Source organism: Nicotiana tabacum, chromosome 8 (assembly GCF_000715075.1).
Source record: "Nicotiana tabacum cultivar K326 chromosome 8, ASM71507v2, whole genome shotgun sequence".
NCBI lineage: Eukaryota > Viridiplantae > Streptophyta > Magnoliopsida > Solanales > Solanaceae > Nicotiana > Nicotiana tabacum.
The window spans coordinates 55364270-55436358 of NC_134087.1; the positions used below are offsets into that span (position 1 = coordinate 55364270).

Here is a 72089-nt window from a genome sequence, read left to right on the forward strand (position 1 = left end):
CTAGGCATGTCGCCGGGTGAGGTTGTTGATTTCGGTATTAATTTAAGCCAGGCACTGGATCGTCTGGCTCTGATAGGAGTTGTAATAGTGGAAGTCGAGCGGGATGAGTAATTGGGTGTTGCTCGGTGAATAACGTACCGGTTATGTTCTATCAGGTTTGTGTGGTATGTGTTATTTGTTTCACCATGGGTGTAATGATTTGCTTTGGCTCCAAACATCAATTGAGCATGGTTGTCGATTTCAAGCATAGTGACTTGAGGTGTTTTCTGTGGAGTAGTATTTGGATAGGAACGCGCGTTGCAGCAAAGCTGTGTGGAAACATGACATTGCGGGTCAAATTTGTGTGTCCTATTTCTATGATGTGAGACAGGGTCTCAACCTTGTGTTGTGGCAGTATTGGTGAGTTTGAGGTACAACTCTCTCAGTTGAGTCATTTTCATGAATTGAGTATGTTCGGACCGTTTCTTATTGGTGCATGTATTATGCAAGTTGTGGTTTAGGCATGTATTGATGTGTCATGTCACCAGAGTAGTGTGTTTGGTCAGAAGAGATCATTGAAATCATTAATGAATGCGAACGGATTCGATTTCAGTATGTGTGATGGGTAAATATTAAGGTTCGGTTCAAATTTGCTATGGTAATTACCATGAGAGAAATGACTTCATGAATGGTTGACATAGGAAATGGTTATGATTTATTACGTGCTTCCTTTATCATTGGCAGTATATGAAAGTGTTGGAATGAGGCTTTAGTTGTTAAGAGGTTTTCTATCGATATTCGATTATTATGTGCAACTACTGTGAATAGAAATTATCGTTTCGAGTGTTTGAGTTATGTGGTATATCAGATAATTGTACCTGATGTTGTAGGTATGGGTTATTACAGCTAGTTCGGGCTTATTATGAGTATGAATATGAAGTTCTAATCTTGTGTATGATTTCGGAAGGTGCAGTGTGGTTCTATGGTTTATGGACTAGATGGATTGTGAAATTTCCGCTATGTTGTGTTATCGGACCTATGCGAGATAGGGTAGTGTGGGATCACCCACGGGTATATTCTTGGTAAGGTCGTTCAGCTATTGGTGGGCTTCTAGGACAACTCTGGGTACGCTCGAGGACGAGCGTTTGTTTAAGTTGGGGAGGATGTGACGACCCGACCCTTCGTCATTTCCTATTTCTTTATGATTCATTATTAGTGTTGGGTGTGAACGAGTTGAATTGGATTGGTTTTAGTAGGAAATGAGACACTCAGTCTCTTTAAGGAAGGTTTATTTTAGAAAAGTCAACCGGACATTTACTTATGTGTTAGAGGGCTCGGATTTGAATCCTGATGATTCGGTTATCTTCGAGGGATGATTTGTGACTTAGGAGTGTGATCGGAAGTAATTTTGGAGGTCCGGTGTAGAATTAGGCTTGAATTGGCGAAGTTAGTATATTGGCGAATTACGGTTGATAGGTGAGATTTTGATCCGAGAGTCGGAATGGAATTCCGAGAGTTGTTTTAGCTTCGTTAGATGATTTGGGATATGTGTACAAAATTTTAGGTCATTCGGACGTGGTTTGGTCGGGTTTTTGATCGAAAGTGTATTTCGGAATTTTTTAGAAAATTAGGCTTGAATTCGATGAGTTTTGGATAATTTGATATTGTTTGAGGTGTTTTGATGATTGGAAGAGGTTTGAATAATGTTATGAATTATGTTGGCATGTTTGGTCGGGGTCCCATGAGGCTCGAATAAGTTTTGGAAGAGTTTTTGGAAGATTTTTGCCGTTTGAGCATAAGCATGTAATGATCCAAAGGTCCATTTTTAGTTCTAGAGATCGAAATTTTATTTCGAGATTTTCAAAATTTAAATAATGAATTATAGGAGTGATCTGGAAAGTTTGGTCTAATTTCATCAAGTCGCGATTGGGTTTTTGACACGAAACATGAGTTAATTGTTTAACGAGCAAAATGGATATCGCACTGAGCAAACGAGCTCTGAATTGAGTTTTGATTGAAGGACTATGTTCGTATCATTATTTGTGACTCATAGGAACAAGAATCATCGAATTCTGAGTTCGTATAATAGAGTTAGAGCCATTTTTAGCGAAAAGCAAAGTGCTGCAATTTTTTTGGCTGCTGTAATTTTTTTAGCAGCGTGAACAGTAACGGTGCGGGTGAACGGTGACCGTGCGGGTGAACGGTGACCGCGCTGGTGAACAGTACTTCCGAAACAAAATCTGGGCAGTGAATTTATAAGACATTTCATCCGCGAGCTAAATCATTTCTTTCACCATTTTTGGGCATTTTGAGAGCTACTTGGGAGCAATTGAAGAGGGATTCGAAGAGGATTGATTGGATGTAAGTTTCATGAGTTAAAAACATGATTATATTGTGAAATCATCCTTGAAATTCATGAAAATATAGCCAAATTGTAAGAAATTAGTGCTTGAAATTGAAATTCTAAATTTGGGATTTGAGGGGCCATTTGTGGTCCGATTTGAGAGATTTTTTTGTGTATAGACTCGTGGCGAGATAAGGAACCCGATGACGTAAAAATTTCTGAGTTTCGAGACGTGGGCCCGGGGCTCGGGTTTTGTCAAATTTGTGAATTTTGATATTCTTCGATTGCTTTCGATTGGGTATTGTCTCTTTAGCATAATGCGACATATTCGTTGTGATTTTGGGCAGATTCGTCGCACGAGGAGGGTAATTTGAGAGGCAAGGGCATAGCGAGCTAGACTTTGACCATCTTGAGGTGAGTAATTGTTGTAAATGATGTCCTGAGGGTTTGAAACCCCGGAATTTCACATCGTAACGCTATATTGAGGTGACTTGCACGCCGGATAACGGGCGTGGGGTAGAGCACCATTGGGGATTGTGACTTGGTCCGTTCCGAGAGATGTTTTTACCGTGTTTTCTACTTGAACTAAATTGAGAATCATCCTTACTTGGATTTAATTGTTACATTTGGGTTTCTTGCCAATTATTTGAATCCTTCAGGGATTTACATCACTGTTTTCGCATACATGCATATCATTTGATCTCAGTCCAAGGTTTTAAATACTGTTTTGCAAACTCACCCATCTTTCCAAGATTTAAAAACTTAAATGATATTTCTAAATGATATTTCGGGCTGAGAACTACTGTTTTACAAATGCACAATGAGCTTATGATGATTTCTGGACTGAGCATGGATCGGGTTGCGCGCCGCAGCAGTGTTATATTGATATTGAGGCCGAGAGCGTGGTTGATTACATTGATATTGAGGCCGAGGGCCTGGTTGATTACATTGATATTGAGGCTGAGAGCCTGGGTGATTATACTGATATTGATATGAGGCCGAGGGTCTAGATTTGATGCCATGAGATGACTTGATATTGTGTTTGGGTTGTAGGGGCCCCTCCGAAGTCTGTACACACCCCTAGTGAGCGCCGTCGACGATAAATAAAATGGATAGCTCGGGCTGCACGCAGCAGTGGGTACTAGAGAGTACCATCATATGCATTGCATTGCACTCATGCATAGAGTGTACCATCATATGCATTGCATTGCACTCATGCATTTATTTTTATCTGTTATACCTGTCTCAGCAATTGGTACTCTGATTTAATTGACTTGCTGTTTCACTAATTGTTGTTCTAAACTGCCAGTCATAGTTTACTTTGTATTTTTCCACGATTTCTTATTCTCAGCCTTTATTTATGTTTATTACTCTCTGGGTCGGAGTACTCACATTACTCCATGCACCTTGCGTGCAGATCCAGGTACACCACAGGCTGAGTGAGGATTTGTTTAGCTGAGCAGCAGTGTCCGGGAGTATTGAGGTAGCTGCATGGCGTTCGCAGCCTTGATCTCTCCCCTCTATCTCTATCTTTTATTCCACATTTTTCCTAGACAGACTTGTAATAGGTGGATATTCTGTATTAGAGGCTCATATTCGTGACACCAGAATCTATTGGGCTATGGTGTGATATTTTAATTGAACTTCCGCAGATTTTATTATTAATTATACACTTGAATGTAATGACTTAGTAAATTCTTTGTGATATTTATCTATAATCTGAATAAGAAATTTGGGATAATGTTGTTGAATGGTCGGGCTTGCGTAGCAGTGTGTTGAGCGTCATCATGACTAGGGTTGGGGTGGTGACAAATTTGTTCTCAGCTTGCCTTCCCTGGGTCTTTGCTCGCTTGGGTTTTAACTTTCAACACCTAGTCCCCGATTTTGAGCGGCTTGATCTTTGCTTTCTTATTATAATAGCGTTTTTCTTGCTATTTTTGGGCGATTATACTTATATAGTCCATATCTCTTCGTTGTCGAGTTCCTGCCTTCTGCCCTCGTCGCTCGTTGTTGCTTGTGCCGCTCTCGTAGGAGTACCTTAGACTGGGCTCTCCGACCTCGACTGATATTACCGCCTCGGTAATATACTAGAGTTTCAACAAAGTATATTGGAACTCCAATATATTGTGCTAGAGTATTTTTTGGATTTTGAACAATGTTTTTATTCAAATTTATCTTTACATGAAAAATGGCTAAATTTCGATTACTTTTGAAACTGTGGCTATTTTGAATAACCACATATAAATCTGGTTATTTTTTAATTTCTCCCTAATTATTTATGTCTAAGATAAAAGTCATGAGTCCAATTGATCCATAGATGAAATGTTGGATCAACCCCTAATTATATGATACTACCATTAGTTTAGGCACAACAAATTTTAGTATAGTACAAGCAGAATAAGAAGAAGAAAAAGAAAGAATAAAAGAATTATGGAGATAGAACGCGATTACACTGTTAAATTTTCCGAAAGAATTCACTTTTTCTTTCTCTCTCTCTCATTTTTTTTTTTTTTTTAAAATCTCATCTCAAAATCTCGATCCATTCACATTCTTCCGTTAGAATATATTGGTGCTTTGGGGTGGACAGGAGGATGGATTTAAATTTGTAAATATGGATCGAAGAAGACAAACATTTACACGCAACACTAATTTTAAATATTCTGAATAATTCAAATCTTTTTTTTTTCTTTTCAATCGAATAATTTGAATCTTAAACAAACGTAAATTAGTTATTTCCTCTTACAACTCGTAAAGCACAATAAACGTATTATGTAAACCTACAACAAAGGAATCTTCAACAAACTAAAATTAAAAATATTTATATTCCAAGTTAAACCATTTTAATCCAAAGTACTATCTCAAACTCATCAAATTTATTGACACAAACACAATAACGCACCAAAACCCAAGATGAAAACAAAGATAAACATGGCATTTAAACTAAATATCAAGTACCGAAATCAAATAAAAGTGGAGTAATATTTTACAAAAGAGAGCTGGTATTCGGCCAAACTCAGCGTGGCCCAACAATGATCATACTGATGAAATACCAGTAAAACCCTTCATTTCTCATTTGGCTTAATGACCATTTTTCCCTCCAAAATATTTCCCTTCAAAATTAGTTAATAAATATTGATTATTCCACAACATTGATCCCATAGATCATTATTCTCTCGTGGGAAGATCAACCAACTTCATGTGTATATCTATACTATTATGTATTTATTTTATTTTTTAAATAAAATTCATACAGATGGGAAGATCAAAAGCCTTCGTATACGTATACCTACACTATTACATTTTAAAAAAAATACAAATTATACGATGGGATGATCAAAAGTGTATTGTCTATACACAATATTATTTTTTATACGGTATAAAACTTATAATAGTCCGTTGATGAGGTGATTGTCAAATAGCCCATTGATGAGGTAGATGTAAAATAGCCGTTTATATAATAGCCGTTGATATAATTTAATTCATTATGGTCATACGTTTCGGCCGATAGCAACCATATAAGTCCATTGACTAATATAGTTAGCGTTGTGATCCTTAGTAATATGAACCGTTTATATAATAGCCGTTTATATTAATTTCATACATATCGGCTTATAGTAACCATATAAGTCCATTCACTAATATGGTTGTAGTCATATAACCTATGCTAATTATATCGTTGTGATTCTTAGTAATATCGACCGTTTATATTAATTTCATACATGTCAGCCTATAGCAACCATATAAGTCCATTCACTAATATGGTTGTAGTTATATAACCAATGCTAATTATATCGTTGTGATTCTTAGTAATATCGACCGTTTATATAATAGCCATTTATATTAATTTCATATATATCAGCCTATAACAACTATATAAGTTCATTGACTAATATGGTTGAAGTCATATAACCTATGGTAATTATATCGTTGTGATTCTTAGTAGTATCGGCCGTTTATATTAATTTCATACATATCGACCTATAACAACCATATAAGTCCATTAACTAATATGGTTGTAGTCATATAACATATGCTAATTATATCGTTGTGATTCTTAGTAATATCTATCGTTATATAATAGCCGTTTATATTAATTTCATACATATCGGCCTATAGCAACTATATAAGCCCATTCACTAATATTGTTGTAGTCATATAACCTATGCTAATTATATCGTTGTGATTCTTAGTAATGTCGACCATTTATATAATAGCCGTTTATATTAATTTCATATATATCGGCCTATAGCCATATAAGTCTATTGACTAATATGGTTGAAGTCATATAACCTATGGTAATTATATCGTTGTGATTCTTAGTAATATCGACTGTTTATATTAATTTCATACATATCGGCATATAGCAACCATATAAGTCCATTCACTAATATGGTTGTAGTCATATAACCTATGCTAATTATATCGTTGTGATTCTTAGTAATATCGACCTTTTATATTAATTTCATGCATAACGGCCCATAGCAACCATATAAGTCCATTCACTAGTATGACCTTATTTATATAATAGTAAATATATAATTCGACATATTTTTATTGGTTAATCTATATTATAATAATCTTCACAAAAAATCTTAATTATAATAAAAGGAAAATCATGATTAAATTTTAGAACTAAAATGTATTCTAACTTCTTTATTATGAGGGAAAACAAGATGATATTTTTGGACTAAAATGTCAAATACAATTTTCGGAGGGAAGCAAAGGGAAAAGTAAAAATATGATTGGAGGGAAATAGAAAGTTTTGAATCTTTATATATATCTCTTAAACACAAGAACAACATTTCCAACTCTTTAAACAAAATAGATGCTCTAAATATGAATACTAGCGGATGGATTGAAGATGAATTCTATCCATAGTTTCGGATGAACATGCCCAGATCGTACATCAAGCGTGATTATCTGGTAATTTTTTTAAATATTTTCATGATTTGATAACTGTTGATTATCCCAACTAGCAATGTACCCTGAACCCTATCTTTACATTATGTTCTTGCAGTTTCTTCTAAAGAGTATCTGTGGCTATCTTTCTCCTATTTCGATTAATCGATATAATGGGAAGGAGTGGGTTATGACTCTCACAAGTGGTGTTCATAGAAGATTCGTTAATGGGTGAAAACAATTTGTTGTCGACAATAATATGAAGAAAGGGAGTGTTCTTCTCTTTGAACTAGTTCGGGCTACATCAGGGGCTGTGATCTTCTCTGTTGAAGTGATAGGATAAACTAATGCTTAGCTTGATAATTTCTTCTCTTTAGTTATATGTACTGACTTCAAATGGATCAAAGTAATGGATTAATATGATTGTTCCTTATAATATTGTTTGTGTTTTTCCCATTTATTTTTGTTATATTTATTTATTTTAAGAGACTATTGGTTTAAAAATAGCCAATTAAAATTGAGAAATCATTTAACAATATATTTAGTGCAGAAGTCCCCATATTATTTTTTTATCATTTTACAACCAAGAACAAGACTAGGAAGATCATTTTAAAAAAATAAAAATAAAAATCGACATTAATTTGCTCATAGAGAAGTGAAAAAATCAACACGGAAAATCAAAAATTGTATTTACTAATACAAAATTTTGGAGACTGATCCGTTATTAATTAGAATTCAACCACCAAGTTGAAGGTTAAGACTATGAGATAAAACTTATGAAGTTCACTGCCACTATATGGCAAAAGTTTAAAAAAAATAAAAATAAAAATAAAAAATCCAAAATATGTAAAGTGCACTGCCACTATATGGCAGAAGTTAAAAAAAAAATCCAAAATCTGTATAGACGGATGGATAAAGACAAGCTTCTATAATTAATTATAATCATGAAGGAGAGTAATGGTTGCATTGAGGAGTGTAATGGTACATAAAGAAGTGAAATTGACTACTGGGAAGTGTAATGGTTGCATGAAGGAGTGGAAGGGGCTACTGGAAAGTGTAATAGATGCATGGAGGAGTGGAAGGAGCTGCTAGGATGTGTAATGTCCGCATGGAGGAGCGGATATGACTACTAGGAAGTGTAATAGTTGCATAGGCTCTCTACAAAGAGAATTTAAGTCCTATTGGGAAGTGGACTAGCTTGTAAGCTTAGCTAAACACCCTCTTAGTCACCAAGCTTTTTCACCGCTAAAGCCTAAAATATAACTAATTTTAGACAAGTAATATTTTTCACTAGTTGCCTACAATATTAGAGATGAAACTAGTTTGCCATATTGTGACCAATGTTACTAAATAACTAGCGACAATCCATTTTTTTTTGGTGGAAAACCTGAGTAGATAAAACTATCGCTACGAATTTTTTGTTCCTTCACTAAATATATGTGCGTGTGCATTTAAGTACGACTCTAATTTTTATTCCAAAAAGACAATAATTAGTGATGGACTTTTTATGGTACCTACTAATTTCATAGGTAAAATATAGATGATACACCGATCGTCACTAATTTGTTTATGTTATTAGTGACAAAAACTAAGGTTGCAAAAAATATAAAACTTTTAATGACGAGACTATTTCGTAGCGAAAATATAACTAATTTTAAGACGAACAATTATTTGTCACCAATTGTCTACAACATTAGTGACGAAACTAATTTGTCACCAATAATACTAATTTTGTGGATAATATTAATCAATATTTGGCGCCAATTTTTTTTTTTTTTTTTGTGAAAAACTTTAGTAGACAAAAATTTTGCTACGAAATTTATATTTTGTCACTAAAAGTATGTGCCTAATGTATTTAAGTACGAAATATAATTTTTATCACAGAAAATGGATAATTAGTGACAAATTTTCTATTGTAGCTAATATTTTCGTGGTTAAAAATCACATTTGTTGTAGTGACTTCTTAGTTGAAGCATTATATATTTAAGTGTTAGGGTTAGAAAGTAATACGATATTATTTTAGTGATACAGTAATATAGAAACTATAATACAGTAGTTTAATCGTATTTTTTTAGTATACTATGCATATATTTTAGTTTATTTCGTTTAATTGGTATAGTATATGTATATGAGTATAAATTGCTTTATGAAAAATAGTGTAGCATGCATGTGTAAATGTGAAAGAAGCATGGGGAATGTAAAACAATTAAACTAATGAGAAAGAACTGGAGGGAAAAAATTAAATTAAAAATAAAAATTTGCTAAAGGGTATACCTGGAAAACGATAATACTTAAATATCTATTATGTCCTAAAAAAAACCGTGTGAAATTACCATAATACCCCCATTCTGAATATTTGGGCCATTCTTAGTTTGTCCAAATATATTTTCCGTTTACAAAATGGTGATAGGAATGAACATGGCATTTTACCTAAATTTGAGGCCAAGAAATCAAAAAGTAAAAAAATTCCGATAGTACAAGTTACAAGAAGTCAAAAAGTATTGTTTCTATTGGGGGTGTTCCCAATTCTCCACGTTATTTCGTATGTGCGTGCAATTTGGTGTGTGCCTATGTGTGGTGGGGCACTGCCGATAAAGAGGTCTGATAGCGTGAAGGTAGTTACACTGCTACATTACGTTTAGGACTTCGACTTTATTTTTTTCCCCTTCGAAACGTTTAGACTTCGATTAGAACAGAAATTTTGGGCCTCAAAATTTAATGGATATTTCAACATGGGAAGAGAGAGACAGAAAATTAACACGAAAGGAATTAAAATTCTCATACGGGTAGAAATCCTTGAGACTTATTGAAGGGCTCCAAGAAAGCTCGAAGTTTGCAATTTTTTTATTCAAAGATTATGGAATTAAATTTTGTGTTTGTTAGAGGCCCAAGAAGTCATATCACCCCAGAGGCGTACCCAGAATTTGAGCATGACATGACATTATTACCCTATCCATACCAATTACTAGTGATAAAGTTCGCGTGTAACTCTATTAAAAAAATGAGTATAATAATGTATTAGCAAATACGAACTTTAAGTTTACTTTTTGGCTCTAAAACTCTTTGCAGAAAGCAAAAGTTCGATACCAAATTATTTTGCTTTGTTAATATTTTCAAACGAAAAAATTAGGGATCTTTACCCAAAATAGTCGGTCATATTCATTATTTACTTTTTCTAATTATATATATAGATTATACATTAGTTACACACAATTATACATCATATAATACATAAATTATAATTTATTTATTATATGTTCACCGACTATTTCTAGTTTAAATAGGTAGGTTTCAAAAAACTACTCAAATAAAATTAAAATTTTCTCAAATAAATTTATTGTTTCAGCTGACTGAGTTTGAGACTCTTCTTCAGCCGAAACAAACTCAGACTCAGTACTGAGTTTGAGACTCTTCTTTATGTCGCCGATTTGGGCTGTCAAAGTCGAGCTAAAGCAGACACAAATTAAGATTAAAACAATCGTTTGAAAAAGTATTTTTATTTTTTAGCAGAAGGGGTGATTGGAGGGGTTTTACTTTTGTTTGAAAAAGAGAGGTGAGAGGCAGAAGGGTTACTTTTGTTTTGAGTTTGAAAAAGGTTAAAACTTTAGGTTGACTGTTGTATACAAGTATTAAGAATTCAAACTAAATAAAATAAAAACAGTAGACATCTAAGGCCAAAGGAAACAATTGTTGATTTAAAAAAAACCTAAAATAAAATAGGAGTGTAAGAGAATGCATTTCGAACTTGGGTCCGCCAAGAACTGAAGCACTCAACTAGGCTGCAAAAACCACCTTTTCTATCTTGCTTTTGTTGTTGAGGGTGCCATAAAAATTACTTAAGGGGTCCCCAGTATATATACAAACATATATAAAATATATTTACATTATTTTTTTCGAGGTTAACGGGTTTCGATGACCCCTAGCTCCAAGGTAGGTCCGCCTCTGTTAATCACCCTTCCTCGAAGGTAGATATTGATCTACATGCTCTTTAGATATATTATTTTATTTTATTTTATAGTAATAATTCACATTTATTATTAAAAAAAATATAATTAAAAGTTGTGGTTGGATAGATAATATTTCTTCACCCTTAATCATATGTATCCGGTTAGAGCTTTAGCAACGTAAAAAATCCTGGTTGAAAGCGCTTTCCCTTTTAATAAAACCTTACGCGACATAAATTCAGTTCAGTTGAGATCCCAATGAGTGTATGAATTACCATATTAAAAATAAAATTAGAAGTTGGTGTTGTTTATAATTTGTTTTTTGCTTAGTTTCTAAAATATATTATTTTTAAAATATTTCAGAAAGTATTCCGAGTTTTTCTTATCTCAAAATCTGAATTTATGTTGATTTTTAGACTCAAAGACTGAAAATAATAATATTTAATTTTCAAAACCAACTAGTCTAAACTATATTTTACCTGAGGCGGATCTAAAATTTTACTAAATAAGTATATATAATAAAAATCCAACAGGAGAAACAAAGAGTAATATAATAAACGTGACAACACATCAGAACAATATGTGTGTAGCACAGTTGGGCAGGTGCTTCAATATCTTGTTAGATGTCACTAGTTCGAATCTCGTCAGCTTCGTTACTTTTGTTTAAAATTCTTTGAGCCTCATTTTTGTTTTAGATTCTTTGTGCCTCATGTAGAAATTAAAAAAAAAAGTTGAGGATTGAACCATTGAGTTCTTAACTCTTAAGCATTAAAATTAAGCTAAACCAATAGACCACGAGTAACATTTGCTAGCTTTATGCAGCAATAAATTATTTGACTTGTATTATAAGTTTTTAGATTATTTTTTCCCGTTCTTCTTTATCATCATTAAAATTGATTAAGAATAATTTGCATAATCGAATTGAATGAATGCTAGAGTTTTTGTGTGATTATTTGTTGTTCTGTATATATATTACACTAGTATTAGGGTACGCACTTTGCGCGTGTACCCTATATTAATGAATATATAATTTTTTTAAATACGAAAAATATTAAATAATGTGAGTTATTGAATAAAATAAAATAAAAAGTATAAGTTCTTAAATATGATGAACATTGATCATTTTTAGCCCGTTAGCTCGATAAATAAATAATAATATAAAATCTTTAAAAAATACTATAATATTAGAGTTAATACTTTATAAAAAATAACGTAAATATAGGAAGCTGTCATTTATTAGAATTGTTATAAAAAGAAAAACAAAAAAAAGACTTCGTATGTAGGTTATCATACAAAAATTTTAATCGAATGGTCTGTAGACAATAAATTGCGTCGAGAAAATAAAATCAAGACCGAAAAAATATCGCAACAATCGTAGTATTTAATTTCGAATATTTGGGTGTACAATCTCTATGAATCCTTTGATTCTTCTTTTCAATGGTAAATAAATTCAAGGGCATTTGAACTTGATATTGAATCTATGTTTGTTGCCACGAACGATGATCTTGTTCTTGAGCTTGAGCTTGATTGCTTGGACTTGAACTTGATTTGTTCTTCGTTCTTGAGCTTGAACTTGATTTGTTCTTCGTTCTTGAGCTTGAACTTGATTTGTTCTTCGTTCTTGAGCTTGAACTTGATTTGTTCTTCGTTCTTGAACTTGATTTCTTGAAATTGAACTTGAAGCTTGAAACTTGTGGAGGAATTTGCAGCGTTTGATCCACGAGCTCTTTCTTGCTTCTTGTTATAACTTCTGGTCTCTTTTCTGAGTTATGAAGAGCCCTATTTATAGTTGTGGAAGGAAGGAGTCATGAAAAGAACAAACTCTTTCCGACCAATCAAATTGAAGTGTGACATGACCACATTTGATTGGCCAGAACATGTCACTTGCACACGTGGCGCGATTTCATTGGCCTTTTAGTGTGACTTGGCATGCCTTGTCATTTTGACACGTGGCATGATCCTATTGGCTCTTTTGTTTGACTTGGCGTGCCACATCATTTCACGCGTGACACCAAACTGGGCCTCTAGGAAGATGATATCTTGGGCTTAATGAAGTGGGTTCATCACTTTAGCCCAATTAAATGGGCTAGCCCAATGGATTAAGACTCATTTATTTAATCCATATATATTGGACCTATATAATTAATTCATTTATATATTAGCCCATAATATTTATTTGGACCAATGTATCTTGAATTTAAAATATAGTCCAAATTATTTTATGAATTTAATTTAAGTAAAATTTATATGCCTACAAATGCCCCCTACTTCAAGACTTGATGGGGTATTGAACCTTTGATGACTAGGCTTGAAGTATTAACTTGATGCTTTTTGAGATTACCAGTAATCTATGCAATGTGTTCCACGAAAATAGAGAACTATCAACAACTTAATGCAACATCAGTTTCAAGTGTAAGGCATGAAATAACTCCATATTTATTAAAATACTTGGTACTACGTCACTGTTAAACTTTGGTACTTGGAATTGTATTTTCTTTAACTAGAACATGTTGTCTCCACCTATAATAATTAAACAGAAGCTTAGATATTGCATCTTACTTTATCCACGTGATCCCCTTGTATACACTTTATTTCAATTGAAATTTCCACTGTACTTTATCTCCAATTATAATTGGATTACACAACAATAATATCGGCTTTGGACATAGAGAAACATGTTTCACCACCACTGGCTAACTTAATTCAATTAGGAGACAAATTATAGTGATCATCCTACATCGGAAATTTGTCCTCGACAACTGCCTTTGGAGATCTATATAAGCCTATATACTCTCATTCCATAAGCACCAATTTCAGTATTAATTTCAGCATTTGCTAATTATTTTGAGTCTACTTTTGACGACTTGGAAGCATTGACGCGAAGGTAATTTCTTCTTCTTTTCTTGTGCTTTTCTTGTTTTGTTGTCCTTTTTTTCCTTTTTTTTTGTAGGTCAAACGAGAAGGATTTGTTCTTGTCGTTTTGTTCTTGTTCAACAAGATGATCCACACATAAAGAAGACAATCTTGGGGTGTGAGGGGATGGGTACTCATCCCTGCCCAAATATCAGAGGGATTACTTTCATGGCCCGACTACCGGAGAAATTACTCTCAAAATGGCCCGATTCTTGGAGAGATTACTCTCAATGTGACCCAATTATTGGAGAGATTACTCTCAAAATGGCCTGATTCTTGGAGAGATTACTCTCAAAATGGCCCGATTCTTGGAGAGATTACTCTCAATGTGGCCCAATTCTTGGAGAGATTACTCTCAAAGTGGCCCGACTACCAGAGAGATTACTCTCAAAATGGCCGAATTCTTGGAGAGATTACTCTCAAAATGGCCCGATTCTTGGAGAGATTACTCTCAATGTGGCCCAATTCTTGGACATATTACTCTCAAAGTGGCCCAACTACGGCGAGGCCAACTTAACGCGCAAAGGGACTTATATGTCCACCTTAAGATTGGAAAGTTATAAAGCTTCAACTCGAAGACGAAATCTACTTGAACACTTGGAAAACTTTGAAGATTTGGCGTACTTTACAGACTTCAACTCGAAGATTCGGAGGGCTTGAACAATTTAACTTTAAGACCGACGAATTTGAAGACTAAAACTTGAAGACCGACGAACTTGAAGACTTCAACTTTGAGACTTGGAAGGCCTAAATATTTCAACTTGAAAATCAACAAATTTGAAGACTTCAACTTGAAGACCGACGGACTTGAAGACTTCAACTTTGAGACTTGGAGGGCCTATATATTTCAACTTGAAGATCAATGGATTTGAAGACTTCAACTTTGTTGATTTCAAGAAAACTAGACTTAAGTCTCACTGAATTTGAAACGTTGTGCCAAGCAATCCTTTACTTAGACTTGTGTTTCCTTTTGCTGTCTCTCTTCTCTTCCCTTTTTTTTAAGGTAGAGGGCGGACTTGGAGACCAACAAACTTGAAGGTTTGGCGAACTTGAAGACATAGAGAATCCCTGGACTTTAATGCAAATACTTGACATCCTCCTAAAATCGGCCCATCGAAGATATCAATTTGCCATGGAGGGGCGCCCCCTTTAAATCAAATGAGGTCAAAGTTCAGTAGGAGGATGACATTTCAGCTTGATCTTACATTCCTTCATACTTCATTCGAACAACAATTGGGGCAATATGTATCTTTTGAACTTATGCTACTGAACTTAGAATGAAATTCTAAGTTGCCTACGTACCTCGGTGAAGAGGATCAAGTTATATCGTAGTTCAGACGGAGTAGTTTTTTTTACGTCCTAACTTTTGCCTAGGCCGCCTCTTTCGAGATTTTCAACCTAGCGGACTTTTTTTTGGGGTCGTACACAGTTTATACTCTTGCGGGCCAGGAGTGTGGCAACATGCAGTTTAGGTTCGTGCATCAAGGAGCGTCATGACTTGCAGTTTAGGCTCGTACGTCGAGGAGCATTATGACTTGCAACTTTATGGATAATACTTCTTCAAAAACTTGTCGTTGATAGGGCTGATTCTCATACCATCTGCATCAACCAGCTTGTAAGCCCCACTTGAATAATCTTCTTGTCGACATATGGCCCATCCTATTTTAAAGTGAACTTCCCTACATGTTTATGGGAAGTAATTATGGGTTTTTGTACTGCAAGGACTTGATCTCCTACTTGAAAGGATCTCAGACGAACTCTTTTATTGAAGGCGTGAGACAATCGAGCTTGATAACATTCAAGACTATGTTGAGCTTCCAATCTCTTTTCATCAAGAGGTTCCAACTCTGCTAATCGAAGCGGAGCATTTTCTTCATCAGTGATCCCTTCTTGAATAGCCACTCGTAACAAAGGTATTTGACGCTCAAGTGGCAAGACGACTTCGACTCCATAAATGAGTGAATAAGGAGTCGCCTGTGTTGGCGTGCGATAAGTCGTTCTATACGCCCATAGAGCTTCTTCCATACGGTCATTCCAATCTCGTTTGGATTTGGAGACAACTTTCTTTAACAAGTTGCATAGAGTCTTGTTGAATGCCTCAGCTAGACCATTGGCGGCAATATTGTACATCGAAGAGTTACGTTGCTTGAAGCCAAAGAGATCACAAATCCTGTTCATCAACTTATTATCGAATGGCTTTCCATTATCCGTTATTATGTAACGAGGAATGCCAAAACGATAAATAATGTTTACTCGGATGAAACTTGCAACATTTTCCTTTTTTACTTCCTTATGAGCAACACCTTCAGCCCATTTTGAGAAGTAGTTAATTGCAGCCAAGATGCATAGGTGCCCACCAGAGGACTTTGGCAGTGGTCCAACAACATCCAATCCCCAGGCGTCAAATGGCCAAGATGCAACAGTCGGGTGCAATATTTTAGGAGGTTGATGAATAAAATTCGCATGGAATTGACAAGCCTTGCATCTTCGAGCGTAGTCCAAGCAATCTTTTACCATCGTTGGCCAATAATATCCCATCCTTTTTATATGGAAGTGGAGCTTTGGTCTGGACTGGTGTGACCCACATACCCCAGAATGTACCTCTTGCAAAGCTTGGAGAGCTTCTTCTTCTCCTAGGCATCGCAATAGTACTCTCTCGAACGACCTTCTGTATAGAGTATCCTTATAGTAAAGGAAGCGAGGTACACGACGACGGATTTCAGTCCTTCTCCTCATATTTTCTGGAAGTATCCCATAACATAAGTAGTCGATAATGGGTTGTCGCCATTCTTCTTTCTCAACTTCAGAAACAACAACAAGATGCTTGAGTTCGTTTTTTTCACCTTCGACCTCATTTGGCGGCGATACTACCCATTTTTGGCAGACGATAACTTACGCTTGGTCAGGCAGGGCTAATGATGAAGCTAGAGCAGCTAAAACATCAGCCTTCTTATTTTCTTTCCTTGGTATATACTGAATAGTCACATCACTGAGCCACCCCATCAACTTTTTTGCGTAATCATGATATGGGCGTAGTTCAGGCTTCTTGACCTCGTAACTACCCAAAAGCTAATTAACCACTAACTGGGAGTCACCAAAGACTTGCAATTGCAATTGCTTCATATCAACGACCATTTCAAGCCCAAGTATTAATGCTTGATATTCAGCAACATTGTTGGAACAGAGTTGTGTCAAGGTGAAGGAGTAGGGCAAGACTTCACCTTGAGGAGTGACAAATACTACGCCAGCCCCGGCTCCCCCACGATGCGTAGCACCATCAAAGTACATCTTCCATGGAGGTTGAACTTCAACGACCATTGCGTCCTCATCAAGTAGTTCATCAGTTAGCTCCCAGTTATCGGGTATCGGATGATCTGCCAAGAAGTCTGCCAATGCTTGTCCCTTTACAACCTTTTGAGGGATGTACAGAATCTCGAATTGTTGAAATTGGAGGTACCATCTCTCTAGTAGATCACTAAGAACAGGTTTTGACATCACGAACTTGATGGGATTTACTTTAGAAACAAGACGGACAACATGAGCTTGAAAGTAGTGCTTTGAATTGAGAAGACTAGCGCCAAACACAACTTTTCAATTGGCGAATAGTTCAACTCGTTAGGTGTCATCATCCTGCTCAAGTAGTAAAGAGAGTTTTCTTTCCCCTCACTATTTTCTTGGGCCAACAGTGCTCCAACAAACCTTTCCTGTGCCGCAATGTATAATATCAATGGCTTTCCTGGTATAGGAGCTGTTAAAACTAGAGGCTTCATCAAGTAAGTTTTGATACTTTCGAAGACATTGCTACAAGTTTGATCCCACTTGAAAGGAACAACTTTCTTCATGAGGTGACTAAATGATTGGCACCTCCCAGCCAGGTTTGATATGAATCTTCTAAGGTATGCTAGCTTTCCTTGCAGACTTTTCAATTCATGGATATCTCGAGGCTCAGGCATTTTCAAAATGGCATCCACTTTGGCTTGATCAATTTCGATCCCTCGATGGCGGACAATAAAACCAAGGAACTTTCCAGAAGTAACTCCAAAGGCACATTTCAACGGATTCATCCTAAGTTGGTAACTCCGGAGCAATTCAAATACCATTTTCAAGTCTTTCATGTGGTCGCCCTTCTCGCTTGATTTCACCACCAAGTCATCAACATAGCATTCAACATTCTTATGGAGAAGATCGTCGAAAATATTCTGCATAGCCCTTTAGTAAGTAGCACCAGCATTCTTCAAGCCAAAAGGCATTACCTTGTAGCAATAAATACCCTTGGGGGTGCTAAACGCAGTAAGCTCTTCATCTTTTAGTGCCATGCGAATTTGGTTATAGCCCTACAAACCGTCCATGAAAGACATTGCCTCGTAACCAGTAGTAGCATCGATCATCAGCTCTGGAATAGGAAGCGGGAATTCATCTTTGGGACATGCATTATTGAGGTCCCTGAAGTCAACGTATACCCGAATCTGGCCATTCTTTTTCCTTACAGGGACAATAAATGAAACCCATGTTGGGTATTTAACTTCCCGAATAAATCCATCTTCAATGAGTTTGTTAACTTCAGTTTCAATCAGGGGAACCAAGTCCGACCTAAAATGCCTTTGAGCTTGTTTAACAGGGCGAGCACCATTTCTGACTGCAAGGTGATGGACTGCTACTTTCGGGTCCAAGCCAGGCATCTCTTTGTAACTCCAAGCAAAGACATCCCTGAATTCTTTGAGTAACTCAATATAAGTGCTCTCTTCATCAGCTTCTAGTAAAACACTTAGGTAGGTGGGTCTTGGTTCCTCATCCGGTGCCAAGGTTAACTTCTTTTAAGGCATCAACTGTCGTCTTCACTCCTTCTTCAAGTTCAGGTGGAGCATCTTTCGCATCTTCATCTTCTTGAGGGTCCCCATCATTGAAGGATATGTGATAACATGGCGAAACATCCTCCAATTCCGCATTATCTTCCATCGAAGACGAAACACCATTCTCGCTTTGTACAGTGACATGATACGAAGAACCTACACTTTCTTCATCTTCGTCACGTTCCTTAGTGTAGACCACATTATATGGCTTTACCTTCAGTACTTCTTTAAATGAAACCATCGGTTTTGTTTGTTGCCTCATTTTGGAAGGAACCAAACTTTGGAAATCCTTAGAGATCTCCTGAATGTTGGGTGAAGCGGGTGTTCTTGTATTTCGATGATTTCTATGGAACTTATTCCCCTTATTTAATGGACCTAATCTCTCAAATACAGAAGTTCTCACAGTTGATTTTTCATGCTGATCAAAGACAGAAGGCCTGTTATAAGCGACAAATTCGTTTTCTATACTAATATAATTGCTACTCGCCCTTCTTATTGAGATGCGCACTGGTGACGGTTGCTTGTATCCTAAACCTTCACGTGGTTGCCTCATTGCAGCTTCTGATGGGAGCTTCCCTAACTTTGACGGCTCATTGGGATTGTATCCAGCTTTTGCAAATAGTTTGTAAGCATTAGGATCAAACCTTCATCTGTTCGCTTTGTAGGGAGTGCCACATTCTGCAAACGATTTTGGGCTACAAACCCTGCAAGCGGCTTTAAGGACAACTTTACTGCCTCAATTCGTTTTACCGGAAGAGTTAACTCCCTTAGCGTCTTGGTTTGGATATTATGTGATCCGCTCTCGTCTTTCTTCCTTTTAGGGACATATTGGAGCGCGAGACTTACTTTCTTTCCATAAGACGCAATACCCTCTTTATGAGATTTATTCACGTTGGCGGGTACTTCCTCAGTAACAGTTTTGGCTTTACCAATAGTCACATCAGCTCTTTTAGTTATGGGTTCGTCATTCTTGCTTTTCGTACCATCATCAACTTTCAGCTCCTTCACAATGCGGTTCTTCAAGTAGAACTTTGCATCAACAAAGTGTGACTCAGCCTCGGTGAATGGGTCATCATCAGCAACTACCGTCTTCTCGACTTTACCCTCGTAGTATTTTAAACATTGATGGTAGGTAGATGGAACTACTTTATTCTCATGTATCCAAGGCCTCCCAGGCAAAATATTGTATGAAATCTTCGCGTCGATCATATGTAGCCATGCACTTGATTGCATATCTTCAATAGTGATTCCTAGCCTGATCGCGCCTATGGCTCTTTGCCCCCCTTGGTTGAATCCTTGGATCATCACACGACTTTCTGAGAGTTCGTTCATGGGAATACCAAGTTCCTTCACAGTGTGGATTGGCAAAATGTTCACTGAGGATCCTCCATCAACCAAAATCCGATTTACCCTTTCATCGCGCATATTGCCAACCGTGTACAATGGGCAGTTATGAGGAGTGTCACCTAGCAAAAGATCGTCATTTGTGAACGTGACCTTTTCCTCACAAGCATTAACTTCTTGAGGAGTGGACTCGATGGGATTTTCTGAAGATGGTGACAACGGTAGATCATCACTCTTTTCTTCCCCTTTGCCAGCATGGCAACAAGAGGCATCAATGCCCCCGTGGGAAAATCTTCATGCGGAACCAACTAGAGACTTGGTTTGTGCTTTCTTTCTCATCTTCAAGCACGGTCTTCTTTTCGCGAGCCAAATCCATGACTTTATCCTTGAAAACAAAGCACTTCTCCAGAGGGTGGCTTACAAGTCGGTGATATTTGTAGTAGTTCAGGTTATTTGTTTTCCTAGCTTCATTTGTTCGCTTCATCTCCGGAAGCTCAATGAGATTTAACTCGAGGAGTTCTTCAAAAATGGTTGGCACATCAGAATCCAGGAATGGGTACTCTTTTTCCTGCATTTCTTTTAGAGTCAACTTTCCACTTGGCTTGTCTTGAAAAAAAGTGGATTTTACACTCTGCTTCTTGCTCACCTTCATCGTGAACTTCATAGGTGACGTATTGACATTCATAGCTTCTTTGCTTTCAGACTTGGGTATGAACTTGCCCCGCTTCCTGACTTCTTGCTTGTCATTCACTTTGCGAGGTTCATAGATGGGTAGCCTTTCATTTCCAGCGGAGGCCATGCTCAATTCCATGTCATGGGCACGAGTTGCAAGTTCTTCAAATGTGCTAGGCTTGATACCTTGCAAGATGTAGCGCAATCCCCAATGCATGCCTTGGATGCACATCTCTATGCCTGAAGCTTCACTAAGCCTGTCTTTGCAGTTGAGGCTTGCATTCCTCCATTGATAAAGTCGATAATTGGTTCCCCATTTCGTTGACGAGTATTTGTAAGCTCTATCATACTCACAGTGCGTCTTGTGTTATAAAAGCGATTGAGGAACTCTTGCTCTAGTTGATCCCAACTGTCGATAGATCTAGCCTCGAGGTTCGTGTACCAGTCAAAAGCATTTCCTTTTAGCGAGAGGACAAACTGCTTGATGAGGTAATCTCCATAAGTCCCAACATTGTTCCACGTCTCCACGAAGTGCGCAATATGTTGCTTTGGGTTACCTTTACCATCAAATTGTTGAAACTTTGGAGGTTGATAGCCAGCATGCATCTTCAACATATCGACCCTTGCAGTGTACAGCTTTGCATATGTAAGGGAGGATTTGACAGCAGCTTCATATTTGTTCTTAATGGTTCCTTCGATGAACTCCTTTAGTTGATCAATTGGAATCATCCCTTCAGATGAGACAGGGATAGCCTTAGTGGATGTTGATTGTCTTGGGGAAGAGTCACTCTCTTGAACTTCTGGGAGCTTGCCGTGTGCATGGGTAGATTCTTCTTCCATCAAGATTCCCACCCTTTCTGTTAGCTTGTTAATTCTAGCCTCTTGATTTTGCATGCATTTGGTCAAGCCAGCGATTTCTTCCATCAAGTTTGCCAACTGCTCCTCCATAGATGAAGTGTTTGTCACCATAGCTTGCATGATTGTCGTGGATGACGGAGAGTAGCATGGATTTTCACACAGATTAATCCTTGACTGGCTCACGCTATGTGGTGTAAGTGGGGAGGATCCATCGCTTGAAGCATCATCATATTCCTTTACAGCAGAGTGCTTGGAGCCGAAGAGGTCAAGTAGAGCAAGAGTTTTTTTGATCTTTTCAGCAACATCGCTTCCTCCTTCAGATGCATTTGTGGAAGATCTTGCTCCTTTTGAGGATGAAGATCCGAAAACAGGGGTTGATGCGGACGATACTTGGGGTGCTTGTTGTCCTAAAGAGCTTGCTTTGCTCCTCGTAACTGGTCCGAAGCTCCCAAAGGTAACATCGAGGATGCTTTCCACATCAGCATAGAACCTGGAGTTAGCAACCTTGGTGAATCCTGATCTGGAGTTGATTTTCGTCGAAGCCATTTAAATGTTCTTGAACTTTGGTGATTGAAAAGTTGAGATGAGAGTAGAGATTGACCCACTGGGCGTGCCAGAATTTTTAGACAATAAATTGCGTCGAGAAAATAAAATCAAGACCGAAAAATATCGCAACAATCGTAGTATTTAATTTCGAATATTTAAGTGTACAATCTCTATGAATCCTCTGATTCTTCTTTTCAATGGTAAATAAATTCAAGGGCATTTGAACTTGATCTTGAATCTATGTTTGTTGCCACGAACGATGATCTTGTTCTTGAGCTTGAGCTTGATTGCTTGCACTTGAACTTGATTTGGTCTTCGTTCTTGAGCTTGAACTTGATTTGATCTTCGTTCTTGAGCTTGAACTTGATTTGTTCTTCGTTCTTGAGCTTGAACTTGATTTGTTCTTCGTTCTTGAGCTTGAACTTGATTTGTTTTTCGTTCTTGAACTTGAACTTGAAGCTTAAAACTTGTGGAGGAATTTGCAGCGTTTGATCCACGAGCTCTTTCTTGTTTCTTGTTATAACTTCTAGCCTCTTTTCTGAGTTATGAAAAGCCCTATTTATAGTTGTGGAAGAAAGGAGTCATGATAAGAACAAACTCTTTCCGACCAATCAAATTGAAGTGTGACATGACCGCATTTGATTGGCCAGAACATGTCACTTGCACACGTGGCGCGATTTCATTTGTCTTTTAGTGTGACTTGGCATGCCTTGTCATTTTGACACGTGGCATGATCCTATTGGCTCTTTTGTTTGACTTAGCGTGCCACATCATTTCACGCGTGACACCAAACTGGGCCTCTAGGAAGATGATATCTTGGGCTTAATGAAGTGGGTTCATCACTTTAGCCCAATTAAATGGGCTAGCCCAATGGATTAAGACTCATTTATTTAATCCATATATATTGGACCTATATAATTAATTCATTTATATATTAGCCCATAATATTTATTTGGACCAATGTATCTTGAATTTAAAATATAGTCCAAATTATTTTATGGATTTAATTTAAGTAAAATTTATATGCCTACATGGTCATATAAAATAAAGGTCACAAAAATAAGGTAGAAAACCAATATTTATTGTTATTTTATTATAATCATTCAAATTTTAATTGATAAAGTTATTTTTGAGACCCTTGAATTATAGTAAAAGAGAAACGATAGCCGAAACAATGGTAATATCACAATGGAAGTTTAGCTTTGCTTTGAATGGCAAATACTCACGTTAGTTTTGATTTAATAAATATATTACACGTCATATAATTCAATATATTAAGATTTTTACATAGTTCAAATAAAAAAAATATAATAAGTAAAATTTCAGCTAATTTTAACGTCTTAAAAGTTAGAAAAATAATTAAATGATTCTTTTGAGTGTAAAATTAATTTTCTTGATTTCTTTTTATATTTCTTATATTTGTCGAAGGATATCTAACAATGGAAATGTAGCTTTTCTTTGGATGGAAAATCACTCACGTTAGGTTTGATAATTAATGTGTTACACATATTGCCAAATATTATGACTTTTTACATATATACTTCAAAAAAGAATTAAGGAAAGATATAATAAGAAAAATCTTAGGTGATTTTAAAGTCCTAAAAAAATTAGGAGAAATAATAAAATGATTAATTTGTCTAGTATGAAATCAAGTTTTAGAGGGTAAAAAAGGTGAACGACATTTCGCTAAAGGCCTTCGTGCTTTTAATATAGTATATATATATATATATATATATATATATATATATATATATATATATATATATATATATAAAGTATTTCATATTATTTCTGATGAGGTTATATTGAATATATTTTTAAAAATGAAAATTCATATTTAGTAAGATACTTGAGTTGTGCTCTATAAATAATTTGAATAAATATGCTATTATTGTTATTTATTATTTGTTTACTATTTAAAATCGTGACACCGCTTATTAAAAATTCTGCGTACGCCATTGTGTTTTACGAAATATTTTTTTGAATAAACATTTTGAAGTAGTATAAAGTAGGAATATTCATCGGCAAGAAAAACTTTTAAAACCAAGAAAAATGAACTGAAGTTTATATATTTGAAAGAGGGATTTATTTGGAGAGGCAAAATCTTTTAAATATAAAAGAAACATAAATTTTGGTAGGAAAGAATAGGAGTGTAGAAGCTCATGAATTCTCAATGAGTAAACAAATATATCCATTTAGAACCTTTAAGATCAGAGACATGTTATATCGAGTAAAAATAAAAATATATGTGAGCATATAATTATTTGCCTCTATAACAATGCGCTATTTCCCACCATTGTAATATTTTAATATATCATTTCTTATACTTTAGGATTTCATATCATCTAACAATTTGTCTTAATATTTAGTGACCTTAATAGTGCTCCAAGCTAAAGTAGAATATAGGACATTTTAAAACACATAATCAAACTTAGAAATTAGAATAGTCAAGAATAAATAGGATAAATTAAGATATTGCATATAAGAGTGGAAACTTGACAATTTCCAAACAAAAATAGAAAAAGAAAAAAAAATACTAGTGCCCTTATTTGCAAAATGCGACACATTTCATTTACTAATATTTCTTGAGATCTGAGTCCCCATTCAGTAATTATTCTTATTCCAATAGAGAATTGTCCTTTTTGAGCGAGGGCGAGGGGACCGGGTAACGAAGGCGAGGGGGTGCGTGTGAAGTACTATTACTATTACTACCTCTCCTGTCCGAGTTCTCTAAATCTTTTTTTTTTTTTTTTTAAGCGAATTATGCTTTCAGCTTAGCTTGCTTTGCAATTTCCTTCTTCCCTCTTTTTAAATTATAGTACAAGATTTGGATTTAGGTTTGTTTTTCTAGATCTTCGTTGCTAATTATATAGGGAGAACGAGTTAGTGAAAGAGCGTAAGTGAGAAAATGGAGGAAAGTAGGTTGTGTCAGTGGAGTGTGATTCGATCCGTATTAGCCATTCTTCAATGGTGGGGTTTTAATGTCACTGTTATTATCATGAATAAATGGATCTTTCAGGTGAGTGATTTTTCCCTCTTCACATCTCGAATTTTCAATTCCTTATTTCTGTCATGTGTGGATTTCTTCTCAATTTTCCTGGTTTTCACTGTTCTCTATCTACTGATCCTGTTTTTATTTCTGTATTTAAATCACATTTCATTATGGTAGCAGTGGTTTTCAAATTACAATTCGGTTAGTACCTCATCGGGGTATTGATATCAGTAAATGCAATAACCATGTGCGCGAAACTTGGACTCAACAGGTGGTTTTTAGTCTTGGTGTTCAAACCAAGCAAAGTTGTAGCACGATCTTTGCTGGCAATTTGTCTATGTCTGTAGAGATTGAACTGGAGCTAGCTTATGTTTTGTCAGTATCTCCTTTGTTAAACAAAATTCAGGATAAGATTCGAAGTTTATCTCTTCTTATTTATAGCTACAAAGTTATTCTTCCTTTGTCGTTTGTATTGCTGAATGATCTCCTTTCCTCATTTCAAGTGGTGCCAATTTTCGGTTTATGAGCATTCCTTAGTGGAATTTGGGTTCTTGTTTTTGTATGTTGGACTATCTGAAATTTATTTATTCATGAATTTGCTTAATTGTTATACTGTGATGGGTGGTAGCCAGAAATGAAAGTACTCCTACTGTTCACCTTATCTGCAAATTTCTATTCGTTGTTTGCTAAAGTAAGTATCCTTCTTTCTGGAGTAATATTAGTGGTGGTGGGATAAATTAAAAGAAGTATGAATGGAAGACCAGATTTCAAATAGTGGTGTTTAACTGGTAGGTATTCGTGCTTGAATGCGTTTTACAATTTTACGATGACTAGGGTTGAAACAGTAAAAGAAGGAACTACGCATAAACAATCCCAGAATGACTGATAGGATTGACTGTCCTTAAGGGTTGTCATTTGTTATGCGGTCCTCATTCTTCCGGTGATTCAGAGTATTGTTTTAACCTTATATTAGCTACACACTTTCGAGCTTAGCACCAAAAGAGGCACATAGAAATGCATCAATTATATCGCCTCAAGCAAGGAGCACGACAGAGTCGTGGATTGAATTTCCTGACATCATAACCATGAACATCGTCTCCTCAAATTGAAGAACACTTTCTTCTATAACATGGTACCAGGCTAGCTTGCACGCACCTCAACTAATTTCACTGGGTACCTGCTACCTCCCACTAGTATAGTTACTGGGTAACTCTCTACCAAGGTTTAGAAATATGTGAAGAAATAACCTAGTGTTTTGTCTCCACTATGAATTAGAACTTGAGACCTCATGATTCTCTACCCACTTCATTGACCACTAGGCTACACCAAATAAGAACACATAAAGCAAGACAAAATGGAAGTCACTTTCTTGTCTAAAGATATTGTTTGCCTTTTTGCTTTATCTTTAAAAAACTTTATGTGCTTTGCTTCGTCTATGGCTGGTCAACACTAGCTACTGGAAATTATCAAATTTGTGGGAATGAATGTTGGCCTGCTAAGTTCCAGTATGTCCACAAGATGCTGTCGCGGAAATATTGATGTCAAGATGGATGTCCGATCATAAAAGATTAGACAAGATAAAAGGTGATCACATTCGGCAGAAGGTGCAAATAACACTCGTTGAGTATAAATGAGAGATGGTTGTTTAGATAGTTTGATCTTATCTAGCGTACATATCGAGATGTACCAGTTCGTAAATGTGAAATCATGATGGCTGAATATCTTAAAAGGTGGACGAAGTAGACCAAAAATCACCGTGAAGGAAGTTGTATCAAAGTATTTACTATCACTTTGAATCCATGGAGATTTTAGGGAAAATTAGGGGGAAAGGGGTTGCTCGGTGCACGAAGCATCCCGCATTCACGCCGGTTCATGGGAAGGGCCGCACATCAAAGGGTTTGGTCTTATGTAGGCAGCCTATAACGACGAAAAAAAGAAATCTATATAGGCGATATTAACTAGTTGAATTTAAAGCTTAGTCTTGTTGGCATGCGTATATTAGTGCAATATTTGCTAGGAGAATTAATCTGGTTGGGACATTTGTAGAAAGTATAAAACATAGAGTACTTCTAGGGTTAGAGAACTTAAATTATAATATATTTGAATGGGATGAGTCTAAATGGAGTGAAATGGATAGTGGCCACCCCCGTCAGCTTGGTATTGAGGCTTTAGTTGAGGTTGTTGTTGTATCGGTATTTCCAGAATGTACTTTGCTGTAATTATGATACTCCTGGAGCCAGTTTCATGGCAGGGTATTGGAGATTCGGTGTCAAATTTCTCAGAGGTGAATTTACATCTGATTATGTTTTAGGCTGTGATTATCTTGTGGTCCTGATCAACTGTGAAGGCTTCCACTGTGTACTAATTTGACTGCAGTAATTTGTTTTTTGGCTGTGGTCTATTCCCTTCTTTTAAAAGTGTTGCTTGTCGTGAAGCAATCCTAATTGGTTACTGAGGACTTGAAAAGAAGCATATCACTTTTAGAGAGGTATAGCCTGCATGAACATTTCCTACTTGCCAAAGCAGTTTCAATTCTAAGCTCCAGACTTTTTGTAGCCATTGAGCACTCTTGCCCATAGACTCTGCGCAAACATACAGTTTACAAACATGTGGTCTCTGGATTCATCCTGGGCTTGACATAGGACACAAGTTGGATTAACAGGTAGTCCCCATTTTATCAACCTGTTAGTTGTCAATAATTTACCTTGCAAATGTAGCCACATGGTAAACTTGGCCTTGGTCGAGCATCATTTTTGAACACCAAGCACTTCCATGGACTCGTGGACAGTCAGGTAATAGTTTCAGGTAAATGTTCCCGATCATACTATGCTTCTGTGAAGGAGAACATTGAACTTGTTCAAGCGTACTTCTAGCTCCTATAATCTGTCTAACCATCCATGATGCTTGTTGTGGCATAGTGATCTCATTCAAATATTTTCATCTCAAGTTAGTTGGAGATGATGCATGTTCTAGATGTTCAATAACTTGTACTTAATTTATCTTGTGTTGTTGGAGATATTGTTATCTCTTTATAACTTCTATTGTCAAGTGTATGAGGTATGGTCTGAAAGAACTAATAATATGTTGATCTTTTGTCCTTCGCAGAAAATGGATTTTAAGTTTCCCTTGACAGTATCTTGCATACACTTTATTTGCTCAGCCATTGGTGCATACCTGGTGATTAAAGTGCTAAAGCTTAAACCTCTTATTGTGGTTGACCCTGAGGATCGCTGGAGAAGGATTTTCCCCATGTCATTCGTGTTTTGTATCAACATAGTGCTGGGCAATGTCAGCCTGCGCTACATCCCTGTTTCATTTATGCAAACGATAAAGTCATTCACCCCTGCAACTACAGGTGATTTTTGGGTAGAGCATTTATTATTTTTTAATAAATAATTTATGAGACAAGCTTGTTGTGAAAAATGTAATAGCACACAACAAAGCAATTTAGCAATTCTTCATAACCTTTGCTTCACCCGTGTGCTTATATGTTTCGGGATATGGATTAGTAAATCTTTTAAGTCCATAAGTCATATTACAAACTTTTACATCTCATTGTGCTGATTTTTCCATTTCTTTCCCCTCTAACAATGGAGGACAACTGACTGCTATGTCTTTGGAACAGTTATTTTACAATGGCTAGTTTGGAGCAAGCACTTTGACATGCGGATTTGGGCTTCTTTGATACCTATTGTTGGAGGAATTCTCCTCACCTCCATCACAGAGCTAAGTTTTAACATGTTTGGATTTTGTGCTGCCTTATTTGGTTGTTTGGCTACTTCCACAAAGACTATTCTTGCAGAGTCTCTACTGCATGGTTACAAATTTGACAGGTAATGACCCCTCTCTCTCTCTCTCTCTCTCTCTCTCTCTCTCTCTCTCTCTCATATACTTACTTTTCCACCCTTTGTTAGGAAGGTTCTGAGACCGGTTTTAATTTCTTTTTCCATGGGAGAAACCGCAGTCTAGGTGGGGTATAGGTCATAGTTCCTCTGCAGGTTTCATCACCTTGTTGATGCTTTACCTTGGCATATCATCACAAAATAGTGAACAAGCTAAAAAGGAGGAGATGACTATCTTAATCCCTCCTATCTGGATTCCAACCAAAGATATAGGTCCTATGATGACTTTAGGCCTTAATTTAGAATGAAATTGAACTCGAGATAAAAATTTGCAACTCATGATCAGAAAAATTACTTTTGTTTTTTACAAGGAAAAGGAATATCACATACGTAAAAAGAAATAACTAAGGAACTCAACCTCTTTATTTTTCTTTTTTCGGAAATTCACTCAGTTTTGCTAATCCTTGTCTATTACTAGCCTTTTAGAGGATAATATAAGTACTAATGAAAAGAATGTTTAAGATTATAATATAAAACTGTGAGGGAAAGACAGGGAGTCTGCAGTTATTCTTAAATTATATGTGTTTCATTTATCTCTAGAATTATCAGCAGGTTCATTATAATTCAGCAGACTAATTGGAGCCAAATTTGTGTTATCCATTTCTATTCTGTAGTTTATTTTCAAAACTCACATTGTATTTCAACTCAGAATATAGGCTTATGGCTTCTAAAACCTAAATCCTTGTTTACACAAAATCTTACAAGAAAATATAACAAGGCATTATCAGAATTGGAACTTGCAATGACATGTTAACCGTTTGTTCACCAGTTTGGGTCATTTCATTTTCGTATGCTTTCTTTTGTCATAAAAGGGCTGCAATCCTCTTGAGTACAACTTCATAATCAAAATTTGTATTTACCTATCAACAGAAAAAAGAAAAAGAACAGAGTTGGCTCCCCAGATTAAGTTGTACATGTGTTCATAATCAACAAAATTTTCTTAAGATTTTGAACGCTGCTCTTAATTTTGGCATCATCATTTTTGCACGTAATGTTCATTTACTTTTTTATTTTGTAGCATAAACACGGTATATTATATGGCTCCTTTTGCCACAATGATCTTGGCAGTACCAGCTTTACTACTGGAAGGCCCTGGAGTAGTGGCATGGTTGCAGACGGGTCCCCCACTTCTTTCATCCTTCTGCATTATTTTTGGTTCTGGTCTGTTGGCTTTTTGCCTCAATTTCTCTATCTTCTATGTCATTCACTCAACCACAGCAGTCACCTTTAATGTCGCTGGAAACCTTAAGGTACAAGCTATGCTCTTATTTTGTTTATTAATGCTTTTGGTTTGTTTCTTGTAAGAAAGTTTTTCATATATACATTTTCAGAGTCATGCATAGCCAGAGCTAACAATTTTATTGCCCGTGCATTTGCACTTCTAATAATTCTTTATTATCTGTTAGCTCATTTGATTTGGCATGTTCAATTGCATTTTGGTGGTTTGGTGCATTAACATTGCTAAACAACATGAATTTATAGATCTTATCATGACACATATGCATGTATACATGTGCCAAAATTATCTTAGGGACCAATACGAGCATATCTTGTAGGACGTTGCTTTTACCTGATCTCATCAACACTTAATAAGATGCTGACAAAGTAGAAATTTGATTCATTACTTAAACCTATGAAAGTGAAAATATGGATTGAACTTTTCAAATCAAGCTAATCTTGAGCTAGCCTTGATTGCATGTTAAATAAGACAATACAAACAAATATCTCATGAGTTGACCATTTCAAACACTGTCCACCTAATGTGTCTGCTTATGTTTTTGATGTCACTACGTTCCTTACCGAAGTAATGGCATCTAGATCTGTTATTGTCTTATATATAATGGTCTCCAGTTGATTAGAAAACTAAATGTACTGTTGTATTTATCAACGTTATTGTCTTTCAGTGAAAAATTCTTGTGAATATCTTTGCAGGTTGCAGTTGCTGTAACTTGTTCATGGCTTATCTTCCGAAACCCAATCTCAATGATGAATGCGGTTGGATGTGCTATAACGCTTATCGGGTGTACATTCTATGGGTACGTGAGGCACATGCTCTCACAACAAACTCCAGGCACTCCTCGGACACCTCGGACCCCAAGAAAAAGTATGGAGTTTGTCCCTCTAGTAAACGAGAAGTTGGAGGATAAAGTTTAGTGTCAGGTGTGCTTGAAACAGGAACTAGGTAAAACTTTGATATAGAAGAGAAGTATAAAGAAGAAACAAATCGTTCATTGTTGTCTAATTTACCGTTTAGGTATATCGAATTCTGGAACTCTTATTTAACTTATTTATTTACCTTCATACCCTGCTCCCAATTGGCTAGATTTGGTTTTTGTTTTTGCGTATAGAAGAGAAGCACAGAGAAATGGTTCTTTCACTTTTGTCTAATGTACCAATTAGGTAATTCCGGTACGAGTGATTTTATTTTGTGCCTCACACAACTTACACTACTTGTGTGGGGCTTTTTTTTATCTCACATATTTGTGTAATTTTTCCTCCAACAAACATTGGGACCCAACTTTTATGAGAAGGATTGTTGTATTTCGAGGCATAGTGTCTGGTTACTCAAAAAAATTCGACGTTAGATATTCTTTTCCCTTCAGCCTAAAAGATCAATTTAACCATCTCTGTATTTTGTGTCAAGTAATTCTATAACTAGACAAATATTCAGCACGGAGAGAAGGGAAAACTAGCTGATACAAGAAGTGTATTTCGCACAAATAACAAGTTTTCAGTTAGCATTTAGATATATAATATAAAATTACAGACCAGAAGAGAATTTTTTAGGGAATGCTACATTGGAAATACTACTGAAAGGTTTCTACACAAATTATTATCCATATTGTAGGTGAGTGATATTAATTACTAAACTAAAGCTGAATTAAGACTAGGCCAAGAGCCAGAAATTCTTCTGCCATCTAGTGCTGATAAGATATCCTCCCATGCCGTTGCTTTGCTTCCTTACTCCAATTGTCAAGCAATCCAATGTGTTGATGCATTGTTCCACAAATTCATCTTCACTGCTTGGCCCACACAGACTGTAGTAGTAGTAGAGTTGCAAAATTAAAGGAAAAATCATCATGTAAAAAATGAAGAGTTCGAAAATTAGTATTTTTCTGATTGTTATTTTGCTTAAAAATGTGAAAAGGAGAATATATATTCAGTACCAAGTAAGTAGAGAAGAGGGCTTTTTCTGACCCAAGACTAACACAGAGACCTCCAGCTTCTTCACTTGGCTCATTACAGTTGCCATCTTTGGTCCTTGTATTACTAGTGCTTCCACTTCAACCTTTTTATAAATAAAAAAAAAATGAAAATAGGTCATAATACTAACAAAAGAATTATGTCAAGCTTGTTTAGTAAATAGGAAAAAAAGAAAAAGAAGGCATAATAGGAGGGAAATGCAAAAGCCAGTGGAAGAAATTATTAGTAATGTGTTGTTTGTTTGGTTGAGAGAAAGAAACAAAGGATCTTAAAACCTTCTGAAAAGGAAAAGAAGAAACTGTCACTAGTAATGATTTCCCTCCTTTATTATTGTGTGCATTTGAAAGGAAAAGTAAGGACAGAAAAAATGCATTGAGCAGTGAGCACAAGAGAGAGAGAGAAAGAGGGGAAAATAGATAAAGAAATCTTCCCTCCTTACTTCAGCAGCCACCGGAAAAGGGAAAGGAAAATAAAGAAAAGATGGTAAATTTATCTATCAAAGACCAAAACCCCTCCCCACCAAACAGACAAAGTAAAAATAAAGAAGAAAAAAGCCTTCATCTTTTCATAGAACTAAAGATAATACTGCCTCCCCCCAAAATATATGAATTCAAAGGACCTTATTACTACCAATCTTTGGTTTCGCCTGATATCAAGGGACATTGTAATTTAAAACTTACCCATAAAAACACCGACAATACGTTAATCTTTTGCAGAACATTAGCACCTGAACACTGTTTGACAAACAAAACAGAACATGCAGAGGAACAAAATACAATTTGTGCACATTAATATTAGCTAATCTTTTACTACTCCTATTATTCACTAATTAAAACAGTTTAGACCTATTTACCAAACAAAATATTGGTATTCAACAACACAAACAACAAATCCAATGTAATAGGTCCGGAGAGGATAATGTGTACACAGCCTTCCACAGTAGACGGTCGGCTCAAAGCAAGCAAAATATAGGTATTTAACAAGAGCCAAGAAAAGGGACTTACTTCAGGTTTGCAAGCCTTACAAAGGGATCCAAGAGAGCTAGCAAGATGAGCGGCAGATGAAGATGAATCAGCTGAAGAAGAGCCCTTATTACTATTAGAAGAATGTGGAACAATATGAAGCAGAGTTAGAATATCTCCTTTATTAGTAACATGTGTAAGTGCCCACATCATAGCATGTTTACTATGTGAACTCTGATCCACAACTACCATTACTCTTTTCCTCATTACCAAACCCCCACCATTATTTTGATACCCATTTCCTCCTCCTCCACACATATTGTTCAGCTCCTCCATTTGTTTCCAGTTATAACTCTGAAATCCTCCACCATTTCCAGTCCCGCCACCCCATCTTCTTGATGTTGATTTCCAGCCTTCTTTCCCACTTAGTTGCCTCAGAAATGAACTTGAACTCATTGTCATTTTCTTCCACTTTTGCTGTTTCAAGGTTCATGTATTTTTCATTCAACACAAGAAAGTTGAGAGGGGTTTATGGAAAGAGGTCTATTTGGTGAAGCAAAGCTATGGTTTTTAATGTTTATTTATTATTGGCTAGTTTTGGGGGGGGGAGAGGGGGTCACTCACGGGTATTACTCAGTGGCTAGTTATGGCAGTACACTACTCTGTGTGGGTGGGTGGGGGGAGAAATATTAAAGAAAAGGATTTAATATGCTGACAGTTTTGATGATGAAATGGTGGATTCTTTTTTCGTACCCTTTTTTTGCTTTTATAGCCTGACCCCGAATCTTTTGTACAATTTCCTTGAGCCAGATTTAGTACTCGTACACTCCATTCATTTTATGCAGTAGTACTATATTACATTTGATTAGACTAGAGTTTAAGGAGAAAAAAACGTTTTACACTTGAATAAAATTTATTCTTAGAACTTCTGATTTTAAATATATTAGTATAATATTTTTATACTCCTATAAAAATATCATTAAGATAAAATAAAAAATTAAAAGTTAACGATTTTTTTAATATAGAAAGCAGTAAGTAAGAAAAAAGATTAAATCATTGTCATGTAAAATGGAGTAGAGGAAGTAATATATATGTAAATAATTTGCCTGAAATAAGAAAATAGAATAAATTATTAATTTAAAAAAAAAACAATTAAGGCATGATTTTAAGAGAAAAATTAGAAATTTTGAGCTAGTGGTAGAAGTCAGATCTATAATTTAAAGGGATTATGATCCGATCTGATATTAGCATAGGATTATCACCTTCGTGGAGATTGTTAAAACAACAACAACAATTCAGTAAAATCTCACTAGTGGGGTCTGGGGAGGGTCGTGTGTACACAGATCTTATCCCTACCCCTAAGGGGCAGAGATGCTATTTCCGAAAGGCCCTCGGCTCAAGAGAACGAAAAGACAAAAGTAAACAATATTAGTATCCACAGAAATCATAAGAAAATAGGAACAACATGAAATCCAAAAGAAAGATGCAAAGCAAAACCGATAGTTAGTAAATAGGTTCTGCACTAAAAATAGTAGTAAGACACAACATTGCCATTAGTTATCTCAGGCAAAAACCTTATCAGACTGTTCTCAAAAGGTATTAGTAATGCAAGACTCAACTACCTCCTAACCTATAACCTTAATACTCGACTTCCACAACTTCTTATCAAGTGTCATGTCCTCGGAAATCTGAAGCCTCGCCATATCATGCCTGATCATCTCTCCCCAATACTTCTTAGGCCTCCCTCTACCTCTTCTCGTGCCCTCCACAACTAGCCGCTCACACCTCCTTACTGGAACATATGGTCTTCTCCTCTGAACATGCCCGAACCATCTGAGCCTCGCTTCCCGCATCTTGTCATCATTGGGAGCCACGTGCACCTTCTCCCGAATATCATCATTCCTAATCTTATCCATCCTAGTGTGACCGCACATCCACCTCAACACCCTCATTTCTGCTAATTTCATCTTCTGGACATGTGAGTTCTTAACAGGCCAATACTCAGCCTCATACATCATGGCCGGTCTAAACATCGCTTTATAGAACTTACCTTTGAGTATCGGTGGCACTCTCTTGTCACACATGACTCCAGATGCTAACCTCCACTTCATCCATCCTACCCCAATACGATGTGTGACACCGACCCAAGGTACTTGAAGCTGCCTCTACTTGGGATGACCTGTGATTGAAGCCTAACATCCACTCCCACTTCCCCCAGGTCAGCGCTGAACTTACACTCTAGGTATTCCGTCTTCATCCTGCTCAACTTGAAACCCTTAGACTCAAGAGTCTGTCCCTAAACCTCCAGCCTCTCGTTAAGACCGAGTCGCGTCTCATCAATCAGAACTATGTCATCGGCAAATAGCAGGCACCATGGCACCTCCCCTTGAATATGGTGCGTTAACGTGTCCATCACCAAGGCGAATAAGAACGGACAGAGTGCAGAACCTTGGTGTAACCCTATTACAACCAAAAAATGGTCAGAGTCGCCTCATACTGTCCTAACCCGAGTCTTAGCCCCATCGTACATGTCCTTAATCGCCATAATGTACGGGATCAACACACCTTTTGCCTCCAAGCATCTCTAGAGAATTTCTCTAGGAACCTTGTCATACACTTTCTCTAGGTCAATAAACACCATGTGCAGATCCTTCTTCCTCTCTCTGTACAGTTCCACCAATCTCCGAACAAGGTGTATAGCTTCTGTAGTAGAACGACCCGGCATGAATCCGAACTGATTGTCGGATATAGGCACTGTCATCCTCATCCTCGCTTCAACCATCCTCTCCCACACTTTTATGATATGACTCAGTAATTTGATACCCCTATAATTATTACAACTCTGGATATCACCTTTGTTTTTATACAATGGAACTACCGTACTCCACCTCCACTCCACTCCTTCGTGGAGATTGTTAATGAACCAGTCTAATATTATTTAAAGTTTGTTAAAGAATTAATACTAGGTATTATTATTTGCAACTAGGTACTGAAAATAATATATAAATTATATACTATAGAATAAAATTATGCATTACTAATGTAATTTAATCACATATACCATGTTATTTACATTATCTTCAATTTACCAACTCACGTTTACTATACAATTGTATGTGTAAGTGAATATTTTTCACTGGATCGTTTCTTCTCATTTCCCTCTGGCCTCCCTATCCAAACAAATTACTAAAAGATACAAAAACTTAAAATCAATTAAAATAAATTCTCATCCCTCTGTCACATAAATTAAATCAAATACGAAATCATAATCCTTTGTTATCAGATCCTTTCCTTTTCCAAATATGAATCAAAATTCAGTGTCTTTAATTCATTTTTATGTACGTCCAATCTTAAAAATTAAGAATTAATGACACATTTTACTTCTTCAAAATGCAATCTTCCTCTTCAAAAGTTATCGCAAAAGATAAAAAGAAACAAAAGGAAAAACATACGACTTTTTACGCTTATATACGAATTGATTTTTTTTTTCCTTCTTGAATTATTAGGGGCAATGATAGCTCGCGGTACAAAGCTATTTACATTTTGCAATTGTAAAAGTATATAGTCAAATTTATGTTTGTTTGTATAACATACAAAAAGATGTATGTATAAAAAATATAATTTTTTCGATATTATTTTAAGAGCGTCTATATAATCTCATTATTCCAACTTCTTTTTTTCCTTTTCACTTTTGTTTTCATGACCCTTCATAGGCTCTTAGTCAAGGACCTTGAGATCACGAGGAAAAGGAGAAAGAGGGCAGGATCAAGTGGGGAGCCTTGACAAAAGCTAAAGCGCAGGAGTTGGGGGTCAAGCTGGTGACTATGGGAGCTTGGAGGAGCAGTGGGGATGCAAGCGCTATGTGGACCATGACTGAGTAGTGCATTAGGGAAGCTGCGACTGAGGTATTAGGAGTCTCAACGGGTTACTCTGGTGGTTACAAGGGAGACTGGTGGTGGAATGGAGAGGTGCAAGAAAAAGTGAAAACCAAGAAAGAGTGTATCTGAAGCTAGCGCAAAGTGTAGGCAAGGAGGAGAAGAGGCGGATAGGGAGCATTATAAGTAAGCTAAGAAAGAGGCAAAGTTAGCAGTTACGACGGCCAAGACTGCAGCTTTTAGTCGTTTGTATGAGGAACTCAAGGGTCGAGGTAGAAATAAGAGGTTGTTCAGGTTATCCAAGGCGCGAGAAAGGAAGGCGCGTGACTTGGACCAAGTGAAGTGCGTCAAGGATGAAGAAGGTAGAGTTCTGGTAGATAAGGAGCTTATCCGTCAGAGATGGCAGACCTACTTCCATAGTCTCTTGAACAAGGATGAGGACAAGAGCATTGTTCTGGGTGATTTGGAACTCTCCAGGAGTTGTTGTGACTTTGGGTATTGTAGGTGAATTAGAGTTGATGAAGTTGAGGGGGCTGTGCGTAAGATGAGCAGGGGCAAAAAGATTGGCTCGGATAAAATTTCGATGGAGTTTTGGAAGAGTGCAGGCAATGCAGGCTTGGAGTGGCTCACTAGATTATTTAATGTCATTTTTCGAACGAAGAAGATGCCCGAAGAGTGAAGGTGGAGCACAATGGTTTTTGTAGACAAGAACAAGGGTGATATCCAAAATTGCAATAACTATCAGAGTTTCAAGCTACTTGGTCATACTATGAAGGTCTAGGAGAGTGGTAGAGCTAAGGGTAAGGAATAATGTGTCTATTTTCGAGAACTAGTTTGGGTTTATGTCTGAGTGTTCGACTACATAAGTCATCCACCTTGTTAGAAGATTGATGGAGCAGTATAGGGAGAGAAAGAATGACTTGTATATGGTGTTCATCGACCTAGAAAAGACGTACAATAAAGTTCTGAGAGAGGTTTCGTGGAGACGTTTGGAGGCTAAAGGTGTATCTGTTGCCTATGTTAGTTTGATTAGGGACATGTATGATGGAGTAAAAACCCGAGTGAGGACGATGGGTGGGGACTCGGACCATTTTTCGGTTATGATGGGGTTGCATCAGGGGTCGGCACTCAGCCCTTTTTTGTTTGCTCTGGTGATGGATGTACTGACGTGCCATATCCAAGGGGAGGTGCCGTGGTGCATGCTATTTGCACATGATATTGTTTTGATTGATGAGACGAGAGACAATATGAACGCACAATTAGAGGTATGGGGGAAGACCCTGGAATCTAAAGGTTTCAAGTTGAGCAGGACCAAGACAAAATACTTTGAGTGTAAGTTCAATGATGAGGTTGGACTCACAGGTAATCCCAAGAGAGGGAGTTTTAAGTACCTTGGTGTATCATTCAGGGGGATGGGAAGATTGATGAAGATGTACACATCGTATTGGGGCGGGATGGATGAAATGGGGACTCACTTCCGATGTTTTATGTGACAAGAAGGTGCCACCAAAACTTAAGGGTAAGTTCTATAGAGTGATGGTCAAACCAACGATGTTGATTAGGGCTGAGTGTTGGCCAGTCAAGATCGCTTATGTCTATAAGATGAAGGTAGCAGAGATGAAAATGTTGAGATGGATGTGCAGACACATCAGGTTAGATAGGATCAGAAATGAGGTTATTCGCGACAAGGTGGGGGTGGCCCCTATTGAGGACGAGATGCGTGAAGTGCAGCTTAGGTGGTTTGGTCGTGTGAGGAGGAGAAGTACAGATGTCCCGATGATGAGTTGTGAGAGGTTGACATTTGAGGGCCTACATAGAGGTAGAGGTAGGCCAAAGAAAAGGTGATGAGAGATGATTATGCAAGACATGACGCAACTTCAGCTGACTAAGGATGTGACCCTTGATAGGAAAGTATATAGGTCGAGGATCAGGGTAGTAGAGTAGGTAGTATAGAGTATTCATAACAGTAGTATTGCCACGTAGTCTCGCTTTCTGTGGGCAGTAGGTTTTTATGACTAACCGTTATTTTCTTTCATTGTTGATTACCTTACTATCTTGTTGTTTTTATTATGCTTTTATATGGCTTTTTGGTACTGTCCCTTTTTGTCTATATTTTTTTATATTAAGGTGGTGCTTATGCTTTCTTGAGCCGAGGGTCTATTAGAAACAGTCTCTCTATTCTTACAAGGTAGGGATAAGGTCTGCATATATATTATCATCCCAAACCTTACGGCGTGGGATAATATTGGGTATGTTTTTTTTTTTTTGTTCATGATTGATCTTGACTATATTCTGATTTCTGATCAGCCTTATGAAGAAGATCTTTGTCCATGTTCTCAATTCTGAGCAATAGAATTGTCGTTTGCAGCCTTTGCCCTGTTGACTGTTGTCATTACCACATTTTCTTGCATAAATGTTAAAGCAAATAATAATAAGTACTTTACTTTTCAGCAAGTCTCAAGACGTAATGATTTCAACAAGAGGAAAATCATACTGAAAGTTGCTACTGCAGTTTATATATTAAAGTACCTTCTATTTTAACTTCATATAAAATGTGTCAAATTTGATTATCGGTAAAGGAATTTAATTAATGCTAATTGCATTTTATTAATACCTCTACTACACCTCATTTTATGCATTGATCAACCCCTAAGGCAAGATTATCATTCTTAAGAACATGTTGTCAAATAATATGCGTAATTCCTGTTCCGCTGCTTCGTTTATGTCTTTGCCTAGGTAATTGTCATTGTTAACATTCGTATTATCTTATTTTGATTACTCCACATTCAGTTTTTCGAGAGCAGCCATGCATGAGAAATCTTCTTGTTCGTATGTTTTAACGATTATTTTGTATAATATGTTCAAACTTGTGTAATTATAAAAAGAAAAATGGAACTTATAAAAGTAGTGTTCCACTATGGATCATTTGCCTTGCATTTTCATAATTACAAATCAGACATGAGAAAGAAGAATGGGAAAATGAATACTCTGAAATGTGAAAGTGAAGGGACCACACCCACAAAAGACAAGAAACTGCTTAGCTTTGCCATTTCTTATTAATGCTATCGGTGACCAGTTGTGCATGGTAATAATACTCAATTTTACACAAATCATATTAATTTAGTTATAAATATATACTCCCTACGGTGCAAATAAGTGACCAATTTACTTTTGACAGTCCATTAAGAAAATACTAAATTTTATACAAAAATATCTAGTATGGTTAAATTACCCTTAATTAAATATTTAATGTGAGGAGTAAGAAAATTGTTTAGGAATATTTACATAAGAGTAATTTTGTAAAAACAAATTGAATTCTTTCTTGATTATATAAATGGACACTTATTTGAACCAAAATAAAAAAGTAAATTGATCACTTTATTATGGACCAGAGGGAGTATTAATTAACTATTCCCTTTGGTTCACATGAAGTGACCTTTTGGCCTTTTTATTTTCGTCCAAAATAAGTGTCATTTATATAATCAAGAAGGAATTAATTTTATTTTTCTAAAATTTGACCTTATTTGCATATCTCAATGTGTCAAGGTAACAATTAATTAAGTAATTTAGTGAATACATCCTTTTTTTCTCTAGGGGTTCGTATTTTCTTAAGGGTATGCCAAAAAGTAAAAAATTACTTATTATGGACCGGAAGGAGTACGGTTTAGTGCTATGAATATACTCCCTCCGTCTACTTTTAATAGTCTACTATAGACTTTGCACATCTTTTAAAAAATAATAAATAAAGTATATAATTTATCATGATACTTATATTAATTGATACATATTTTTAATGAATTTTAAAAAAATAATTTAAAATAAATAATTAATACTATAGAAAAAAATTTATCTTCTCTTGATATACTAAAAATAATAATTAAAAGTTAAAATCTATTTTTAGAACGTGAACACGTAAAGTGAACGGAGCTATATAACTGGTGACGTGTATGCATTTGTTGACGTAAACACTAAATACGATGAGTTTTATCTTTTGTGCATCCAGTTGAAATATATTTTCATCCATTTGTACCTTCCACTTGCAATAATAGTCGAGGTAATCAAAGTTCTACAAATTATTCAATGAATAATTGATGGGGCAAGAATTTATCGCACTTTATCGCAAATTTAGTCAAAAGTATTTTTCTGTTTAAAAATTAAGGTGTTTGACCAATCTTTTATAAGAAATTTTACTTATTTATTTTTGAATAGAAGAATAAGTAGTTTTTGAGAAGCAGAAAAAAAATAATTTCTCTCTAAAAAATTTTGTTTGAAAAATATTTTTGAGAAAAATAAATTTAAAATTTTTTTAAAATTTTTGACCAAACACTAATTACTGCTTAAAAATATTTTTTAAATTTATTAATTAAATACAAAGTATTTCTTACTAAAAGTACTTTCGAGAAAAATACTTTTCAACGTAACCAATTTTAGAAGGTTAGACCAAACAAACTATACACGTGTTTCAAATATCACTACCTAATCAATTTTAACCTTTTAAATAATCCTACATCTAATTCTAATTTCTCCAAGAATGTATCATTTCCTTCAATTACCATCAATTTAGGTTGCCAGAGGCAATAAAGATGTACATTGATAATATTACATTCCATAAAATCTTTTCTTGATGAAATTCTAATACTACTAACATATGTTTAAAATGGAAATAAAAATAAATAAAGAAAATATAAATTAGAAAAACAAAGAAAATCATCTAACAGAATACTTGACAAAGGGTAATTCTATAAATTTGCCAAGCAACAAGTTGCAGGCTCTGATGTGTCATTGATGATTGTTTTAACCTGTTCATTCATTGAGTCAGACATTTGAGTGAGGAAGCTGGCATGGCAGCCTTTACAATCATACAAAATAATTAGTAAATAAATAACGAAAGTGAATGAGTAACTTAATAAAGGAATTTAAAAATAAATTAATAGGAATTTTTACTTTTATCAGTAGTAAATGCAACTAATTAAGCAAATCTATTCCTATATTATAGGTGGGCCCTCATAAGTTGAACTAAAATAAATCAACTGAAAATTAATTTAAGAGCCTCTCATATTAGCACTAAATGCAACTAATTACTGTAGGTAATAAATTTTTTTTTCCTCGAAAATTGGGATTTGGTTGGAGGTAAGCGGTCAGTAAAATAAGGAGCAGTTTCCAAATAATTGCTCCCGCTGAAATCGCTGGGCTCTACTCTTTTTGGTTGTTTCTGTTACTACTACTATTACGCATTGGAAAAATTACCATTTTTGTCCTTTTTCTCTAATTTTTATCTGTCTTGTTCCAATCCAACCAGGAAAACAAACGTTCCAATCCAATTACCTTTTAATTTTCCTTCAGATAATTTATTTTGACTAACATGAGAATTCCGAATATAAATATTAATAAGAACAAAATAATACCCTATCATAAAAGTTAAAATATTCAAATGTCAACTTATTTTTTAATAGTACTTCTAGAAATATAATTTGGACCCTAAATTTATATAAGAAATAAATCCTTTTGACAAATTAAAAAAAGGAAGGGGTTAAAATTACAAGAGTCAATGATTTATTAGTTCGTTTGGATTTGAACATTGATTTATAAATCGGAACAAGACTAGCGTATAGATAATTGATTTATAATTTGATATAAATCTTACTATCAAATTATGATCGGGGATGCTACATTTCATTCAACAAAAATGTCAATGTTTATTTAAATTGATAAAATAAGTCAAATCAAATATTGAATGAACACAATGGGATCATTAAATTTATTTGAGTAAAGCATGGCAATGATTTTTTTATTTTTTATTTTAATAAAAGACTTGCTCCTAAATTTAATTTATTTTTATGATTCAAATTTGAAACATGACTAGTGTATCCGTGAGAGACTGTGAAGGAGTTTGACAGCTGGACAAGTTAGTGGAGGCAGTAAGCCAGCTGTCACCAGTTAGTTAGAGTAGTTAAAATAATTAGCACTAGTTAATTGGGGATTCAGTTAGTGGGGTGATTGTGTATATATATGTGATGTATATCAGACTTTTCATATGCTTTTCAATATACTAGAAAGTTCTTCACTCATTATTCTCTCTGATATTCATCCTCTATTTTGTAGCTCGATTCACTCATTTGAGCCTTCATTAATGGAGGATGAGCTGTGACTGAGATCAACTCAACTCACATGGTATCAGAGCAATCGATACTGATTGTTTCTTAGCTGAACAATTCTGTGTTTATATGGTACAGATTCTCGCTCAAAGTCCAGTAATGGTAGAGGAGAAAATTAATCACACTCCTCCTTTGTTTCTGCATCCTTCTGATACACCAAGCTCAGTTTTGATTCCAATTCAACTCACCGGGTCTGAAAACTATGGATTATGGCGTAGGACGATGCGAATTGCTCTTCAAGCTAAGAGAAAGCTAGGGTTTGTAACTGGTACATGTAAGAAGGAGACCTTTAAGAAGGAATTACATAAGGAATGGGAGACATGCAATGCGATTGTGCTCTCATGGATCAAGAACACTGTATCAACAAACCTAGTTAGTTGCATCAGATGTGCACCTAGTTTGGGAAGACTTGAAGGGGGGATTTGATAAGGTCAATCGAGTTCAAAATTTTCAATCGTACAGAGAAATTGCAACAATTTCGCAAGGAACTGACTCTGTTGACTCCTATTTCACGAGACTGAAGGAAATGTGGTCGGAGTATGATGCTTTAGTCCCACGCCAGGTTGTGAATGTGCTAAATCAAAGGACTACATTGAACACCTTTATCGTCAAAGGCTGCTTTAGTTTCTCAGTGGTCTGAATGAGACCTATGAACAAACTGCAAATTTTGATGAAAACTTTTGAACCAACCTTGAACCAAGCTTATGCATTGATAATTGAGGATGGAAGCCAAAGATCAAATCCATATCCAGCCTTAGGAGTTAGAAGAGATCCTATTGCTATGCAGGCTGTACGAGGACAAGGCTACAAAGGAAAAAAGCCATTCATGAAATGTGACTACTGTAAGATGACTGGTCATTTGAAAGAAAATTGCTACAAGTTGATAGGGTATCCTGCATATTTCAATGCTAAGAGAAAAGTTGTGGCCAATTATGCAACTGGTAATGCTGAGCATGAGGAACAAGCACACATAGCTGGAGGAAAAACATACAATGATGGTCCTGTAGGAGGGCACTTCTTTAATGAGAATCAATATAAACAAATTCTGGATGTGCTGAATAAAGATACCACAATTCCACAAGTCAACATGGCAGGTATTGCTACTGCACTAATGACTGATAATCCTAGTAAAGAATGGATAGTTGATTTTGGTGCGACTCATCACATAGCTGCTTCCCTAGATATACTACATTCTAAGACTAAGTTGAAAATTGATAGGGATCAAGTTCATTTACCTACTGGTAAGAAGACAAATATATCTCATATTGGTAGCGCGATATTTCTTAAGGACATGGAGATTAAGAATGTGCTATATATTCCTGACTTCAAATTTAATTTGTTGTCTGTGTCAAAACTAATAAAGGAACTCAGTTGCTCTGTTCACCTTTATCCTGACTTCTGTGTGTTGTAGGACCTTTGGAGTGGCAGGGTGAGGGGGATTGGTAAGGAAAGGGGAGGCCTGTATGTGGTGAAGGATGAGCACATTGCTAGAAGTTTGAGGCAAGCATCGGTTGCAGCAGTCTAGAAACCAGAAGTAGATGGCATTCTTTGGCATAAAAGATTAGGTCACACCTCTGTTAGTACAATGAAAAACATAGATTCCTTACATCTTAAAGATCTTGATAAAAATAAAGACTGTTCTGTATGTCCATTAGCTAAGCAGAGCAGACTAGTTTTTCCTAGAAGTGTTACAAGAAGTAGTAATCCTTTACAGCTTTTACACATGGATGTTTGGGGACCATACAAGTTTCCCACACATGATATAAAATATTACTTTCTAATAGTTGTAGATGATTGTTCGAGGTATATTTGGGTACATTTACTGCAGTTGAAAAGTTATGTAATTGTTGTGTTGTAAAAGTTTCTCTCTATGCTAAGAACACAATTTGGTGTAGCTATTAAGATAGTTAGAACTTATAATGGAGGAGAGTTCTTTAGCAAACAGTGCATTGATTTGATTGAACATTATGGCATCATACATCAAAGTAGCTGTGCATACACTCCCCAACAAAATGGGGTAATTGAGAGAAAACATAGACATATATTAGATACAGCAAGGGCCCTAAAATTCTAGGCAAATATACCAACTAAATACTGGGGAGAATGTATTATTACTGTTGTTTACATCATAAATAGGTTGCATTCTATCATTTTGCAAGGCAAATCACCATATGAACTTCTACATCATGAGAAGCCTTCTCTTGAGCATTTAAGAGTTTGTGGATGCTTATGCTATGCCACAACTATGTTACATGACAACAAGTTCTCAGTAAGAGCCAAACCTATTGTGCACTTGGGCTATTCAGATACACAAAAGGGCTACAAGCTCTTGGACCTTGCAACTAATCATTTTTTTGTATGCAGGGATGTTGTTTTCAAAGAGCATCTGTTCCCATTTGCTAAGTCTTCCTCATTGCATCCTGTTAATATTTTTGCTAGGAGGAGTGTATCATTTGAGCATGAACCATTACAGGGACATGCTGCAGATCATACATTTGAACCATTGCATACACCAGCTGCAGATCATGCATCTAAAAGTGAAGTTGATACAACTATTGTAATCCATGAAGCTCATGAAAATGATGAGGTTGATGCAGTCTATGAAGAGGGAAACATTGCTGATGTTGTAGTATCTGAAGAGGGCAACATTGATGATGTTGTAGTATCTGAAAAAGCATCTGAACCTCAACAAGCTACACATGATGAGCATGCAGAAAATGATGTACCTGAATGTGTTTCCTTAGGAATCAGAACCAAGAAGATCTGGCAGAAGTACCAAAGAACCCATATGATTACAAGATTATGTTACCAAAAAAAAGGCACATAATGTGGCATTATATCCTATTTCAAACTATCAATGTTATGATCAGCTTTCACATGCATGCAAAAGCTTTGTAGCAAAGGTTTCAGAACTCACAGAACCATAGAACTTTATAGAAGCATCAAGAGACAAGAGATGGATTGAGGCAATGAAGCAAGAAATCAAGGCATTGGAAGACAACAGAACATGGAAGATGGTAGACTTGCCCTAGGGAAAGAACACAATTAGATCAAAATGGGTGTATAGAATAAAGTATAAAGTTAATAAAGATGTTGAAATATTCAAGGCCATGCTAGTAGCAAAAGGATTCAGCCAAAAATAGAGGCTAGACTACCATGAGACCTTCTCACCAGTTGCCAAAATGGTAACTGTAAGGTTAGTTATTGCAGTAGCAACATCAAAAGGATGGAATATGTATCAAATGGATGTGTATAATGCATTTTTGCAGGGAGATTTATATGAAGAAGTATATATGGGGATGCCTCAAGGTTTTAGAAGACAGGGGGAGACCAAAGTATGTAAGCTAGTGAAGTCATTATATGGTCTAAAGCAAGCTTCAAGAAAATGGAACATCAAACCAACAGAGGCACTCCTTGAGGTAGGATATAAACAAAGTCTATATGATTATTCACTGTTTACCAAGAAGAAAGGAGCAAATTTTGTGGCTGTTCTTGGGTATGTGGATGATTTGCTCATCACAGGAAACAATGAACAGTTCATCCAAGAAACTAAAGATGTTCTAAATCACAAGTTCAAAGTGAAAGATTTGGGGGAACTAAAATATTTCTTGGGAGTTGAAGTCATGAGATCCAACAAAGGGATCTTGTTAAACCAAAGGAAGTATGCCTTGCAACTGATTTCTGATATGGGATTAGGAGCTACTAAACCTGCGTCCACTCCAATAGATATGAATCACAAAATTCACTTCAGCAAAGTTTGATGCACATGTTGGGGTATCTGGAGATGAGCTGATGAAGGATGCTACAAGCTATCAGAGGTTAATTGGAAGATTAATATATCTGACAATCACAAGGCCAAATATAATATTTGATGTCCAAACACTTAGTCAATTTATGCAGTCACCTAAGCAGTCTCACTGGGAAGCAACATTAAGAGTTGTGAAATATATCAAATTAAATCCAGGAATGAGCATTCTACTAAGCAGCAAAAGTGGAAACAGTCTGACTTGCTTCTGTGATGCAGACTGGGCTACATGTCCTAATACCAGAAGGTTAGTAACTTGTTTTTTTGTGAAGTATGGGGATTCATTGGTGTCATGGAAATCTAAGAAGCAACAGACAGTGTCTAGAAGCTTAGTAGAGGCAGAATACAGAAGCCTTGCAACAACTACTGCAGAGATAGTATGGCTACTTGGGTTGTTTACAGAGCTTGGCATTTCAGTTGAACAACTTGTGAATGTGTTTTGTGATAGCAAAGCAGCTCTACAGATTGCATCCAATCCTAAATTTCACGAAAGGCTAAGCATATAGAGATTGATTGTCACTTTGTGAGAGACAAGATCAAAGATGGCAAGATTAAGACACATCATATAGGGACAAATGAGCAACCGACGAACCTATTGACCAAAGGACTTGGGAGAATACAACATGAATATTTGTTGAGCAAGCTTGGAGTGCTTAACATTCTACACCTTCCAGCTTGAGGGGGAGTGTGAGAGACCGTGAAGGAGAGTGACAACTGGACAAGTTAGTGGGGACAGAAGCCAGCTGTCACCAGTTAGTTAGAGTAGTTAAAATAATTAGCATTAGTTAATTGGAGATTAAGTTAGTGGGGTGATTGTGTATATATATGTGATGTATATCAGACTTTGCATATGCTTTTCAATATACTAGAAAGTTTTTCACTCATTGTTCTCTCTGATATTCATCCTCTCTTTTGTAGCTCGATTCACTCATTTGAGTCTCCATTAATGGAGGATGAGCTGTGATTGAGATCAACTCAACTCACAGTGTTATCATCCGAATTCATAAGTTCGTGATATGCATTCAGTATATTCATTTCTACCAAGCGAACTATCTAACAGAATTGAAGGTAGTCTGATTGTTAGATTGAATGAAAATTTATGTAACAGTAGGGGCTTTATTAAGTAAAAATAGCATGGGCTAACCAGTTTTCAGACTGGTCATTCAAAAATAGTCAGCGTTCGCAAAGTCATTGAAAAACAACCACTATTTTGCTGCAACGCTGAAAGTTCCAGCATAATATAGTGGAGATCGGTGCACCTGTGTATGAACTTCCAGCATATTATGCGGGAACTCCAACACACGGAATGTTCCAGCATAATATACTCGAGATTGGAACACTTGTGTTTGAACTTCCAACATATTATGTCAGACCGGTATATGGTACTGGAACTCCAGTATATTATGTTGGAAGTCCAGTATATTATACTGAAGTTCCAGTATAGTTATGCTGGAACTCCAGTATATTATGCTGGAGTATTTTCCGAACTTTGAATAATATTTTCGTTCAAATTTATCTTTACATGAAAAATGACTAAATTTTGATTTCTTTTGAAACTATGGCTATTTTTGAATGACCACTCGTAAATCTGACTATTTTTGAGTTTCTCCCTTTATTGATTAAGAAGAGATTGTATGAGTAGTATAAGTGGAGCTCTCAAACATATAAATAGACATTAGTGTTGCTGGTTGGGCGATAAAGCCTTAGTAAGCTCGTGTTGGTAGGATGAATGCAGATAAAACTACAATTTATAAATAAAAAAAACTAAATTCATTGTAGTAAACAACATATGGGGCTCAGCTCTATTCCCTAACTCAACTCTTTGGTTCGGTACATTATTTATAGTATTTAAAAAATATTTGTGAATAAGTAGTTAGTCCACTGAACCAATAAATAATTAATCACATATCTAACTGTCAGAAGTCAGTAACGTATCTAGAAATTTAGTTAATAACTTTCTTTTTCAATGAAGGGGTGCATAAATTTTTTTAAATCAAACTACACTAAATCATAAAAATACTATTAATAGTAATAGAACAACAATTTATAAATCAAAACTAACAACAACAAAAAATATACTAACAAAAGTTAGGATATATAGAACCAAATGAAAGAGAGAGCCGAACATGTTTGTAATCAGTAGAGATATTTTTGTTAAAGAAATTTCGGCAGAGCTTGACTTTTAAGTTATAAGATTTGTTTAATAAGCATCCTTAGTTAAAGGCAACTTTCAAGATTTGTTGTTGGTTTTACCACAAATTTAAGTTTTAATAGTCAAATAGACATGTTAACACAAGGATTCAAATCCCACTTAATTCTACCTCACGTTTAACATCCTTGGCCACTAGACAATCTTTTTAATTGTGTCAAGGATATTCAAAATATACTATATATTTGTTTAACTAGAAAATAGAAATTTAGGTCAAAGCTTAATTTTAGAAGAATTCGGGTTACTGATAATCAAATAAAGAAAAAGAAGAATTAAATTGAGAAGTAGCTGAGTAAGCAAAATAAAGCAAAATAAATCAGTATATTCCAATAATAATCCGTGTCCCCAATACAAATGTTATTTCTCTCCTTTTATAGCTATTTCTAAGCTACGTTTTTTTCCTCTCATAATAGAGCCATTATGAGCAAATAATGGCATTAATGTAACGTTATAATTGGTAATCGTAACTGTTTCGTGAAGATTCTATAATGTTTCCCATCATTGATGCTCATTAATTACAGATAATACGTATATGTACGTTTTGCTAACTAGGTTCATTCCTCCGATGTCTCTTCAAATTATCAAGAGATCCAAGTAACCGTTCGTTTTTGTTTTCTTGAACCTTTGCCCGTACCTATTAAGGCTCACAACTCTTTGAATACTCTTTGCTAGTTGTCACGCTTTTATTGATCCACGTGTCTTGACATGCCATCACATAATTAATTTCAAATGTTAACTCGATTTTTCCCAATACAGATAGTCCCCGCACTTGCCATTTATTTAGCAATTGAATATTTGGGAAGTGGATCTCATTAAAGCGGGAATCTTTCATCTTTCCCGCCATTCCACATATCATTATACCTTCTCCAGAACTGACGCTTCGCATGTCACTTCCATTTAATGCATGTGACATGTGGCGGCTTTTGATTGGTTCTGCAACCCTTCAACGTCTTTTAAGGCTTTTTTTACGGCTGCATCAATCATGAAGTGACAGTTTTCATTATGACATTCCCATCATTACCTTTTTTTTGTACGGTTGCTTCTGAGTATAAATATATCCTTTGTCTCTTCTTTCATAGAAAAGTTTTCCATCTTTGACTATTCAATCTTCTTTTCCTCTTCATATAGTTATGTCTTCTTCAAACCCTGATCCTCAAAAAGTTCTTATCGTAGATGAACTTCCCCTTGCTCCTACCAGGAGCAGGGGTTAGGCCACGTAGTTTAGGGTCAGTTTCCATTCGAGGTTCTTCTTCTTCTTCTCTACCTAGTTCCACTCCTCCTTCATCTTCTAGAACTAGGGCTTCTTTTCCACATAGGTCTTCTGCCAGAAGTAGGGATTTCAGTGAACCAGTCTGTGAACCTACAGTAGACGAAATTATCCCTTCTGAACTTTCTTTTTATACTGATAGAGAATCAATTAGAAACCAAGTTTCTTCTATGTCCTCTCATGATCGTGCCAATGTTTACCCTTCATAGATTACTGAAGGTTTGATCTCTGTTGTCCGTAGAGATTGTCATTGGAGGTTTGATTTCCCAATTTTGATCCTTAATGCAAATCAAAGGATCACTTCCTTCAAGACTGGCTTTTCTTTTGTGTATTCGTACCCCTTCACATTGGACTTTAGACCCCTATTGATCTAGTTATTATTGAATTTTGTCGCTTTTTTAATGTGTGTTTAGGACAAATTGGCCATATTGTATTGAGGGCTGTTGCATATTTAAGATACTTGGCTAATTTGGCTCAATTGCCTTTCACCTTTTTTCATCTAATCCACCTCTACTCCCCTAAGTTGTTCCGTCATGGGATCTTTACTTTAGTGGCGAGGAGTAAGAGGGTTTTATTCAGCCCTGAGGACAATACAGATCATGGCTGGTATGCCCGATTTGTTGCTGCTTCTATGGTAGGGTTAGTGGGTGAAGAAAATATGTCATTCCCTGAAAAATGAAATTTTGCACGTAAGTTTTCTTTACAACTTTCTCTCTTCTCTTTTTTTTTTTTAAAAAAAGGGTTTGTACTTCCCGTGACTGTTTTGCTTTTCTCCTTTAAGAAACCATGGGAATTGTTGAAGAGATTCCCAATTTCTGTGATTGGGTAGAGAAATTGTTGACCATTGCTCCGATGGAAGTTAGATCTTGGAAGTACCTCTCAAATAGGTTTGGTTGGACGGTTAAAACTCATGGTAAGAATTTTATTCTTCTCCTTATATTTTTGTTCATTCTTTCATTAGAATGTATTTGACCCTTCTTTTTATCAGGGTTTCCTATTCATGGTGTAAGCGCTGAGTCTATCGCAGCTTCTAGACTTTCTTTGGCAAGAGCTCAGGAGATAATCTTGAGTTCTTCATCGAAAAGGAAAGCTGACAGACCCCAGGATTCTGAAGACGAACAGGAGCGGGATGGAAGTTCTTTTGTTAGAAAGCCGCGGGCTAGAAGACGCGTCATTTCGGATGACGAGGTTACTCCTACTCCCCATTTTGTTTCTGTGACTGGTCCTGTTAAAGCCACTTTAGTGAGGTTACTCCTACTCCCATGGCAACTCGTGACTCTGCTGATCAACTCTTCTCGCGTGGGTTTGATAATGAAGGCTTTGACTTGGTGTTTGAGGAAGTACCTCTTGCCTCCTTTCCCGTATCTGTCCCAATGGAACGCCACTTGCCTATTCTTACTACTACTATTTCTGCTTCGCCTCAAGCCATTATGACTTCGTCTACCATCCCTGCTACCAATATTTCTCGCACTAAAATTGGTTCTTCAAGTGAAGCAGGGTAATGAAGCAATTACCATTAACTTCCTGCCGATGGTAATCTTCTGAAGAAGTCAAGCCAGGCTGACGTATGGTTAAAACACTTGATTGGTACGGTTGAAAAGTCCAAGCTAGAAAGTCACAGTTCTTTGACTTGGATGAATGACATCGTGCAATCATCATTGAAGGTACATATTTCTTTTTATATTTTATTCCATTTTCCTTCTGCTAGGATTCTTATCCCTTTTTTTATGTAGATCAATCTCATCGGTACAGAGATGATGAAAAGGGTTTCCCATACAGAGCAATTGATGCATGATTACCAGATTGAGATAGATAATTGGAAAGAGCAGTATGAAAGCCTCCAACTTGAGATGGAAGTGTTAGAAGAAAACAAATGTACCTTAGAGCAGCAGTTAAGAGTCATGGCATCAGAGCTAGCAGTTGAGAAAACTTCTTCCAACTTGGCGGGCAAGGATAAAAATCTCCTCGAGTCGTCTTTTGCTGAATAACTCTCCAAAACTACTGAAGAGATCAGAGGTCTGAAGGCCCTGTTGAATGAGAAAGAGGTTTATGCTAGTGAGCTTGTTCAAACACTCACCCAGACCCAAAAAGATCTTCGAGTGTCTTCCGATAAGGTTAAGTTCTTGAAGAGTTCACTTTCCCCTTTACCGTCTTCTTACAATGCTGCTTTAGCCGAGAAGGAGGAGCTTAAAAGTGAAATTGATCATTGAGAAAGAGAATACGAGGCTCTTGAGGACAAGGCTGCTATTGAAGTAAGTTGAGCCATTTTGAACACGCGCCATGATACTCTTATGGAGGTAAGCTAGGAAGGTTTTAACTTGGATGCTGAGTTAGCAAAGATTAAGGAAACAATAGAAAAAACTCAGCAAAGTCAAAGTTTTTCTTCACCCATGGCTGATACTCCCAAAAATGTTGAAGCTAATTCTGGTGCGGTGGATGTCCCAGCTCCTTCTGATCAAATCGAGCCTTCTGCTGCTGATGATGCCATCTTGAATTCTTCTTCAGAACCTGCTCCACAGTGAAAGTTTGTTTGTGAAGTTTAACTTTTTTTGTTTTGATGGTGGAACATTTGGTGGTTTTACCCTTGGTCCTATTTAGGGGTAATATTTTTGTAACAACATATCCCCAGGTCTTTTCGGGGATTTATAATGACAATTAAGTTAGGACTAAGTTCATACTTAGTTTCAATTAAATATTATAAATTTTTTTGTTTCAACTTATAATATCTTTGACTTGAGTTTCTGTTATACTCTTTTAATAATTTACCCATGCCTTTTTCTTTATAAGTTTGGGGCTTTACTTTCCACTTTAGTGTTAATATGTGGGTTTTTATTTTACCCTTTAACTTTTGCATTTAAAAATGCTATATTAATTTCATGACTTTTTGAATCAAGCACGAATTATAAAAGAGGGCCCTTTTATATACGACACTTAATGAAGAAGACATCTCAATATTATAATGGTGTAAACATACGAACGGAGAAATAGGAACACACATGTTTCTTGGAATAACTTTGATAAAAGTTTTCATTCGAACTTTGTCAAGCTTTAAATAACACCTTACATGTATTTAAATATCTTTTATAACTCTTCCGTAACTGTTTTCTTTACAACAGATTTGTAGAAAAGAAAATCCAAGGGTTTTTTATGACCCATGGCTAAATACTGCTTTTAACCTAATCATTCGTAGATGTTTGAAATTTGTATCCACGAGTGTATTCTTCACAGGTTTTTAGATCAGGCTTGCGTTTTAGTTTTATGACTTTGCTCTGAACTTGATATTTATTGAGTAGACTTTAGGATTGACTTGAAATTTAATTGTTTTCAGCCTTCTTTGCCTTCCTTATACATATATCATATGTATATTATATAGTCCCCCAAGTGTTTGAGCTTTGAAGTATGAAATCTCGAGCACTTGATTATTCCTTCCATGCGGTCCTTTTCCTGAAAAGGAAAAACATACGGGACTCGGAGGTATAATTTTAGATGAAGACTGCTTAACCCATTACATTTCCATCAGAATAATTGTAACCCTAGACCGGGAATTGTGTTCCTTCCGCGTGTCTTTCAGGTCTAAATTCATCATGTAGTGTGGGCTAGCTTTTTGCCTATCATCTAAAATTATTAGTAAAATTTTAACAATTCAAAAATAAAAATCGTAAGTGGGGATACCTGACCGTCGGTATTTCCTTCCCTTAGAAATAGTACTTCTTCAGATGAATAGCATTCCGGCTTGAAGGTAGAATCTTGCCATCCAATGTTTCAAACTCATATGCACCCTTTTCCTGCGATACCATGAATCTTGTAAGGCCCCTCCCAATTTGGACTTAACTTTCCTGCATTGGCTGCCCTCGTGGATTGGAAAACTTTCTTAAGTATGTAGTGCCCAATCTTGAAGTATCTGCGACAAGCTTTCCGATTGTAATACCGCTCAATAACTTGTTGTTGCGCTGCCATCCTTATTAAGGCAGTTTCCCTCCATTCTTCAAGTAAATCCAGATTTACCCGCATCTCTTCTTCATTTGACTCTTCAGTAGCTTGAGTATATCTCGTACTTGTCTTTCCTATTTCAACTGGAATTAAGGCTTCAGCTCCGTATATAAGTGAAAATGATGTTTCTCCCGTATTTGTTTTTGCTTTGTTTCGATAAGCCCACAAAACTCTAGGTAGTACATCTGGCCATTTTCCATTTGATTCTTCTAGTCTTTTTTTCAAGTTGTTGATAATAACTTTATTTGTTGATTCAGCTTGTCCATTGGCCACCGGATGATAAGGTTTTGAGATAATTCTTTTAATTTGCCAACTTTGGAAGAATTTTGTGATTTGCGTACCTATGAATTGCGGGCCGTTATCACACACGATCTCCTTTGGAACCCCAAACCGGCATATGATGTTTTGCCAGATGAAGTGCTAACCTCTTTTTCTCGTACCTGTTTGAAGGCTCCTACTTCTACCCACTTAGTAAAATAGTCGGTGAGTACTAACAGAAATCCTACCTTGCCTTTGGCTTGTAGTAGTGGACCTATGATATCCATTCCCCACTTCATAAAAGGCCATGGTGCAACAACCAGATGTAATAATTCAGGTGGTCGATACATGTTGTTGCCATATCTTTGGCACTTGTCACATTTAACCACAAAATTTTCCGCTTTTTCTTCCATTTTTGTCCAGTAATAGCCAGCTCTAATTATTGTTTTTACCAAAGATCTTCCTCTAGAGTGATTTCCACAATGCCGCTCGTGTATTTCTCTCATCATATATTCCATCTGAGAAGGCCCGAGTCATCTTGCTAGAGGGCCACCGAATATTTTCCGATATAAATTGCCCTAATTTAAACAGTAACGAGCAGCCTTTTGGCGAAGTGCCTGAGCCTTTTTCTTATCTTCAGGTAGTATTCCATACTGCAAAAAATTGACAATCTCGTTTCTCCAATCCCAAGTTAGGTTATTGAAATTTACCTCGTTTTTATCTTGATCAAGCACTGAATGAAACAAATGTATTACGGAAGCGTTTTCTTCATTTGTTACTTCTGCAGCGGATGCAAGGTTACTAAAGCATCTGCCTCGGCATTCTCTCCCTTGGTATCCGCGTGACTTTTCAAGTTTGAAATTGTCTAACCAAATCTCGTGCCTTTTCAAGGCATTGTTGCATCCTTGCCTCTCTAGCTATATAAGTCCCCTGCATTTGGTTAACTACAAGATGTGAATCATTTTTGATTATGACTTGTTATATTCCGAGCTCTCATGCCAATTCTAAACTTGCAATCACAACTTCATATTCTGCCTCATTATTGGTGATAGGATGACATTTTATGGCTTGTCGTATGGTTTCTCCCACAGGTGGTACCAAGACAATGCCTAGACCTACTCCTTTTACATTTGACGAACCGTTAGTAAATAAGGTCCAAGTACCTAGATTAGACCCATTAAATACCCGTAGTTCTTTTTCTGCTTTCAATTGTATCCCTTGGCTAAAATCTGCCATAAAATCTGCTAAAACTTGTGACTTATTGGAGTTCTAGGTTGATATGTAATTTCATATTCGCTTAGCTCTATAGCCCAATTGGCTAATCTACCCGATAACTCTTATTTATGAAATATATTACGTAAGGGGTACGCAGTTACTACAGAGACAGGATAATGCTGTATTGTGGTCCGGGCCAAACGGGCCTAAACGGATCGGGCAGGGCCCGGGCTTGAGGCGGGCCGGACTGAGGCGGTCCAGGGCCAAACGGTCCCAATGTGTGTAACCGGCCCACGACGATCCTAAGCTCACATGGTCCCGGGCTAAATGTGTCGAGCCCGCGGGCCTAAATGAGCCTATCGGGCTTTTTCCGTTTCGGGCTATGTTTTTTATTTTATTTTTATCTAAGGCACTTTCTTGTAAACTATATATGTATATACTAGTATAAATTGCTTATATATAACTATATAAATATATATAGTATATATAGTATGTATAGTATGTATATATAAGGGTGTATTATGTGTATATATAATTATATATTGCCTTATGTAATATATATTGCCTTATATATATATACTATATCAAATTTAACGGGATTTTTTCATTTCGGGCTATTTTTTTAAATTTTTTTTATCTAAGGAACTTTCTTGTAAACTATATATGTATATACTAGTATAAATTGCTTATATATAGCTATATAAATATATATAGTATATATAGTATATATAGTATGTATAGTATGTATATATAAGGGTGTATTATGTGTATATATAATTATATATTGCCTTATGTAATATATATTGCCTTATATATATATATATATATAGTTTATATGTATTAGAGATATATATAGTGCCTTATATATGTGTGTGTACATATATATATATATATATATATATATATATATATATATATATATATATATATACATTAAAAAAATATATATATATATTTATATATATATTACATAAAAAAATTGTATATAGTGCCTTATATATGTGTGTGTATATATATATATATATATATATATATATATATATATATATATATATATAGTGGACGGCGTGCCACACGATCCCATAATATCATATATAATACATACTAAATATACTTTATATATTTATATAGCTATATATAAGCAATTTATACTAGTATATACATATATAGTTTACAAGAAAGTGTCTTAGATAAACAAAATTTTAAAAAATAACCCGGAACGAAAAAAGCCCGTTAGGCCCGCGAGATATATATATATATATATATATATATAGGCTATTTTTTTAAATTTTTTTTATGTAAGGCACTTTCTTGTAAATATATGTATATACTAGTATAAATTGCTTATATATAGCTATATAAATATATATAGTATATATAGTGTATATAGTATGTATTAGATATATATATATATAGTTTATATGTATTAGATATATAATATATATACTATATCAAATTTAAACACAAAATAAATTGCAAAGAAATATTCAAGGGAATGTCTTATATATTTTACTATTACGACATTAACAAAGAATGACAATATCTTTCTTAGTCTTCCTCCCCCTAATGGAATGAGCACAACAAGGTACTAATACCACCATTAAAAGGAAAAAAACTAAGGAAGATGTGCCAAAATACAAGTTACATGTTAGTCTATGTATTATCTCTAACAAATCTCATAAATCCTTGAAGGTCCGGAGGAATTTCCGTTGGTGGTGGTGGAAAAGAAGCTTGTTCATCACCGCTTCCGGGCGAAGCAGCATCCTGCGCAAGTTCCGCTAGCATTTCTTCATAAGCTTCATCTATCTCCGGTTGTGATTCTGCAAGTCCAAAATTTCTTCTTTCCGAACGGATCCAATCTCTGAAGAGTACTGATTTTTCCAAGCTCTCCCTCATAGACGCTCTATGATCACCGATTTGAAGCCTCGCTTGACTGAATGCGCTCTCCGATGCCACTGTTGAAGCTTGAACACCTAAAATATCTCGAGCCATCCTTGAAAGAACCAGATAGTGTTTTTGTTTGTCCTTCCACCATTCCAAAACATCGAAGGAGCTGTCGGGATTCTCTTATTCAAGTCCCTGCGACAAATAAACTTGAAGCTCATTTTGTTGTGAACTATCACCAAAATTATCACCTTGAAAACCCCTGAACTCCGTCCAAGAACTAAGGGCTTTTAGGCTCGCAGTTCTTTTAGATGCTTGCGAACTAGACGAAGTAGGAGTTGGAACATTTGGTCTAGCTTGATCTAAGGCAAGTTGATAAGCATTATAAATAGTTTGAGCATTTATTTTAATTGAGGCTTTTGCATCTCCAAGTGTAGCAAATTCCTCAGCTGAAAGTGATAAAGCGTTATAAATTTTTGAATACCAAAAGTGAGGACCTCCTAATTTCATTGTAGAATTTAACAATGCAGCAACACCAAAAATAGGGGGGATAGGGAAAAAATATTTTTTAAACTTAGCTTTCATAGAATTAATAGCTTCTTCATAAATTACTCCACCCTCTGAAAATTGAGTAAATAAATCTACAAGTGCTGCAATATAAACTAAACAGTTAGAAATAGTAGGATAATATTGGCCACATAATTCATTTGTAGCAATATGAAATTGTTCTAAAAAGTCTACAAACATTTTAACATTACTCCAATCTTGATTTGTAAGGTGCTCATCATCATCATCATCACCATCACCTACACGAGCATTATACGTTGCGCTTATTGGATTCCTATATTCATATGCAACAATTAAACTTTCATACATGTAATTCCATCTAGTCGGACAAGGTTTAGGAACCTTTCTTTCTCTAAGGCCAAATTCATCACATTTTTTAAAATAGTCTCTAAGTCTACTTCTACGGTTTGAATAAAAAAGCCAATTAAGAGCCATTTTAACCTTTTCAATTTCTACATTTAAAACTTTCATACCAGCACCGACGATTAAATGGTAAATATGACAAATACATCTAACATGAAAAATATTACTAAATGCAGGATTTAGTGTAGTTGTAAGCAAGCCTATAGCATTAGTGTTACTAGAAGCATTATCCATTGAAACCGACATAATTTTATCTCTAATGCAAAAATATCTACAAATATCTGCAACTGTGTTAGCAATAAACTTACCTGTGTGGCGTGAATTAATTATTCTATAAGCAATAATGCGCTTTTGCATTATCCACTCCTCATCTATCTAATGACTTGTAACAGTTAGATAATCACAGTCATTACCACTTCTACCAATATCAGTAGTAATAGCAATGCGACAATCTATATGAGTAAATAAATAGCGCAAATATTATTCATATTCATGTTTATATTTATAAATATCGCTCTTTACGGTTGCGCGAGGCCATCCTTTATAAGTAGGATTAAAAACTCTTCTAATATAATGCACAAAATGAGGGTTAGAAGGAAAACTATAGGGTAAGCACATAACAGTAACTATTTTTGCCAATTCTTCACGATCTTTATTTGGATCATAATATAAAATGCCACCGGTAACAATGTTAATTCACGGTTGAACTAGATTTGAACCTGTACTAGGGTTAACCGTACTATCTACACTTGTCCCCTCTTGCGCAGCTTTCATTTGTAAAAATCTAGCTTTATCTCTAGGGTGTTTCAATATGTATCTAGTCAAACTGCCCGTACCGCTACGGTTTCCAGTAAATTTATGAACTAGTTGAGACCCACAAGTGTTACACTTAGCCTTATTTTTTTTCTCTTAGGTGGGTAAAAAAAATACCAAACAAGAGATGTTTCTGGCCATTTAGAAGGTTGTCTATTAAAAGTAGGGGTTACTATAGGAGGGTCAGGCGGGGCATCAGTTGGGTTATTAACAGGACTAGTAGGTGTATCATCTAAATCCGGTTGTGTTTCATCTAAATCATCATTTTTCTCATCATTTTCAAAGATAGTTTCATTAGGATAAAGAGCATTCATAACTTCTTCATTTAATTATTGACCCGGTGCAACATCATGGCAAAATTGACTATCGAAAAATTGAAAACAAGGGTTATTACTATCAAGAATAATAGGTGGAGGAGGACGGGTAACAGGTCTGGGTCGGGGAGCCGAGGGAAGAGTAGTAGCTTGGCTACTAGATTCACCAATTTTAGATTTTCCCTTACCCTTACCACCAAAAATATTTTTCAAAGAAAATGCCATATTAATTATAATTGTACTAAATAAAACTAACAAAACTATAATATTAAAACTTAAGAGTTGGAACGTGTTTACCGAATTGACGAACAACTTCTTGAAAATTGAATATCGTTGAAGACTTGAATACTTCAATTCATCAACTTCACAATTTTTTACGAAATTGTAATAATAAAGCAAGCAATTATAGAAGAAAATTAGAGAGAGATTGATGATTTTGTGAGTAAAAATGAAAGAATGGGGAGGGGGGGTATTTATAGTTGAGAATTGGGAAAAAGTGTAATTATAAAAAGTTTGGGGTTAAAGCAAAGTTTGGGGGCCAAATGGCTATTTTTAAAGTGGCCAACGGATAAATTTTGAAGGCCAACGGCTAGATTTTAAAAATCTGACCGTTGGTCTTTTTTAATTTTTTTTTTAATTTAAAAATTAGCCGTTGGAGCCCGTTGGGCCCGGTTGAACCGGCCCAAGCCCACCTGCCGGTCCCGGGCTCACGGGCTAAATGTCTTGAACCGGCCCACCACGGGCTTTTACACCACTAGAGCCCAGGCCCGGTTGAACTAGCCCGTTAAGCCCGCGGTCCTGGGCCGGTCCCGGGCCAAAATACAGCCTTAAGACAGGATGACATTGAAAATAAGGCCTTAATTTCCTAGATGCCATAATTAATGCTAGGTGCAAGTTTCTCGAAATGAGGATATCGAGTCTCATCATCTAATAAAGACTTGCTAACATAATAAATTAGAGATTGTTTACCTTGGTCCTCTCGAACTAATAGAGCACTTACCACTACTTCTGAAACAACAAGGTAGATAAGCAATTTCTCCCCATCTTTTGGTTTGGCTAGCAATCGTGGATTTGAAAAGTACGCCTTTATATTTTTAAGTGCTTGTTGACATTCTTCAGACCATTCAAATTGATTTTGCTTTTTTAAAGCTGAAAAGAATTTGAAGCACTTTTTCGATGACTAGGAAATAAATCTTCCCAAGGCTGCTATTCTTCCTGTCAGCCTTTGTACTTCTTTTTTGCTCACGCTCGTGAGTATATTTGAAATTTCCTCAATAGCTTTAATTTGCACAGGATTTACTTAAATGTCACGGTTAGAAACAAAAAATCCCAAGAACTTACCCGATGACACGCCACATGCACATTTCTCAGGATTTAACTTCATGTTAAATTTGCGAAGAATCTGAAATGTATCAGTCAAGTGTTGAATATGATCCCCTACTTATTGTGATATTATCTATATACACCTCCATGGTTTTTCCTAGGTGTTCTTTAAACATTTTGGTCACTAGCCTTTGGTATGTGGCCCCAATATTCTTTAAGCCGAACGGTATAACTTTGTAACAGTAAGTCCCCCTGTCTGTGATAAAGAAAGTTTTTTCTTCATCTAGAGGATCCATTTTAATCTGATTATATCCTGAATAGGCATCTAAAAAACTTAATAATTCATGCCCTATAGCATCAATTAGTTGATCTATGTGTGGTAATGGAAAAGAATCTTTTGGGCAAGCTTTATTTAGATCAGTATAATCTACACAAACGCGCTACTTACCATTCTTTTTGGGCACTACTACAGTATTAGCCAATCAATCTAGATACTTTAAACCGCGGATGGACCCGTTTTTTAAAAGCTTTTGCACCTCATCTTGAATCAGTTGATTCTTGAATGAGCCTTGCTTCCTTTTCTTTTATTTAACAAATGAGTATGATGGATCTTCATTTAATTTGTGGGTCATTACTTCCGGTGGTATACCTGTCATATCTGAATGGGATCAAGCAAAACAATTTGCGTTAGCCTTTAAAAATTCAATCAACTTACGTTTCATCTCTGGGCTGAGGTTGGTTCCAATGTAGACTTTTCTATCGGGCCAATGTACAAATAATACAATAGCTTTCAGTTCCTCGATTGTTGTTTTGATGTTTTCATTTTCTTCTGGTTCTTGAGCAGTATCGGGCCTCGAGTCTACATCTGTTTGCCCATCTTCAGTTGAGGTTCGTGTTGCTGCGTCCTCAACTGAATTCTGTGATTGCTATTTTTCGTCACTTTTTGCGCTTGAATCTGCCACAGAGTTAATGCTTCGAGAAGCTTGTTGGTCACCACGGATTTATCGTATTGCTTATTGTGATGGAAACTTGATAACTTGATGTAAAGTGGATGGAACAACATCCATTTCATGAATCCATGGTCTACCGAGAATCATATTGTAAGCCATATCCATTTCTACTACTTGAAATTTGGTGTCTTTGATTACTCCTTCTGCGAATGTGGCGAGTATTATCTCCGCTTTTATTACGATGCTCAAGTTGTCAAAACCAGACAAGGTGTGCACCTTAGGTATCAGCTTATCATCGGCTTGCATCTCGTTTACCACTCTCAACAGAATGATATTAACAGAACTACCTGGGTCAATTAAAACTCGTTTTACATTAGTATCATGTACAAGTAAAGATTGTTAGTTTGTATGAGTCCACCAAACAGTAGAGTACCTGGTCCTCTACGAGATTCTGCTGAGAATGCTAATAAACTGTAAGTAAATGAGACAAGGGATTTTTTACATGGAAAATCCCACACAAGGAGACCAAAAACAAAAATCACGACCTACACCTATAGGCTTTCAACTTCACTAACTTGTAAAAACCTATTAGAAGCCACTTTGTAATGACTCAACTAACTTGTGGTACTATTATCACAAGCCACTTTGTGCCTCCATAGTTACAAAGACTTTCACTAACTTGTGATGCTCTCACCACAAGTCACTTTGTCACTGTACAGTTATAAAGGCTTTTGCTTATGACTAAACCTCGTCACAACATAAACTCAAAGAGTTTACGGAATTTACAAGAAGATTCTTAATCAACGCTTCCAGCTGAGCAATTTAGGAGATACGATAAGTACAATAACAAAGTTACAACTCAACTAAGGACAACAGAATACTGACATTAGGAATTGATCTGTAGTAGCGTTCAACTTTGTTCTTCAAGCTCATGAGAATTGATTTTTCTGTTTTTTGCAAAAGGCTTGAATGAGAAACAGAAATGTTTAAGTGATATTTTGTATAAACTCATTGTTGATACACCTTGATGACATCATTTGAAATGATGTAAGCACTTTAGTTGGTCAAGGAATAAGTGGATACTTGAAACAATGCAGTGTAGGCAGAAAAAATGCAGGCAGTCACGTCGCTCCAGCTGTGTCCAATTAACTTTGTACTGCTACAAGGAAACTACAAGGGTATGAGGTCCTTGTTTGGTTTCCTATCTCCTGAAGCTATAGCAGTTCGCCTTTAGCTAGAATCCGTTAAACTTGCAGTATAGTCCAAGTAGGCCAGGTTCCTTATCTGGTTCTTAACAGTAAGTTTGTTAGATCATCAAAACATAATGCAAGGACATTTAAAACCTATCAATTTCCCCTTTTTTTGATGATGACAAACTTAACATCGATAGAGCAGAGAAACATAGAAGCACTGAGATAATAAAAAAGGGATAGATTTGATATTAATAAAAAATTTATATGCCTTCGCTTAAAAAGCAAAGGCAACATTGGACTATTAAGACGGGAGCATCACTGTTTCATCCCAACCACATAAAAAAAGAAAACAAAACATCTGCCAAACAAAAAAACCATTTCCAGAAACTAGTCACTGAAGGGGTACTTAGAGGGCACTAGGAGTAAAGGGCTTAGAAGCTGCATTAAGTGTTTGGAGAACAAGGTCTATTTGGGCATTGACCGACTTTTGCTCATTGAGCAGTTGTGCTTTCAGGTTCTCTACTTGCGCCCTGAGATCAACATTCTCTTTTGTCAAACGAGCTACCTCATCATTTGACGGCGGAACCCCTTGGACTTGCTGACCTTCCAGGATAGCATTCCTGGCCTTCAACCGACGAATCTCCTCAGCTGCATTGTTCTGAGCATTAATAAGTTGTGAGACGGTTGATGTACTTCCTACTCCCCCATTCTTTTCTATTCACTCGCATTCTTCCAATGTTGTCTGTGAGAAAGTCTGCTTCTTAGTCCCCACCTTCCCTGTCCCCAGTGGCACCTCAAAGAATTTAAACACTTGCATAAGTAAGAACCCGTAGGGAAGGCCATGATTACCATCTTTGAAGGTGGCGACCTTTTGTAAATGTTCAATCATAATAGCAGGCAGACTCACATGAGTAAAGCTATCCAGTTGCTCCATCATGAATAGGTCAGACTTAGAAGTCACTGACCTCCTCTCAGCTCGAGGCAATAGAAATTTGTTTACCAATTCGAACAGCAGCTGATAGACAGGGAGTAACGCTTTCTTATGGATCTGGTCCCCCTTCTGGTTTGCATTGTCTTTTACCACGGCATTTCTGAAGTTAAACTGACACACATCCTTTACACTGGACACACCAACTGTAGGAACTTTAAGGATCTCTCCAAGAAACTTTACATCGAACACGATGTCCACTCCATTCACCAAAGCATAGATGTGGTTTGTCTTAACGGGAAAGAGGCTAGCAAAGAAGCTTTATACCTCATCCTCATATGCCTTAGGTGCATCTATTTGGAATATATGCGCCCATCGTTGAAACTCGACCATTTCAAGAATTTGTCGTATACCAGCCATCTCAGAGATTGCTGGGTCAAAAGTACAACCCAACAGGACTTTTTGGTGCCTCAGGCATTCTGAGCCAAAGCTGACTTCACTTCTTATCCTCTTCATTGAACCAGGTTCCTGAATAAGTTCAGACTTTCGTTTGCCAGATTTCCCACCACTGGATTTCTCCTTTTCCTTGGATTTGACTAACACATCCCCATCAGACATCGAGAACTCACTCACAACATCTTTCAACTTGGAGCTAGAGGTTGAAGCCTTCTTTACTGAAGCAGGTTGCTTCTTTTTCTGAGACCGTCTAACCAGTGAACCAGGTTCATCTGGTGTTTCCTTTTCCACCTCTACCACAAGGATCGCCTTATCACTTACTGTCACGACCCAAAATCCACTAAAGGTCATGATGGCCCCGGACGCCGCTGTCAGGCAAGCCAACCATAAATACTTAATTAAATTCTCGTTTTAATAATTTTGAAAACTATGATTTTCCTTCAATTTTACTAGTAAAAGATAATCATTACAAAATAAATAAAAATGTATACAAAATACCCCATAATAATCCCAGAACCCAGTGTCACGAGTGCATGAGCAATTTTTATTAAATAAAGCACAATACGATAATTGTCCGAAATACAATTGGACAGAAAAGAACTACTATACTTTGAAAGAGACTCTGTTGGCTGCGGGTCATCTCGAGAGATGTATCTCACCTAAGTCTCCATGTCAACCATGTTTTTGTGCCCAACGATGCCATTAGACGTACATGTACATGTGCAATAAAAATACACAGCAAGTGTAGCATGAGTACGAAAACAACATGTACCCAGTGAGTATCCCATCTAATCTCGAAGAGAGGTCGACTTCGACACTTACTAGTGGTCCAAAAGTAATATACCAATAATATAGTAAATCGAGGATTTTCATAAAGATGGTTGTAACTCAATAGCATGAACAAGTAAGCAATTCTTTTATTAATAGGAAATTTCCAAATTCATTTTCATCATTTATACATTTATCTCAAGTCAAGGAGAACAAATATCAACATCTATAAATCTCAAGGCAAGCAATACAAGCATGTGCAAATCATGCCGAGATCGTACGGTCCGATCCAACAAATATTTAAACTGTGCACTGCCAGAGGGTCGAATGGTGCGAACCATAGATGCATCTATTACCCCGCTCGCGAATCATACATGCGATGCGGTCAAACATAAATAAACAATCACCCCGCTCGCGAATCATACATGCGACGCAGGTACACATAGAAACACACATTCAAACAGTCAATCAAAACTCCATCAGGGAGACAATTATTCAAGGAAGTGTCAATTTCTCTTTTACAAGTCGAGAAAACAAAGTTTAACTCTTTTAGAAAATCATTTACCACTTCAATGCAATTAAAGCAATTTAAACTGTCAATAAGGTTACAATTATTACAAGTAAAGCATGTTTTGGGTCCTAGACTACCCGGTTTTAAGCATAGTAGTAGCTACATACAGACTCTCGTCACTTCGTGTGTACGTAGTCCCCACACATAGAAGAACATATCCAATTAATTAATCTATGGAGACAATTCTCTCTTACAAGGTTAGAAAGAAGACTCACCTCGCTCCGAAGTTCCAAAACTGGCTTCCAAGCCCTTCCGATGACTCAAATCGATGCACAACGCTCCAAACTGGCCAATAAATGAGAAAATCCATAAATATATGCTCTAATACTCATAACAATTCAATTTGGATAAATTCCTAACTCCGTCCGAAAAGTTGACAAAATTGCCCTCGAGCCCGGATTCCGAAAATACTCACAAAATCTGACAACCCATTCCAATACGAGTTCAACCATACCAATTTTATCAAATTCCGATAACAACTTGACCTCCAAATCTTGAATTTTCGTTCTTGAAAAGTTTTGCAAAAATCTTGATTTCTTCCATTTAAATCCGAAATAAATGATGAACATAACCATAGAATCATGAAGTATAATTACTTTCGGATATAGAACACTTACCCCAACCCATATGGTGAAAATCGCCTCAAAAATCGCTTCAATCCGAGCTCCATAGCTCCAAATATGTTAAAAATGGCTGAAACCTCGAAATATAGCTCATGCCCAGGTATTTACTCTTTGCGATCGCGTAAAATGCTTCGCAATCGCGAAGCACAACATTTCTCAGCCCAAAGTTTACCCTTCGCGATCGCAAAGAACAAATGTCCGGCTCTTCCAGACAGTCTCTAGTATAATGGCCATAACGTTTTGTACAAAACTCCAAATTGCAAATGGTTTAACTTTTTGAAAATTAGACTCCAAGTACTACAACTTTCTTGCTTTGCGCATCTCCCAATTCCTTATAGATTACAATATATAAGCTTCCAAAGTCAGCCATGTGCAACACAAATTTCTTCTTCACGATTTCCAAACTCTTCCCGAATAGGCTGTAGTGTACCAATCATAACTTTTTGTACACAACTCCAAATGCCACATGGTTTAATTTTCTAAAATCTAGACACAAAGGGATACAACTTTCATTTTTGGATCATCTCCAAATTCCTTATAGATTGCGAGATACAAGCTTCCAAAGTCGGGTCAATGCAGCAGAAACTTTCCTCTACGCGATCGCGAATCACTGGCCATTTTCTCCCACTTTACTCATCGCGATCGCAACCAATTCCTCGCGATCGCGTAGCATACTACTGTAGCCAAAATCCAGCAGATAAAAATGGCCTAGAAATGGTCCGAAATCACTCCGAAACTCACCCTAGCCTTTTGGGACCCCGTCCGAACATACCAACAAGTTTCAAAATGTATCACGGACTTAGTCGAGGCCTCAAATCACATCAAACAACGCTAAAATCACGAATCACACCCCAATTCGACTCTAATGAAACTGAAAAATTCTTATTTCTACATTCGATGCCGAAACCTATCAAATCACGTCCGGTTGACATCAAATTTTGCACACAACTCACATTCAACATTACGGACCTACTCCAACTTCTAAAATCGGAATCCGACCCCGATATCAAAAAGTCCACTCCCGGTCAAACTTCTCAAAAACCTCAAATTTATAACTTTCGCCAAATGACTCCGAAATGACCTACAAACCTCCGAATCTACTTCTGGACGAGCTCCCAACACCAGAATCACCATACGGAGCTATTCCCAGACTCGGAATCCCAAACAAACATTGATAACATTGAAATGCACTTCAACCCAAATTTATGAAATTCTTCCAAAATGCTAACTTCAACAATAGGCATCGAAACGCTCCTGAGTCAATCAAAATTCGATCTGGATATACGCCAAAGTCCAAAATCATCATACGAACCTGTTGGTACCTTCAAATCCCGATTCTGAGGTCATGTACTCAAAAATCACACTTTAGTCAATTCTTCCAACTTAAAGCTTCCGAAATGAGAATTTTCTTTCTGAATCAACTCCGAACTTCTGGAAATTCAATTCTAACCATGCATGCAAGTCATAATACCTGAAGTGAAGCTACTCAGGGCCTCAAACCACTGAACGACGCGCTAGAGCTCAAAACGACCGGTCGGGTCTTTACATTCTCTCCCACTTAAACATACGTTCGTCCACAAACATGCTGAGAACTGCACTGGAGTTGTCTGAAATCACAGTTAAACACCTTGTGCACCTACCCATGCTACCACAACTCAGTTGAGCTCACTAGCTCGATCAAATCTGAAGATATCCTCTTTCATTTAGGCAAATAAGCCTTAGAGTCCAGTTCCAACATGCGGAATTCTCTGCCAGGCTTATTTCCAACATGTGAATGTCGTATCAAGCACCACACGCTGTACCAGAACATGTTGCACACCCTTGCTGAATTCACACCATGCACCACATCATTCACAAGACCATAATAACACTCTCTAATAATAATAGCCAACATTTCCCAAATCTGATGCTCACAATGCACCCCATGACATATATAGGTCCTGTTCCAACTCTCACAATGCCGCCACAACGGAAGCGATGTGTATAAATTCGTAACCAACTGCCAAGTCGAGAACTCATTGAGTCTACACTCCTGACAAGAACCATTACCTCATTCTGAACGAAATAATGGTATTTGATCTTTAATATGCTTCATATAACCCGATCGCACTGATCCTAGATCCAATAATCTCGTCTCACCCAGTACGAACTGCTCAGGCAACAAGCCACTCCAGACATGACCAAAAGTCTCATATGATGCCACAATGTGCCAATAGGCTACAGACTTGAACGTGATACATAAGGAAAACGAACTCTGGAAGGGATTACTCAACTCACACAACTAATTAGACAACCGAAAAGGTGTTATAAACCTCCCTCAGGAAAAATGGGAAACAAAACATACAAAATAGAATGTAGGGGACTGTACTCAACATCACACTATTGCGGCGTGCAACCCGATCCCATCAACATACCCGTGACGGTGTGCCACCCGATCCACACATAAAATCTATATAAGGAGATACATACCGAGCTAGATTGCTCATTAATAAAAAATACCGAATATCGGCCATAAGCACGCTAAGTGAATAATACCATCCCTGGGGAGACGGAAAGCGCCATACGCTACAGAACTCAAGAACAACTGGGGTGCGATATATGATCTGAATCTCAAGAGTCATCTCGCTCACATAACACCATTGCTATGCAGAATCTCAACACATAAGACAATTATCAAGCCGTTTCACAACTCACATGGCACACTATAGCATGACATGAAATGGCCGACAACGAGATAACATCCAACGTCCGAATACTTCTCCATAAGGAGTGCTATGCTAAAATGAACATTTCCAGCCTGATATAGAGCCAATATTTATATTTAAATCTACCCATCAACCTCGAGCCGATTCTGACCGCACTTTACTAGGCTAATAACCTTTCAAGGGTCCATATAACCCCTTTTTCCCATGACTCACAAGAACAACCCTCATATCCGGAACTAACCTCCATAGTCCACAACCCAATAAACAGAGTGCCTTCCAGGCATAAATTCTCAAATTAGTGATACTACCACAATCTTCACACTTGGTTTAAATCTTCAATCAATCAAGTGACTACATGTCACACTTATACAATCTTCCCGTGAGGTACACTCCCACGACCTTCCGCACTAGATAACAAGTCTGCACATCCATACCACCGGTCACACTAATTCTGTAAAACATATCAAGAATCCATAACTAATATGCAAAGCCTCCGACACAAAATGCCGATCTCAGGTGACACTGAAGACAATACAAACTTACTCCAAATATCCAAATCCCCTTCCTGCTCATCCGAGCTCGTGACATCCTCGTAAAACACCGAATCGCAAACTTGATCCTCACTTTCAAATTTCATTTCGTTCACTGCACCTTGTCACACCTCCTTTTTACATACCCGAGGGGGTACAAGGGAGTTTTTTCCAATTAAAGGACAATCGAAACGGGATTTATTTATTTATTTATTTCAGAGTCGCCACTTGGGAGATTTAGGGTGTCCCAAGTCACCAATTTTAATCCCGAATCGAGGAAAAGAATGACTCTGTTTAACAGTCTGCGCACCAGAAATCCGGATAAGGAATTTTGTTAACCCGGGAGAAGGTGTTAGGCATTCCCGAGTTCCGTGGTTCTAGCACGGTCGCTCAACTGTTATATTCGGCTTGATTATCTGATTTTATACAAATATGAACTTATGTGCAAATTTTATCTTTTTACCGCTTTCATAATTGTTATTATTATTTTTACAAGAATATGAACATCGTTTAAAAACATGTCTTTGGATTGCGTCACATAAAATGCACCCGCGATCCGGAACGTATTTTTATTCAATGTTTTAGGATTTGGATTTGGGTCGCATAAATGCGCACCCGTGTTTAAGAATGTATTATTATTAAATCGTGCCTAAAGCGATTAGCGTATTATTATTTATGGGTAAGACTGTGGAATTCACTAAACAGTCCATCCCGAATTCTAAATACTCAATTAAATATTTATTGAGGGCCCCACAATTTTGTATTTTTTATTCGGCGAGGTTCGTCTCATTTATTTTTTAAAAGACAATCCTAAAATGCCTACATTATTCTCTATTAAATTTGTCTCTACAAAATAAATAAAAAAAATGTCTTAATTTATTTACAGGTTGAAATTGACCAATAATATTTAATTAAACAACATTCTTCCAAGTTCCAAAATGATCTATTTTGATAAACTAACGTGTTTTTTGAGACATGATAATCATCCAACAATAGCGAATTAACTAGACGAAGTTACTACACCATTTATTTATTTTTAGGCAATATATAGGTAGTTCGTCCGTTAAGCTATCATCCGATGTTTCACTATATGTATTAAATATCTACATGATTCTGATTTTTTGCAAGCTAAATAATTTATACATACAAATAAAATTCAGAATATAATTAAATATAATTCAGAATTTCAACTCTTCATTTTCGTATTCATACTTCATATTTCAGATTACAATAACCAGCGTGTCAGTTGTGTACCTGATTTGGAAGCAAAAGAAAATGAAAGATGAGAATCAGCAACAGTAATAACAATACAGCACAGCAGCAACAATCCAGCAACAGTAACAACCCAGGAACAGAGTTTGCAAACCGGTGGAGTATTAATCCCAAAAATAAAAGCTTCAAGCTTTGATGACACAACAATTATTAATGCTAATTTCAAACAATGAAAGAAAGCAGAATATTTTTTTTTAAACTAAACAAAGTTTAAATATTATTTTTTTCGGAATTTTCTCTCTCTTAAATGTTCAACCTTTTTTTTTCTTTCTCTTATTCTCTTTCTGTCAGATTTTTTCCTCTCTATCTTTTTTTTTTCTTCGTCTGTCTGTCTGTATTTTTCTCTATCTCTCTGTTATTCTCCTTATCTCCTCCCTAAATCTGATTTCAAGACTTCATATATATAACTCATCTCATAAACCTTTCAATTAATTAAAATCCATACTTTTTCTCTACCCAACCCATTATCTTCTCACTCATCCCCATTACATTAAATAAACATATCACACCACCCCATTATATTTTGTCCCCCATGCCTAACATAAAATAATGCAAGATTCCCCCCACTAAATTTTGTCTTGTCCCCCCTTTATATTAAATAACCATATCACAACCCACCCCATTTTATTTTGTCCCCCATGCTTCA

The 72089-nt window shown here is 36.3% G+C and overlaps 2 protein-coding genes across 4 annotated transcripts; one reads left to right on the plus strand and one right to left on the minus strand.

Annotated features, from left to right (window-relative positions):
* Window positions 1-25012: 25012 nt before the first annotated feature.
* Window positions 25013-31544, plus strand: LOC107806617 (UDP-galactose transporter 1). Of its 2 annotated transcripts, none has more exons than XM_075219284.1 (5): window positions 25013-25368; window positions 28447-28696; window positions 28967-29174; window positions 30262-30493; window positions 31176-31544. In XM_075219284.1, exons 1-5 carry the CDS (start codon window positions 25258-25260, stop codon window positions 31395-31397), a joined length of 1023 nt encoding a protein of 340 aa, XP_075075385.1. In that variant the 5' UTR covers window positions 25013-25257; the 3' UTR covers window positions 31398-31544. The 2 variants fall into 2 exon arrangements, with proteins under 2 accessions (XP_075075385.1, XP_075075386.1); XM_075219285.1 differs by having other exon boundaries at window positions 25086-28146.
* Window positions 31545-31953: 409 nt separating this feature from the next.
* Window positions 31954-33989, minus strand: LOC107806616 (uncharacterized). 2 transcript variants are annotated; one of them, XM_075219286.1, is made up of 3 exons: window positions 33452-33989; window positions 32442-32532; window positions 31954-32281 (listed from the first exon to the last, which is right to left on the minus strand). In XM_075219286.1, the coding sequence occupies exons 1-3, from the start codon at window positions 33869-33871 to the stop codon at window positions 32217-32219; spliced, it is 576 nt and encodes a 191-aa protein (XP_075075387.1). In that variant the 5' UTR covers window positions 33872-33989; the 3' UTR covers window positions 31954-32216. The 2 variants fall into 2 exon arrangements, with proteins under 2 accessions (XP_075075387.1, XP_016486288.1); XM_016630802.2 differs by having other exon boundaries at window positions 32411-32532; window positions 33452-33983.
* Window positions 33990-72089: the final 38100 nt, after the last annotated feature.

Bases quoted from the DNA above. Each gene is read 5' to 3' on its own strand.
- LOC107806617 (XM_075219284.1), top strand. From the start codon at position 25,258: ATGGAGGAAAGTAGGTTGTGTCAGTGGAGTGTGATTCGATCCGTATTA. The intron at 28,697-28,966 runs GTGATTTTTGGG...TCTTTGGAACAG, and splicing joins ATTCACCCCTGCAACTACAG to TTATTTTACAATGGCTAGTT. The intron at 30,494-31,175 runs GTACAAGCTATG...ATATCTTTGCAG, and splicing joins ATGTCGCTGGAAACCTTAAG to GTTGCAGTTGCTGTAACTTG.
- LOC107806616 (XM_016630802.2), bottom strand. From the start codon at position 33,871: ATGACAATGAGTTCAAGTTCATTTCTGAGGCAACTAAGTGGGAAAGAA. The intron at 32,533-33,451 runs GTAAGTCCCTTT...ATTTATAAAAAG, and splicing joins GTAAGGCTTGCAAACCTGAA to GTTGAAGTGGAAGCACTAGT. The intron at 32,282-32,410 runs GTACTGAATATA...CTACTACTACAG, and splicing joins CCCTCTTCTCTACTTACTTG to TCTGTGTGGGCCAAGCAGTG.